General features: G+C 43.3%; 1 protein-coding gene and 1 long non-coding RNA gene across 4 annotated transcripts; one reads left to right on the top strand and one right to left on the bottom strand.

Annotated features, from left to right (window-relative positions):
• Positions 1–6,025: 6,025 nt before the first annotated feature.
• On the top strand, positions 6,026–59,750 carry LOC129714004 (kinesin-like protein KIF18A). Its single transcript, XM_055663469.1, has 17 exons — positions 6,026–6,171; positions 9,018–9,388; positions 13,360–13,517; positions 15,355–15,459; positions 16,796–16,906; positions 18,001–18,198; positions 18,854–19,030; positions 20,067–20,141; positions 24,366–24,472; positions 33,098–33,260; positions 35,571–35,735; positions 36,306–36,427; positions 39,765–40,012; positions 48,535–49,117; positions 50,240–50,377; positions 53,431–53,507; positions 56,220–59,750. Exons 2-17 carry the CDS (start codon positions 9,073–9,075, stop codon positions 56,351–56,353), a joined length of 2,877 nt encoding a protein of 958 aa, XP_055519444.1. The 5' UTR covers positions 6,026–6,171; positions 9,018–9,072; the 3' UTR covers positions 56,354–59,750.
• Positions 11,991–46,396, bottom strand: LOC129714005 (uncharacterized). 3 transcript variants are annotated; one of them, XR_008726304.1, is made up of 4 exons: positions 32,607–33,087; positions 26,075–26,228; positions 13,327–13,453; positions 11,991–12,879 (listed from the first exon to the last, which is right to left on the bottom strand). It is a non-coding gene; the product is annotated as an uncharacterized LOC129714005 (long non-coding RNA). The 3 variants fall into 3 exon arrangements; XR_008726303.1 differs by lacking the exon at positions 11,991–12,879 and adding an exon at positions 42,564–46,396 and having other exon boundaries at positions 13,318–13,453; positions 32,607–32,755; XR_008726302.1 differs by lacking the exon at positions 11,991–12,879 and having other exon boundaries at positions 13,318–13,453.
• Positions 59,751–72,089: the final 12,339 nt, after the last annotated feature.

A 72,089-nucleotide genomic window follows, 5' to 3' on the forward strand; every position in this document is an offset into this window, starting at 1 on the left:
CCAATGGCCAATCTTGCTCCACGTTCTGTGTGACCGTCCACACCTGGTGCTGGAGAAGCTGTTGAGGAACAACTTGATGGAACTTCTTGTGGCCCCAGATCTCGTCCGGATCGTGTTGAGTCAGAGCCAGACGAGTTTGCCAAATTTCTTAAACTCCGTGGATTCTCCCCTGGGAAATGTTGACGATGAAATCCCAAATACAGATGAGAGCGCGGGCAGGGTGGTTAGTGGATCTTAAAATGGCCTTTGTTGGACGGAGTGAGAAATTACGGTGCGGTCCCCAGATGTGGCTTCAAATCCGATGGTTTTACATGAACGGCGCTGGAGTTCCTGATGTTAATTTTTATCTGTTTTAGTTTAGTTTATTTTACTTTACATTAGTTTAATCTGGTTTACTTTAGTTTAGTTTGATTTATATTGTCATGTGTACTGAGGTACAGTGAAAGGCTTTTGTTGTGTGTTATCCAATCCCTCTTGGGGTTGCACGGGAGAATCCACAATGTTTAAGAAATTTGTCAAACTCATCCGGCTCCGACTCATCATCTGCCCCAGTGGCATTTTCCTGCGTCTTTGGAGGGAAAGTTCCTCACAAACAGCTGGCCATTACATCAGTCAGCAGATGTTTCATGTTTTACCCTTCACACCATCTGGAGGAGATCCAGGGTGACAAGTCCCACCAAGTTGTTCCTCAACAGCTTCTCCAGCGCCAGGTGTGGAAGGTCACAGAGAACTTGGAGCAAGATTGGCCTTTGGGATCTTCAACTATGTGTCATTCCATCCATGGTGACCATCAAACTATGGCACCTGCTGTCTCAGAAACTGACCTGTTAAATGGAGACTAGAATGGAGGGTCACGATCCAAAACGGCGTCTGTCTATTCCCTCCACAGATGCTGCCTGACCCGCTGAGTTCCTCCAGCTATTTTTCTTCTTATCGAGGAGATTGAAGCTCACCGATCTCCGACAAGATCTCGGTCTGGAAGCACATCTCGGTCGCGGTCTCCCTCCCACGGCATCGTCTTCAAGGCTTCTCGCAGAGTGGTCCAGGGGCGCTGGATCTACTCGGACCCAACCTGACCTGTAGATGTTTGCGCGGAGCTGGACTTGCGGGGACTTAGCGCCGGTGAGTTTTGTGTAACCGCGAACACCATCAATGGAGCAAAATGACACAAGAAAGAGACTCCCCGCCCTCACCCCCTTCATACTCACCCCTCGCTCCTCTGGACAGGGCGGGTGGGAAGGAAGGAGTGACCCCTGAGGGGATAGTTTTATTAAATTGGGGGAGAGGGGCGAAGTCTTTGGTCTTGACCCTTGGTCGTGTCCGGAACGCAGACCCGGTCCGGCCGGTGAAGCCTCGATGACCAGTGGATGACCAGGGCGATGGATTGTGTCTTAAAGGATCCCTGGCGGGAGCGCGTCGCTGTCCACTCGTCGAGGTTCTTCTCCGGCCATCGCCCACGGACACTGCGGACGTCGCCTGGACAGCGCCGCCTTTTATAGACACCGCCACGTCCCGCCCCCCTCGCTGACCATTGGTCCGCGCTCCAGCCACGGCGTTCGGCCATGGGGTGGACAGACCATCCGATTGGCGGAGACCGCTGTCCGTCAAACCCGACAAATTCAGCGCCAAATTTCAGCGCGTGAAGGACAGCTCGAGCCAAGCGATTGTCCGCTCGCTCCGGCCACGAGCCCCGCGTGACCCCACCCCCCACCCCCACACCCACACACACACACTGGCGCCAAGCCGGACACTGAGGGGAATGAGGGAGATGAGGGACACTTGAGGAATATTTTAATGACCATTGGTCACTGAGGGTCAGTTTGTCACTGAGGGACTTCCACACTGAGGGTCATTGAGGGATCACCGGGCACTGACCGATGTTGAAGGACACTTGAGCGGATGAGGGACATTGAGGGGATGAGGGACATTGAGGGGATGAGGGGACATTGAGTGGATGAGGGACATTGAGGGCATGAGGGACATTGAGGGACATTGAGGGGATGAGGGGACATTGAGGGGATGAGGGACATTGAGGGTATGAAGTACATTGAGGTGAGGAGGGGCATTGAGGGTAGGAGGGACGTTGGGGGGATGAGGGGCAGTGTGGGGGACATTGAGGGGATGAGGGACATTGTGAGTATGAGGGGACATTGAGGGGATGAGGGACGTTGAGGGGATGAGGGACATTGAGGGGATGAGGGACATTGGGGGGATGAGAGGGAGTGAGGGACATTGAGGGAATGAGGGACATTGAGGGGCATGAGGTACATTGAGGGACCATTGAGGGGATGAGGGACATTGAGGGGCATTAGGGGATGAGGGACCATTGAGGAGATGAGGGACATTGAGGGGATGAGGGACATTGAGGGGATGAGGGGACATTGAGGGGACATTGAGGGGATGAGGGACATTGAGGGGATGAGGGGCATTGAGGAGATGAGGGACATTGAGGGGATGAGGGGACATTGAGGGGAGATTGAGGGACATGAGGGACATTGAGGGGATGAGGGACATTGAGGGGATGAGGGGACATTGAGGGGGATGAGGGGCCATTGAGGGGATGAGGGATTGAGGGACATTGAGGGGCATTGAGGGGATGAGGGACCATTGAGGGGATGAGGGACCATTGAGGGGATGAGGGACCATTGAGGGGATGAGGGACCGCTGCTTATTGAGGGTCTGGTGGATGCTGAGGGAATGTGGACACTGAGGGAATGAGGGGCATCGAGGAACTGCGGGACAGATGATGCTGAGGGATTTAGGGACGTTGAGGGGGTGAGGGGCCAACTCCCGAGGGTGACCCCTCGCACAAGGGAAGGTCCACTCTCCCAGGGGGCAACATGAGTTCAGGGGAAAAGGGAGATGTTGGTACTACTGCGTATAACACTAGCAATATTGGTTTGTCCCCAAAGAACCGCAGATGCCAGTTTACAAAACAAGACACAAAGTACTGGAGTAACACAACCGGTCAATCTACAACAAAAGTGCAGAGTGAGAAGGGGTTGTAGCTCCGTCTGATGGTGCAGATTTCTGTACCTTTCGCCTCACAGCAGCAGCAGGGAGAAGAAGGAATGACCAGTCTGTTTGTTAAATTTGGTATGAAGGCCAACATGTCATTCACTTTCTTCACCTACTGTACCTGCATGCTTACTTTCATTGACTGTTGAACAAGGACACCCAGATCTTGTTGTACTTCCCCTTTCCTAACTTGACACCATTCAGATAATAATCTGCCTTCCTGTTCTTGCCACCAAAGTGGATAACCTCACATTTATCCACATTAAACTGCACCTGCCCACTCACCCAACCTGTCCAAGTCACCCTGCATTCTCATTGCATTGAGGATGCAGAGTGACTTGGGCTTTCCAGTAAATACAAGCAAGGAGGGGCGCTGTTCTGGCAGCAGCCATGTCAGCAGTGCGTCAGTTTTTTCAACTTTTTTTAATTTTTTAGTATGTTTTTAAAGTGTGTATTTAATGTTTTTTTGTGTGTCTTGTGTGGGGGGTGGTGTGGGGGGGTGAGGGGGAAACCGCTTCGGTCGCCTCCTACCATGGAGAGTGTGGACTCTCGGCGTGGAGCGGGTGAGCCCTCGCTGGGGCTCGCTGGAGGGGAGCGCTCTGTTTCGCTGGCCTGGGGCAGCCGGCAGCCTGAAGTCGCAGCCTGAAGCCGCGGTCTGCAGAGCTCCAGCTGGTGCGGCGTCTACAGCCCGGGATCCCTCGTGGGGGACCCGGGGGAGGAAGAAGCCATCACTGCCGGCCCGCGGCCAACTTCTACCGCGGGGCCGGCATGGACTTACCATCACCCCTGGACGGGTGCTTCGACCGCTGGCCCTGCAGTCTACGGTGCTTCTGGCTGCGGCGGGGACTTTAAATCTTGACCGCCGGCCTGTGGCCTACAACAATCTAAAGCCGCGGTCTCCGGTGAGGAAGAGCCGATCCTGGACTGACTCTGGACTCTGGTCCTGTCCACGGGGGGGAAATGGAGGAGGACTGGCCAAGTTTTTGTGCCTTCCACCACAGTGATGAATGCTGTGGTGGATGTTTGTGTTACATTTTGTGTGTTCTTTATTATTGTATCGCTGCTGACAACCCAATCTTTGCCGGGTCACTGCTCGTGCGGTCGACCGGTTGGTGCAGAGAGTAGCTTTGAATGTTTGTCTCTTCGTTGATTGTGTCTTTTTTTTTTTAGAAGCTACTGTAATGCGCCCTTTTAAATTGCCTCTCGGGGATGAATAAAGTGCTTGATTGATTGATTGATTGATTGATTGATTGATTGATTGATTGATTGATATGTCAGCCCCGCCATCCCAGTAATTAACCTGTTGAACCTACGCTGCACTCCCTCAATAGCAAGAATGTCCTACCTCAAATTCGGAGACCAAAACTGCGCACAATATCCTTCCTTTCATACAGGTGCTGTATTTATCAACCAAGTTAGCTGTACAGATTACAAATACTAGAGGACATAGCTTTCAGGTGAGAGGGGGCAAAGTTTAAACGAGATGTGCGGGGCAACTTTTTTTACACAGAGAGTGGTGGTGGTGGAGGCAGATACAATAGTGGTGCTTAAGAAGCTTTTAGACGGCCACATGGATATGCAGGGAATTGAGGGATATGGGTTGTGCTCAGGTAGATAAGAATTGGTCTTGGCATTATGTTCGACACATTATGGGTGTTGGCGGTGGGTGTTGGTGGTGGTGTGGGCAGTGGATGTGGGCGTTAGTGATGAGCCAGCCCCATCCCTACTTCACCCATCATGTGCCATCACCACACCCGTCCTTAAAGCAAGAATGTAAGAATGTAAGGGTCTGAAGAAGGGTTTCGGCCCGAAGAGTCGCCTATTTCCTTCGTTCCATAGATGCTGCTGCACCCGCTGAGTTTCTCCAGCATTTTTGTGTACCTTCGATCTTCCAGCATCTGCAGTTCCTTCTTGAACACATGTAAGAAATTGTGTATCTCTTTGGGCCAGGATCAAACTTTTCAGAGAAGTGGAAGTTGCAAGATGGTGCTGGAACCTGGCAGCTCTCTGTGTGCTGCTCCAGAAGAGGATCCATTGTACTCATGTGTGGTATTATTTGAATGGACCAAGAACTTGCCCTCTCATCTCATAGTTGATGCAACATAATCCTCCCACTGTTAAAATAAATCACGTGCAGGTATCCCCCGCACCTGAGAACTGGAGTGTAAGCCAGATCTACTTACAAGTCAATTTTACTTCCTCTTTCTTGGGCTGCCAAAGAAAGGGGAAGTAAAATTAGCAATTGCATTTGGAAATGAGATATAAAACCCAGCCTGGTCAAAAGGGCGACAATGGTGCAGCAGGTAGAGCTGCTGTCTCACAATGCTGGAGATCCAGATTCAATCCTGACCTCAGTCGCTGTCTGTGCGGAGTTTGCACGTCCACCCTGTGACCGTGTGGATGTTCTGGTTTCCTCCCACATCCCAAAGGCACGCGGATCAGTGGATTAATTGGCCACTGTGGGATGGGTGGTCGGCACAGACTTGGGGGGCTGAAGGGCCTGTTGCTGTGCCGAATTACTCTAACTGTGCCTGCATCTCTTGATATCCAACCTGTTCCTCTGCCTGTTTTAATTACCTACACTGTGAATCTCATAAACATCCAAAATGTATTCTATAATTAATAATGGTTATAGAACAATATTATCTGTTCATGCTAATTCTATAAATGAAGTGAGCAACAGAAAGATAAGTAAATGCCCACATTTGTTGAATAATCAATTTCAAAAGAGTCTGTGCATTGATTTCCAGCACACCAGTAATCACCAGTTTATTAAATATTACATTATCTGAGATGCCTCAGTATTAATGAGGGTTAAAATGCAAGCACCATCTGGAACATGTTCATCAGGGTCTGAAACTAAACCAAGCAGTATGTAATTTGTCAAACAGATGAGCAACCTACTGTGCATTGATGTCCTGGTGGGACGTCCTCTTCCCGCCCTTTCCGCCCTCCCTTACACGCACGCGCAGCCCCCCCCGGTGCCGGGTCCGTGACTGGCGCATGCGCCGTTGTTGTGGCTGTCGACCTAAAGCGCATGTGCGGTGCGAGCCCGCGGAAATTTAAACCGATTTCAGAGAGAAAATTGGGAGAAAATAATATAGAAAACTATCCCTGCGGCCGGGCTAGAAACAGTAGTCGGGTCGGCGCTCGGTAGGTACTGAGGGAACGGGAGTCTGCCTGCTGGCGGGGAGGCCACGGGCGGTCGGAGCCTGTGCGTTAGGCCGCAGGACGGTCGGTTGCCTTCCGTGGCCGGAGCCTTCGGCCCCTCTGGCCGGGTCCTGCGGCCCCCTCGGTCCCCACCCCCCCAGGGTCCACCACCCCCACCCCCCCACGCCCCGAGCCCCGAGCCCCCCCCACCCCCCGACCCCCTCCCCCTCCCCACGCCCCGACCCCCCCCCCCCCCCACCCCCCCACCCCCCCCACGCCCCCACACCCCCGACCCCCTCACGCCCCGACCCTCCCCCCCCCACCCCCTCACGCCCCCACGACCCCTCACCCCCTTCACGCCCCGCCCCGACCCCCCACTGCTCAGCCCCGACCCCCCGACCCCCTCCACGCCCCGACCCCCCCACTGCTCCGATTATCCTGAAACACGGACTCTAACGCCGCCATTTGACTGGGAACATTAAACTGGGAAAACTAAATAAATGCGGGTATGAAGGAACTGTAGATGCTGGTTTACACTGAAGATAAACACACAAATGTGTATCTCAGAGGGACAGGGAGCATCTGTGGATAATTCATTCCACCCTAAACCCTGGACGTAGTTACTTTATCACCATTTTGGCAGAACTGGGCATCCGTAAGTTTCTTTCTCCTGGTTAGCCTAAACGTACTGTTTCAGAGGTTTTTTTAAGAATCGTAAAGTGCCCCAAAGCGATTCACCAGAGAGTTGTCAACATAATATATGACACTGAGCCACATTCTGATACGGGCTTTGCATAATTTTAATTTGAGGTTTTTTTTGAAGGTTTTTCTCAAATAGAGAATTTGGATTGCAGCCTGCAGAAAGGCAGCTATTGAAATTAAATTATTCATAATATCCTGAAAAATATCCATGGATCTGACCTCCACAGCCTTCTTTGGCAAAGTATTCCACAGATTCAGTGCCCTCTGACTAAAGACATTCCCCCTCATCTTTTTCCTAAATGAATACCCTTTCATTCTGAGGCTATTAGCCCTAGTCCTAGACTCTCCCACTGGTGGAAAGATCCTCTCCACATCCACTCTATCCAAGCTTTTCACTATTCGGTAAATTGCAATGAGGTGCCCCCCCATCCCCCGCCCTTCTAAACGCCAGCAAGTACATGCCCGGTGCCGTCAAATTGTTAACCCACTCATTCCTGAGATCTTCTGAGATTTCAAAATTTTAAAAATGTGATTAAGAATTAAGCTTAATTTCTAAAAAAAAATTAGGCACATTGTTGATCAACTTGGTTGTGCAATATTGGCAGTAATGTTTATGAACTTTAACCTATCATAAAGAATCTAATTTGTGTTTTCCTAATTTGTGTTTTCCATCGTGAGTACTGAACAATCTGCTCTCTACCAATGTGTTATTTCATAAGATCTATTTTCCACTTCATCCCTCTCTTGTGTGCTGTCTGCAGCTGAACCAGATTGTTTGTAATCTCCTTGAGCTTGGTATTTGATTCTATATCCTACTAATTGCTATAACTTCAATGCGTCCACCTCATCTCCACCTAAGCTTGACGCATCTGTTACTCTCTTCTCGGGCATTCTGACCTCTGAATGACTATTCCAGCGATCTCCTGGGCATCCCACTGGCTCGGTAAACCTTGTGAAACTAGAAAGCATGAGCTCATAAGCACATACTCATAAATGCCATCCAAAATCTCTTATGCTCATTTCCTAAATCATACACCCCCAATTCACTTGTTAATGATTGAACCTAAAATGTTTCCAGTTTAAAATTCTCATCACTCCTTTTAAATTCCTCCATTACCTCATTCCCTCTCTCAGTAATTTCCTTCAGCTTTGCAACCCAATTATCTACTCCAATTTTGGCATTTTGCATATCCCTGATATTTATTACCTCATCATTGTCTCCTTTCCCCAAAGTCTTAGCTTCTGAAATTCCTTCTGAAACCTCGGCAACGCACCTCATTTTAGGACGCTCATCTTGGGTCTAATCAAGCTGCTTGCTTAGAAACATGCATATGTAAGAAGCATGTGGCCTTGTCTTGTAAAAATCCTAGGGATGCTTAACTATGGTATTGCTGTTTTATAAATGCACAATGGACAATAGGTGCAGGAGTAGGCCATTCGGCCCTTCGAGCCAGCACCGCCATTCAATGTGATCATGGCTGATCATCCCCAATCCGTACCTCATTCCTGCCTTCTCCCCATATCCCCTGACTCTGCTATTTTTAAGAGCCCTATCTAGCTCTCTCTTGAAAGCATCTAGAGAACCTGCCTCTACCACCCTCTGAGGCAGAGAATTCCACAGACTCACCACTCTGTGAGAAAAAGTGTTTCCTCGTCTCCGTTCTAAATGGCTTACCCCTTATTCTTAAACTGTGGCCCCTGGTTCTGGACTCCCCCAAATTTTGTATAAGAATTATTTATTCTTTTTGACAAATTGTGCATTCTGCAGACAGAGGTAAAAGAGGTGGATGGGTTGCTTTACAAATCAACGAGACTGTCACGGCGGTACTCAGAGGTCATATCAGAGGGTTTGTCCACCGAGGCAATTTGGGTTGAGCTAAAAAATAATAAAGTTGCCATCGCTGTAATGGGATTATACTATAGACGTGCGAGATCGGGGAACATATATGCTCCCCGATTATGGATAGATGTAAAGGAAGAGAGTTTTAGTGGCTGACTATAACTTCCTCAATATTGACTGGGACTAGCTCAATGCAAAAGGCTTAAATGGGGCAGATGCTGACTGACCCTAAGCAGATCAAATCCAGTCCAGTACATTTATTGTCTAAAATATATTCCAGTTTCTTATTTGATTATATTTGCTTCAGCTGCAGGAACAAGAGGAAACGGGTCCAGAAGAGACATAACCTGTGAATGTGAATCATGCCACAGGAGGAAGAAGGCAATGTGACTGTAGTTGTCCGGATCAGACCTCAGAATCATCGAGAATTGGAAACCGAAAGCCATGCTGTTACACAAATGGTGGATGAAAATGTCCTGGTCTTTGATCCAAAGGAAGAAATTAATGACATGTTTTCAGGAGCTAAGTTCAGAGATAGGGGCATAACATGTCGGAAAAGGAAAGACCTGAAATTCGTGTTTGACAGAGTTTTTAATGAAAACTCTACCCAACAAGAAGTGTTTGAGTTCACAACTAAACAAATTTTGGAAGGAGTTTTGAATGGATACAATTGCTCGGGTAAGTGTTAAAGCTGCAGGTATTGGTTGAAAGCAGTACCCGGACGTGGCGTCGAAGGACGAGAAGTCGAAGCCATATAGCTGAATGGAAACAAAGCCGAAATGCCAAATAACCAAAAGCATATGAAGCCGAAACAGCAACAAACCGAAAGGACAAATCACGGACATGACGTCAGCGGGGGGGGGGCGGGACTTGTCAGCGATTGTTCCAGACCCCCGCGTCCATCACATCACTGGCCAGTGGAGACGGGAGGGTGGGGGTCATTTTCCCACACGAGCCATTATTTGACTTTTCGGCAGAGCTGCATTCGGTTAGCTGGCTTGTAGGCGACGCAGCCTTTCAGTTAGGTGACGTTTTGGCAGAGCGGCCATTCGGTGAGTTTGCTTTTAGCCGACGCAACTTTTCGGCGTCCCGCCATTTCGGTTCGTTGGCGTTTCGACTTTGTTTCCATTTGGCTATTTGACTTCGACTTCTTTGCTTCGGTTTCTCGTCCTTTGACGCCACGTCAGCACACGGTTGAAAGCATTGAACCAATGTAGTTCCAATGTTGCAATAAAGCTGTATTTGTACTGAGTGAAGTTAGCCAGCTGAAGCCAATTTATACAACTACAGATACTTTTTTGATGTGAACAATTTGTGACGGTGTTTCTGCAATGTATATATTTCTTACTGCACTCTAAGCATCTTTATTATTTGACAACATCATGTGTTGTAAGAGAGGCCAAATGTGATCTTTTTTTCATTTCAATTCCAAGGATAATGGTCTCTTCTACACAACTTATATAGTATAATGCTCCATGGTCTAGAATAAGTTAAAGAAGATAGACACAAAAAGCTGGAGTAACTCAACGGGGCAGGCAACATCTCCAGAGATGCTACCTGTCCCACTGAGTTACTCCATCTTTTTGTGTCTATCTTCGGTTTAAACCGGCATCTGCAGTTCCTTCCTACATACCAGAATAAGTTAAATTCTTTGTGGTTATTTACAGAAGTCTTGCAATTGACCTGTTAGTGTGTCTGGGCCATTTCCCTCGGGGTTGGAAAATCTTTGGAAATCAGACTAAAATACTGAGGCACTAAGTGAATACAGCTGAGTAAACCATTGCCATATTGAGTGGTGCTTAGATTGCTTCATGCACTACCTGAATAATAGTATAACCACTGGTACTTTTATTAATGACACTTAAGGAACACCTATTATCGTCTTCACCTGCTGCATTTCACCCTAACTACACAGTGTGTCATCCACCTTACTTATGCCCCTCACAATTATATATATACCACGACAAGGTCCCCCCTCGGCCTCCTGCGTTTCTTGAGAATAAGTATTGATGAGAAATATTCATTTAACATCTCGCCCATCTGCTCTGTCTCCACACATGACGACAATGTCGATCCTATTCTCCTCCCAGTTATCCTTTTGCTCTTAATATACTTGTACAATCTCTTGGGATTCCCCTTTTCCTCTATCATCACCCAGAGATCCTCACCCTGCCAGCCTTGCCCTTCACTTTAACATGTTGTAATTGAATTCTCCCTATTTTACTTTAAATAAAATCCTGCTTGCACGAAGTCCTTTCATCTTCAAACATGTTTTCCCAATCAACCCTTTCCAGCATTGTTTTTGTCCTAGATTCCAGCATCTGTAGTCTCATTTCTCATATGATATGTTTTTGCATTTTGAATGGAGTTTCTGTCTCTTGGATTTTAAATTGGTATCCTCTCTGCCTTCCATCACTTGTCTACCATCCCCCTTCTCAATCTCTCCCTCCATTACCCTTTCCCTCTTGGATCCATTTCATTCTGATGTGGACAAGCTTTTCCCTTTGAGAATAGGGAAGATTCAAACAAGGGGACATGACTTCAGAATGAAGGGACATAAGTTTAGGGGTAACATGAGGGGGAACTTCTTTACTCAGAGAGTGGTAGCGGTGTGGAATGAGCTTCCAGTCGAAGTGGTGGAGGCAGGTTCGTTGGTATCATTTAAAAATAAATTGGATAGGCATATGGATGAGAAGGGAATGGAGGGTTATGGTATGAGTGCAGGCAGGTGGGACTAAGGGAAAATAATTGTTCGGCACGGACTTGTAGGGCCGAGATGGCCTGTTTCCGTGCTGTAATTGTTATATGGTTATTGTGCTTTGCCAGTTTCTCTTGTTTCTGCCCTCTATCTCTATCTCTCTGATTACTCCGAAATTGGCATTTGGAGGTGGATACATTCATTCAGCTGATGCGGGAAATTGTTGTTACTGAACTTGTATCCTATGTGGCTATTTTAATTTTTATCGTCATCTTCTCTAATCTCCTAAACAGCGACTTAAAGCCATGGCCCAACCTCTATTTCCTGTCGTTCCTCAATATGCCATATATCAATGGGAATCAGCATCGTCTTGGCGGGCTTGTTAAACAAAGATTTGTCATTTACTCCTCTCATTTGAGAAACTGCCCTTTTTAAGTCAATTAAATAGTAAAAATGCCTTGTGTTATGTATCAAAAATGTGAGGATAACATGGAGGCCTTATGAAAATGTCAGGTACATTAGTCTTTAAAACTTAAACTCAGTTAGGTTAAAGTTGTTTCAGTTTAGTGATGAATTTTGTAATACAGTCTGTCAATGATCAGCAATATAAATATGTTTGCAATTAATCCTGGAATTTTGGACTGCAATCAAATGTTAACCCTTTCCACAGTCCTGCTTTATATTTACAGGCCTGAGGCAACATTATAATGGGAAAGATTACTGTCTGAAAGTAGTTTAAGCAGATAGCATGTCACTAGTGACATAAGTATTTTTGTGCTCCTGTGTTTTGATAGCTTCAGTCAAAGTAGCACAAAGTTTATTCCTTATTAATTCTAACTTTCCACCAGAGGGATACAATTTTAACCAAATTTTGTAGACCAGCTATCCATTACTCACAATAAGCATAAATGTGGTGAAAGCTCAGAATGAAACAGATTTACAAGCCACAAATATCACTGGTGCAATTCTTCTCCATTGCTTGATGAATACTTCTCCAAAGTAGAATCTATAAGGGCTGTTTCACTTGAGCAGATTGAAATGTGATGGAGTTCATTAATCTAAAGTAACCTGCAAGTTCATTGAGTGCAGCTTCAGGGAAAGCAGGTACAATTTGCACAGTGTATGCTTTTGCTGACCATACAATATTATCTTTGTTGAGTGTGCCTCTTATCATTTTCTATTGTATGACTGTATAGTGTTGCTCATTTGAACAGAGTATCATGTTGGATGAAGCCTTCTTCTGACCTTTAATGAATATTCAACTGAGACAGACAAGAGTAACTTCGAAAGAAACTCAGATTAGGCATGAATTTCTTCAGCTGTGCCTCAGCCAGTAGCTTTCTGGGTCTTCAGAAGATTCAAGCTTCATTCCAGAGCATAATTAAATGTCTACTTCAGTGGTGCACAAATATTTTTGAGAGGGCCAGATTTATGATTCAAACTACATCCAAGAGTCATTCAGGCAGGTTCTCTGAAGAGAATGAAAATTTAATGTCAATAACTTTTTCACAGAGGCATTTTTTAAGCATTTTCCAATTTTATTTCAGACTTTCAAGATTCTGCCTTTGGATTACTAAATTTTTTTCACCATGTTTACAGATACAGATGCTGCAATTCTTGTTGCTGAAATTAGCCTAACTAAAAAATAATTGCTGAAATATCTAGCAGATCTAATCAACATCAGTAGAATAACAAACAAGTTATCTTTTGGGGCCCATGATCTTGCATTAGATTTGGCGACAGAATGTAATTGGGACAACCAAACATGTCAAATTCATTTTGAAATTAATTTTTGATGGTGAAAATATTTCTATTTCCACAAATACATTTGTAAACTAAAGAGGACCGACACTGGCGACAGCATGTTCTGAAAACCTATGCTTGTTTCTATCTACATGCAACGGCCGTAATATCTTACATGAGAGTTTCAAGTATATCTTTCATTTTTCAGTCTTTGCCTATGGTGCAACAGGATCTGGCAAGACCCACACGATGTTGGGCAGCGTGGATCAGCCTGGAGTGATGTACCTCACCATGCAGCAGCTCTACGAGAGAATCGAACAAATGAAAGATGAGAAAATTTGTGAAGTTGCTGTCTCGTATTTGGAGGCAAGTTAGAAACAAAATTTGAACTGTTCGTTTTAAATATAGTAATGTAGTATTTTTCAATCTTTAATATTTTATATTATTTCAATTTTATTATTTAAATTACAAGCACACCAACTAGTTTCTGTTCAGTTGTTAGCAGAACGAAGATACAAATTCAGCGGGGAGATTTTTTGCCTTTGCTGGATACCAGTGTAGCACAAATGCTATGGGATTGGGACTTGGCTGGATTTCTGTATCCAGATTGGAATGCCGAGCCTCTGCCCAGTTCTATGGGTGAAAGCAGGTAGACCTCTGGAGCTCTGCTGTCATTCCAGTAGAAGATTAGATTGTGTCATCGGCCTATCCCTTCTACACCATTATCATCTGAATATGATGAAATGTGATTCCTTCACGCTTAATCCATGGTAACATTCAAACTGAGGCATCAACAATTCCAGCACACTCATTCTTGCTGTTGACTGTGATGCCAACTATTACCAAACATTTAAGCACAATGGAATTAAAAGATCATTTTCATTTGGGATTTTTTTTTTTAAAGGTAATTATCTGGAAATACTGAGCAGCAGTTATTGGATTTCCGAATAAATGACTGCAAATTACTCCAAGTATCCACAAGTATTTACAATCCCGTCTACAAAAGGAGCAAAATACTCTGATAACTGTTTTAGATTAATGTAACCATAGGAAGTTGAGTTGTTGTGAGACCCCTGTGTGAGTGTAATGTGCTGTGATGCCTCCAGCTGCCCAGCACAAAAAGCCAGTGACAGAAATGTTCTTGCAAGAAAACGTGCATCTTGACAAACTTGCAAAGAAAGTGTAAAGCAAAAAAAAAACTATAAATCTGATATAAAACTGAAAATGCTGAAATTACTCTGGTTTGGCAGAGTCTGTGGAAAGTGAAACAGGGTTAATGATTCGAGTCACTGACTTTATATCAGGAAAATAAAGAATTGAAACAAATTTAAGTTGTGGAGAAAAGGGGGGGTTTGGAGAAAAGAAAGGGCATATCTGTATTGGGGTGGACAGAGGTGAATGATACATAGTGATGATATTTGCTGAGGAAAGTTAATGAAACCATGTTAATCACATGAAATGGAAATGGAAGATGAACAGAAATAGAAAGAAGACAGGGATGAGAAAAACCATGTGCTGCTGGAATTGTAAGCAGCACTGCAAGTACTAAAATTCTGGAAAGAAAAAGAGTTAATATTACACGATAATGACCATTCGGATGAGACGGTATTCCAGTGTATGTTGATGTCAGTGTCTAACAGTAGAAAAGCTAGAATGGAAGTGGGACACAGAATTAAAGAGTCAGACAACTGAATAATCTGAATCACTCGCAGTCTGAATTAAGGTGTTCCATCTATTGGCTTTCTACAATCTACCAAATGCAATGCCCGAAGTGGAAACAGTACAAGCAAATAACTGCTTCACCCAATGGATATAAAAATGTTTGTGAATACAAAAATAAACAAAATAACCCTAACCGTTTTGACTTAACACTAGGGAGTATTATTGGGTAAGTATGTGCTAAAAAAAAAAAAATTAATATAACAAATAAGGTTTTATTTTTAAATGTTTATTTTGAATGTTTCCACATAGTGATCACTGCTCCTGTGCATTGCAGTGTATACTTTAGCATCTGCTCAGGGCCTTGGCCAGGCTGTTACCCTTGCCTCCTTAACATGAAATATTATCACAGTAATTTCTGGTTCTTTTTAAGCTATTTTATTTGTTTGAACATTTTGGAGAGCATGAGTTTTATTGCTAGTTTGTACTTTTTTCTTGATTCCTTAATGTTAATTATATATTGTTTCTCTCACTGTGCCGTCAGGTGTATAACGAACAGATCCAAGACCTGCTTGAACCCAAGGGCTCACTGGCTGTGAGAGAGGATCCACAGAAAGGAACAGTTGTTCAGAGGCTGAGCTTCCATCAGGTGGGTCACAGTCACTGTGCCATTCACAACTGCTCTGCTGCTGATTCACCACTGCTGTGCTGTTGGCTGCATTAGTGTAATTATTAACACCCTGCTCGACATCTGTTGATGGTGGATGTGATGACAATGAAATCTATTTATTGATTTTTAAATAATGACATTTTATTGCATCTTAAATCATCTCCAAGGTTATGCAGAACAGGATGAGTTTGAGATTGCGTTGGAATTTTTACAAAGTACTATTTTTACTCACGGTGGTTACCCTTGTGTGGACAGACACCAGAACTGCGACTCCGTTTTATGGAGTTTCTCTGCCTTGTAAACTAATAACAGAGCCTTAGTTGGATCACATCTTAAATAGTTCTCATTTCCACATTATAGAGATATCGGAGGAAGTGCAAAAAGATTTACAGGATAGAGTGGAATTATCTCTATTGAAAACAGATTAAGGCCAAATTCTCAAAACAAAGTTGAAATAAACCCAAATAGAAGTCCTTAAGATTCTGAACATTTAATGGAGTAAGTGTTTCCCTTGCAAGTGATCACAGAACCACTGGCCATAAATATTAACTCTAATCACTAATAAATCCACTCAAGAATTCAGGCAAAACTTTTAAACTTGCAGTTATAGAGTGCAATTGCTGCCATGTGGAGTAGTTGAGGGACATTGGGGTCGCCCACTAATTCTCAATCTGGTATTTGGAGTGAAGCAAAAAAGGAAGTCATTAGAGGATAGACACAAAGCTGGAGTAACTCAGCAGGACAGGCAGCATCTCTGGAGGAAAGTAATGAGTGATGTTTTTGTTCGAGACCCTTCAGACTTGAGGAACTTGGTGGGTGAGGCAACATCTGTGGCGGGAAATAGAACAGTTGATAATTTGGGTCTGGTCCCTATATCAGACCCCATCATGAAACATCATCTATTCAGTCCCACAACAGACGCTGCCAGAGCCACTGAATTCCTCCAACAGTTCTATTTTTCTCCAATTCCAACAGTGCACTCTTCTTTGAGAAGTGAAGGATGTCTGACAATATCTTTCAATGTCTTATTTATATGTGATATATGCTGCAATGTTATATAAACATTTGGGAAGGGAGGTGGCACGGAGATGGATGTATCACAATAGAATATTCCTTAATCAATTTAACGGCCATAAGACAACTTTGTGGCCCTTAAAAAATATCTATGATCAATTCTCATCACCCCACCAAGCAATAGCACTAAAGATCTGCTCTGATTACCGGTAGGTCATGACATAAACGCTTTCTAAAAATGACGGAAGCTTAATTTGCTGAGTCTAAAAGTTGACTTTTTTTTTTTTTCCCTATCCTTCAGCCCAAGACTGCCAAAGAACTGTTGGAGATGTTGGCAAGTGGAAACCAGAACAGGACCCAGCATCCCACTGAAGCCAACGCCACATCCTCGCGATCCCATGCTGTCTTTCAGGTTAAAACCACTGAGACCAAACTCAGGACTAACATAACTTTGTAATTAATATTTGAAAGTTGCATGCCATCCATGGCACCTATTTTGAAGGCGTGTACAATTATCAAGATGTCGCACATAACCGAACAGAATGGCGAAAGCTTGCTGCCCAATGCACTCAACAGTGTGGGAGGAACTAAGTCTAAGTAAAGTACACATGCAACTAAATGGGGAATGTGATCACCTCATGGTTTGCTTCAGCAAATCTCATGAATTCAATTAGCGTTGTCGTGTTGTGCAGCACAGAAACTGGTCTCTCAGCCTAACTCTTTCATGCCAGTCAAGATGCCCCGTCTAAGCTAGTCCCATTTCCCCGTGTTTGGCCTATAAACCTCTAAATCTTTTCCATCCACTTGTCTGTCCAATTGTCTCAAATATTGTTATTGTACTTGCCTCAACTACTTCTTCTGGCAGCGAATTCTGTAACCCTCTGTGTGGAAAAATCTGCCTCCTCAGTTACCTTTCCCCTCTCACCTGAAAACCATGTGCATTAGTTCTTGATTCCCTTCCTCTGGGTAAAGATGTGCTTTCGCCCTATCTATTCCCCTTGTTATTTTATGCACCTCTATAATATCACCACTCAGCCTCCAGCACTCCAGGGAATAGTCCTAGCCTACCCAACCACTTCCTATAGGTGGATTTACTGCATAGCATGCTTGTTCTAATCTTGTACGTTGCCGAAGTCACATGCAGAAACTGTGCTGCCAGGTCCCCTGTCAAGGTAAAGTTAAATGTTTCCTAAATTTTGAAGAAGATAGTAAATTCTACTCTGCCTGATTTTGCATGATCAGCAGTAAACTCGCATGGGAAAACAAAGGGTATGCGAGTAGTGTGAAGTATTGGGAGCCAAGAAAATTACATTATTATTGAATATTGCAGTGACCTAAAAAAGCAAATGCCAAGTGTTAATTTGGAACTGCGTACAGTTTTATTATTGTGGAGAAGCCGGTCTAAGACTGAATTGTATTTATTGCACAGGAAGCAAGAACTGTGACTTTGGCATTTAGTCAAGTTTTGTTATCATATGTAATTGATACATTTTCTTGTTATAAAAGGTCTATGTCAAACAACAAGACCGCATAGCCAGCATCAGCAAGAATCTGCGGGTGGCAAAGATGTGCCTAATTGACTTGGCTGGATCAGAGCGAGTCACTTCTACCAAGGCCCAAGGAGCACGCTTCAGAGAGGGAGCAAACATAAATCGCTCACTGCTTGCATTGGGAAACGTGATTAACGCACTGGCAGATGGCAAGGTGAAACCGTTTAAGCAGGAAAAGCACAGTATTTTATAAATCAAAACTCACTACAAATGAAGTGACATTGAAACACATGTTGCCATCTCTCTGCAACCGTGGTAAAGTGTGGTTGGCCAAATATTATTTTCTTTGAAACTTGTGTTCCTTTAAGAGAGGTGGCCAGAGTTCCGCTGTAAATCAAATTCCTGATCCAAATAAAAATTGGCTCAATAATATGTTACAGTCAGTTGCGTGACTTTCTGCATGTTTAGTGGAGGCTACTCCCACAACATGCCTCGCATGCCACAATGGTACTACAGCAATGTAGTTACCTGGGAGAAAGTCTCCTAGCCACCCTTTTGCTGGAGGAAGCCCAATCAATTAAGAACAAAAACCTGAATGTCGGGGTGAAGAGAATGTCAAATTAATCTGACACAATTTAAGTGTTTCAAGCAATTGGGAGTGTTTGAGCATCTGAATCAATAAAGTGATTAACTTGTTTTATTCTGAGGATAACCCTCGCATCCCATGAGGAAAGATTCAACAACATATATTATTATTCACAAGGGATCCACCGCATTTCATGTGGCTTTCGCAGAATAGTTTGGATTGAAAGTTCTATGGATGTTTCTAATTGTTACTGCTTTCTTTTTTTTTTTTTTGACCTGCACAGGGTAAAAAGTCCCACATCCCTTACCGAGACAGCAAGTTGACACGTCTACTTAAAGACTCGTTGGGGGGAAACTGTCGCACAGTGATGATTGCCACTGTGAGCCCTTCAGCCAGTAGTTACGAAGATACATACAATACCTTAAAGTATGCAAATCGTGCTAAGGATATCAAATCCTCTGTAAGTTATCTCATCATGAAGATAAATGTAAAATTAAGCTCATTTTTTGTTTTTACCTACTTCCATAAGTAATACATTATCAATGAAAACATAAGAACAGCTGTGTTTTAAAATTTGCATCATGGGTGACACAGATGTTGTGGGACAAAGGGCCTGTTCCTGTGTTGTACTGTTCCATGTAATATTCTGCTCCAAAGCACAGATAATGACACAGTGGAGTACTCTTCCCCCTCCAAGAGGATAAGTTGAGCAGCTTCTGGTAGAGCACGGCACCACTCAAATATTTGGCTTAGTGCCAAGGTGCATCCGTGGAAATAAAAGAAAGCAAATAAGAAACAAAAATGAAGCATGAAATTACTTGGGGCATTTCAGTCTTTGAGTTGTGGGAATGGGAAGTATGCTGGTGCAGTTGGGACATGCTCGAATGAAGTTAAGGTTGAACTACACTGTAAAGGTCTATCACCTTAACTGTTCACCTGGGGCGTGCGTGATATGCAGTGCACCTGATGTTCCCTGTCTGCAGAGAAAAGAAGAAATTGCCTTAATCCTCAGCTTTGTTATTCATTAACGTACTGAATGCCAAACAGAATAAGGCGTTCCTTATTTTCAGAGCAGTAATTTGCAGTGAATGAGAAAGTCAATCATACAATCTAGAATTTACACATCATTGTTCTGCACGAAAATTGAAAAACGAACAATCTGACCTCTTTAGCTGTCCTGCTCTTGAAGACACTTCATACATTTTTCACAAATTGAAAGTAAATGCCAGGAAATATTAATTAATCGCTAAGAGAGGAAGATTGGTAAGTCTATTCAGAAAACCTTCCTGGTGTTACTTAATCCATTGTGTATTGGGAGCGCAGTTTACTTTTCTGCTTAAATTAGATTCTTTAATCATGGGCGAGTGGGAGACATAATTATCGGACCTCGCCGTGGATACTTTCCTGTGAAACCTGCATCGTTTCCCATGTCTATTATTAATCATCACTTTTAGGAGGAAGAAGTGATTGTATGTGATCTATTGTTTCTGTTGCAGCTGAAGAGCAATATTGTCAGCTTGGATTGTCATATAAGTAAATATGCAGCCATATGCGAGGAGCTACGGAGAGAGGCAAGTACTTTGCTTTCTTTTAATCATTTTTAAGCTCTAAACTAGACACTTCACTTTGGGCTAAATGGTTCAGAATTTGATTATCAGCAGATTCATATCCAGAGGTGTCATCAGCAAGACAACAGCTGTACACACCACATGCCTGTATCTGTTTGCTAGACTTGGTGGACTGTTGACTTGGATTGAAAAGTTGTTAATATAGTTACAGTTTCATCGAGTGCTAATAAATAGTCTGCTCAGTAATATTGTAGGATACCCCATTTAGAAATAGTATATTTTCAGCAAAATATAAATGTCACCAATTTTATTTTTTGTATCTAAATGAGTGACATAAAAATTCTCCATCTGGACTTTCAGGATATCTTTGATTCTCTATATTTGGCAGTACAAGAAATAGGAGAACAAGACGATATATTGGTGAAAGGTTTTAACTATCTGTAAATGTGAATTGTTTTTTCATGGACAAGGCATGTCTGAGGGATGTGGTGCTACAAATGTGTGACAATGATAGACTGACACAAATAGCTGGAGTAACTCAGCGGGACAGGCGGCATCTCTGGAGAGAAGGAATGGGTGATGTTTCGGGTCGAGACCCGTCTTCAGACTGGTTCTTCAGGCCAATCTGACAAAGGGTCTTGACCCGCAACATCACCCATTCCTTCTCTCCATAGATGCTGACTGTCCTGCTGAATTACTCCAGCTTGTTGTGTGTATCTTCGGTTGATACCAGCGTCTACAATTCCTTCCTACGCATGACTAATAGAGTTTGATTGAGCAAATGTGGAGAAAATGTTTCTTGTTGGGGAAGTCCAAAAGCAGATATCATACATGTAAAGCAATAGATTTAACACAGAAGCAAGAACGATATCTTTACCCAGAGAGTGCTGGTGATGTGGAACCTTTTCTCACATGGAGAGCTTAAGGCAACTGAGATAGAGGACTTTAAGGAAAACTGGATAATTGTACGAAGGAGCGAGTAGACAATAGAGATTATGCTGCTATAATTAAGGAGAGACAGGAGTAGGCTCGTAAAGCATAAACCTGTTGTTCACAATGGCTTGTAATATGCTACAGACTTGTTCCAATTTGAGAGCCAGTTATCAATTTTACCTTTACCAGTCCCACCAAGTTGTGATTAAACTCATGACAATAGTCTACTGTCCCTGAGGAAATAAAGTGAGCTGTCTCAATGCCTGTCACCCAGTGGCTCTAACATGTAAGGAAGTGCTTTAAAAGAATGGTAAGTGCTCACATCCGCACCGTCTTCCCGTCAATTTACACGTCTTGTATTTGGCTTATGGGCATAAATAGACTTACGGAGGACACCTCCTCTCTTACACTAGATTTAACTCTGGATCACCTTGATAATAAGAACACCTACATTAGCATGCTATTCATTGAATACAGTTCAGCCTTCAACAGCGTAATACTAAATAACCTCACCCCTAAACCTGTGGACCTCGCTCTTGAGCCTCCATCTGCGACTGTAGATATATGGCACAAGCTGCCAGCGAAGGTAGTTTTGAGGCAGGGACTATCCCAACATTCAAGAAACAGTTGGACAGGTACATGGATAGGATGTGTTTGGAGGGATATGGGCCAAACGTGGGCGGATGGGACTAGTGTAGCTGTGACATGTTGGCTGGTGTGGGCAAGTTGGGCTGAAGGGCCTGTTTCCCAACTATCACAACTGGCTTCTGGAGTTCATGGCGAGCAGACTGCAGTCAGTAAAATTGGTCATAACATTTCATCCACCCTGCAGTGTATGCCAATATGTTGATATGACTAACTCAAAGACTCATACGGGCACACACTGTACTTCTGCAATTGCATTATGTAATTAAACGTTATCTGCAGCAACCCATTGCCTGGAAGTCCTTGAGCTGAACATGTTATCAGTGGATGTGAGCTTGGTTGGAGGCAGGGTTGCCTGTTATCCCAGAGATCAGTATTAGGATTGTTGCTATTTCAATCATTCAAAAATGAGCTGGACGTTGATGTTGAGTGATGTGCATGTATATGTAGAGGATGCAAGACCCTTGTGAGGATAGGGGATGTTAAACTGGTACCATCAAACCTTTTGTGTATTGGGAGATGGGGCATGACTTAGAGAAGGTGCAGTGTTATGTATTCGGGTTTGCCCAATGTTAAATATACATCCACCTTAAATACAATGAAAGGAAAAGGACCAGCTGTCATCATCTCTATAGATTCTTGATAAATGCTGTGAATCTATAACTGAAACTTAGAAAGGATTTGGTTGTATTCACCTCACAACAAAGCATACCATTAGGCTTGTTACCTTATGTCCATGATCTGAATGATGTAACTGTGCATATTTTCCCTTAAACGCACACTTCACACTTCTTTAGCTTCAAATTTCCTCACACCTCTCTTTTGTTAACCAATTAGCCACACCTCTTCCCCCCACCCACCCACCTGCCAAACCACCTCTACAAGTCCTGTCCTGTCATTAAATAGAACATTTGCATGCTCAATAGTCAAGCCTGGTAAATAGTTATTTGTCAAAATCGGTGTAAAGTACAATTTCCATATCACAGTTGATTGTAGTTTTGAAGGAAAGTTATGTCGGATCTTTACGTGTAGGAAGGAACTGCAGATGCTGGTTTAAACCAAAGAAGGTCACAAAGCTGGAGTAACTCTGGGTCAGACAGCATCTCTGGAGAAAAGGAATAGGTGAAGTTCCAGGTAGAGACCCTTCTTCAGTCTGAAGACCCGTTGAGTTACTCCAGCTTTGTGTGTCTATCTTCATGTCAAACCTTTACCTGTATGTAGAAGATTACGATGCCCTCTGACCATCTGATGAGCATTGGGCGTTCCCTAAAGCAAGGTTAATTCAGATTATTTTTTCTCAGTTCCTCTGTCTGCTGTAAAGTTGTTCCTTCCCGTTGTGTCATTTTTCTCTCTTCATTAGCCATTGGGCACTCTCACTGCAACATCCTGCCAGGAAATTTCTTCATTCACATTTCTGTACTTGTAGATTTTGAAGAGCTGTGTAAAGGGTCTGTCCCACTTTCACGACCTAATTCACGACCTATTTTACTCGTGGACATTTTTCACCATGCTAGAAAAATGCCCCGACCTACTTGATGCCACGAGTACCTACGACTAGCATCACCGCCTGCTACGACCTACCTATGACCTTCTGACGACCATGCTGCAAGTATGAGTCAAGGGCAAACTCGGCAGAGGTCGTGAATTAGGTTGTGAAAGTGGGACAGGCCCTTTAGTTTTTTTTTGTGCGTGTTTATGGTGACCAGGTCTAATGAGTAGTTGCACTCTTCTTGATATCCTTTTGTTCTGGTTGCAATGTTTTTTTGTAGTCTTCCAACTTTTTCAATGCAAGCACTAATTTACAGATGAAGTCTGCAGACTTTATACTGCTATTCCTTAGCTTGCAAAGAGCAGCATGTTGCTTAGACTTATGGACCTTTCTAAATGTCATGATCTGGTTTGAATTTGTTATTTAAAACTGGGTCATATTTAAAGTTTTTTTTTTTAGCTGCTTGTTGCTATCTCCCCATCTGGAAAAGCTATGTAAAACTCTGTTCAATTTAACCTTTGAACAAGATGAATAGGTGGAATTAAGTTTCAGGCTTTAGGCTCTTCTATGGGAGGTGTGTTTCCTCTGTTAAGTTAAAGGTGAAATCATAAATGTTCTGACAAACTAAAGTATTGAAGATTAGAAATGATTACTGTGTAAAGAGATTGTAATAATGAATCTGCACTTAAACAAGGTTTCATTTTGTGAGCAAATTCACTTGAGAGTTAAGGCTGTGGATGTGATCCCTTCATTCCCCAAAACTGCATGTAATGCATCTCAGTTGAACTGCCATTACCAAATGAACAATAATCTCTACTATCAAGAAAATGGTTTCTGTGATTTTTTTTCATAGTATTGTTGGATCAAACAGGTCTTTCCTTCCTTGATAATATCAGCATTAAAATTGAGCTCAAACTAGATGTTCTGCTCCTCTGCACTGCTGTCATTTATTATATCCTTTTTTCAGATGAGAAACCTCAGTTGTTGGGTGTGCCCGAGGGAAGGGGAGAGGGAGCGATTGTGTGGCTGCCCTCTGTGGAATTTTGTTCAGATCATAGCCTGCAGCTCCTGGGCAGTAACAAATTCCTGTGTGATTAGCCACAACCAAACCGAGTTAAATGGACAGTGACTGACTCTTTTGGAATCTTATTTATCCACAGGTCACCCAACTGAAAGACAAGCTGAAAGCTTATGAAGAAGGGAAGTGTGCCATTACCAGGAGTGGGCCAAGTACAGTCCAAACCGTGCTAGCCAGTCAACAGCAGGGGTAGGATACCTGATTTTACTCAAATTTGATCAAGTAAAGACATTGCTTTTAAAGATAGTTTCAGATTGCAAAAGCTGGCTAAGTATTACATAGAAACATAGAAAATAGGTGCAGGAGGAGGCCATTCGGCCCTTCGAGCCAGCACAGCCATTCATTGTGATCATGGCTGATCGTCCCCCATCAATAACCCGTGCCTGCCTTCTCCCCATATCCCTTGATTCCTCTAGCCCCATGAGCTCTATCTAACTCTCTCGTAAATCCATCCAGTGATTTGGCCTCCACTGCCCTCTGTGGCAGGGAATTCCACAAATTCGCAACTCTCTGGGTGAAAACGTTTTTTCTCACCTCGGTCTTAAATGGCCTCCCCTTTATTCTAAGACTGTGGCCCTTGGTTCTGGACTTGTCCAACATTGGGAAAATTTTTCCTGCATCTTAGCTTGTCCAGTCCTTTTATAATGTTATATGTTTCTATAAGATCCCCCTCATCCTTCTAAACTCCAGTGAATACAAGCCTAGTCTTTTCAATCTTTCCTCATATGTCAGTCCCGCCATCCCAGGGATCAATCTCGTGAACCTACGCTGCACTACCTCAATCACAAGGATGTCCTTCCACAAATTAGGAGACCAAAACTGTACACAATACTCCAGATGTGGTCTTACCAGAGCCCTATACAACTGCAGAAGAACCTCTCTACTCCTATACTGAAATCCTCTTGTTATGAAGGCCAACTTTCCATTAGTTTTCTTCACTGCCTGCTGTACCTGCACACCAACTTTCAGTGACCGGTGTACAAGGACACCCAGGTCTCGCTGTGCCTCCCCCTTACCTAACCTAACCCCATTGAGATAATAATCTGCCCCCTTGTTTTTGCCACCAAAGTGGATAACCTCACATTTATCTATATTATACTGCATCTGCCCACTCACTCACAACCTGTCCAGATCACCCTGCAACCTCCTAACATCCTCTTCACTGTTCACACTCACCCAGCTTTGTGTCGCTAACTTGCTAGTGTTGCTCCTAATTCCCTCTTCCAATCATTAATATATAGTAAACAGATGCAGCCCCAACACCGAGCCTTGCGGCACTCCACTCGCCACTGCCTGCCATTCTGAAAAGGACCCATTCACTCCTACTCTTTGCTTCCTGTCTGCCAACCAATTTTCTATCCACGTCAATACCCTACCCCCAATACCATGTGCTCTAATTTTAGTCACTGGGAGAATGTATACAAATAAAAATATATATAAATGAAATTTCCATGACGTAGGGTCCACTGACACCCCCACCAGCAACAAAAGCAAGTTCCCCAAAGTGTCGACGGCCAAATAATATATATATTTTTCAAAGTTGCAGAGGGGGTAAATCTTGAAATAGAATACCTATGATAGGATCTGCTGGGGCAACTTTTGCATTCAACCTGAAGAGGCAGGGCAAATTGTTCTCATCCATAGACAGGACCTCTGATGATATGGCACTCCTTTGATGCTGTACTGGTGTCAACCTGGATTTTGTGTTTAAGGTTCTGGAATGGGCTTGAGCCCTCAAACCTCCCATCTCAGCAGCAACCCCTACCTAGCGGTTAAAAATGCAGAACTCACCATCAGTTCACTGTTAAGTGAAAGGTTGATGTGCAGTAGTTTCCAAAATCCAACACTTGTGCATACAGACATGTATGTGGTCCTCCAGAACATTTGTTGAGTTCAATTCCCATGTGTGCACGTGAAGGAAGGGTGAGGCAAAGTTTCAAACATGCTGACGAAGCAAATACAGAACATTCTTCAGTCAGTTCACTGTCATTAACCAGCTTGCATTCACTGCAGTGTGGTGTGTTGTTAGTAAGTTGGCCATTAGCTGAAATCCATTCATAATTAACAGCAGTGACACTTTTGTGATGGTTCTGCAAATGGGAGAAGTAACGAGAGATTTATGCACAATTAAATTTTTAGTTTGCATATTTCTGCTTCGTAAGAAAATAGTTAATTGTACAAAGGATTGTCTGCAGTGAGGATTTGCCTTTCTGCTGCCTCTGACAAATCTCTGACCTCATGTAGACGGGGAGAAAAAGGATGTTCTCCTGTGGAGAAACCTATTAATCATGAGACAGCAGCCTATAAAAAGCGATTGGGAATTTCAATGAACATTTCAAGTTTCCTTTAAAATGCAGAATGTTTCATTTGTGCTTTGGAACCAAAGAATAAAAGGGTGTATTTGACAAATTTTTGTTTTGTGGGGGGAAAAAAACATGATGAGGTATTTTGTGACAGTACAGAGCACTGATCATAAATACAAATGCATAAAGTAAGAGCAGGCAGAGGCCACTCATCCCTCAAGTCTACACAATTGTTTAATAAGACAATAGATTTAATAAGACAATGGTAACCTCACTCGGCATTTCCATTTGTCCATGGTAACCTATCACCCCTTGTTTATTAACTGTACCTGTTAATCAATCAAGGCAAGTTGAGCTTTCACTGAGAAGTGATTTGAAAGGAGTGTTCAGGACCGGCCAATTAATGGAGGGCTGCTTTAATGTCAGAATGGGGATGAAGTAGAGGTTGCAGATGTGAGAGAAACCAGGGGGATTCGGGGAAAACCCTAATTGCAGAGAGCAGTTCGGAACTGGAATTTGCTCCCCATGAGACCGCTGTAAATAGAATCAATCAGGACTTTCAAAGAAGTTGAGTAGGCATTGGAGAGAGAATTTTCAAAGTGACAGGAAGGAGCTGGAGAATGGGTCTGGAGGGATTGCTCGATCCTAAGCTTTAGCAAAGACTTGAGAGGTCAAAGAGCCTTCTATGCTGTCCCAGTTCAATAATTCAATGCTCTGAACATCTTCTGAACCCAATGCATATATCTATCAATTAGGTAGACACAAAATGCTGGATTAACCCAGCAGGTCATGCAGCATCACACATTCTTATCAATTTCTTATTTCTGAGTGTATATTTTGCCTCGGTGGATTTCTTCTTGCGTGTCAGAAATTTGTATTTTTGAGCAAATAAATTTAAATTGACTCGTATTATTTCTATCCAAGTAAAATAAATTATAGTTTAAGACTTGTGTAAAACTGTTCGGCAAATAAATCCTAACTAAATTTACAAATGACATAAAGGAGTTTGATAATCAATGAGGAGAATAGTAATCTGGTAGTCCATGCATTCATGATGAACATTGATGCAGAGAAGTGGAAAGTGCTTTCTCTGCCAGAAGGTGTGAGGAGAGCTGCATGGACAATTAATGCCATTGATGCTTTGTGAATGAATAAATTCAATTCAAGCTACCATACTTTAGGAAGGATGTGGAAGCCTGAGAGGGGATGCAGCAAAGACCAACTGAAAGGTTCTGAAGATGTTATTCCCCTTTGAGCATAGACGGTGTAGAAATCTGATAGAGGGTTCCAAGATCTCATTGAATCGTAAGGTTTACAACACGGAAACAGGCCCTCCAGCTCTCCATGCGTGCCGAGAATTCAGGGAAGATGATAATTGATGGCCTTTTCTCTATTAGCTGAAGCATAGTCGATAAGAGCAGGAAGGTTACGCTAGAACTGCATAAAGCAGCAGGGAGGCCCCAGCTCGAGGACTGCAGGCAGGTCTGTTCAGGAAGGATGTGGGAGCAGTAGAGGGGATTTGAGGATTTACCAAGAGAATTTCAACCATGAAGGATGATTACCCAAACCGGGTGTTTATTGGATTGAACGAGGGAAATTGAAGAGATATATAACACCACAAGCCCTAAAGTGAAGGGACGAAGGCATTTCCCTTTGAGGCATGTAGATGGATGCATAGATTTAATACAGATGGTAGAAGGTCTAGAGTGTGTAGAGAGGAAGGTGGGGTAGTAAGGGTCTGGAACGCATTGCTGAAGAGGATAATTAAACTTTCATACCATTTTAATGTACTGTATATGGCTTTGCCATAACCTGCAAAGCTGTGGAGGAGGGAGTGGACATTGACATTGGCTAACTCTGCAGCAGGACCAGATCAGATGCTATGTATCAAACCGAGAATAAAGAGTAGTCGTCTGTCCTATCCACGCTCTCCTTCTACACTGCTCCTCTCAACGTAATCTGACTGGGGACATTTCAGGACTCAATATTATGCCCCTCCTATTGCCAGTATAACCAACTCTCATCTCACTGTTTGCTTTGCTGTATTAATCAGGCATGAGATTTCTCCGCGGATTTTGAAATTCGGTTGAAAAAAAAATCTGTCTAAATCTCCGCTTATAAATGACTTTCCGCGACACAGTGAGCCCCTGCGCCAATGGTTGAGTGCGTGGAAATCCGCGGAGTTGATTTTAGCAGAAAGCGTGTACGCGGGTGTGGGCCGACCGTCTTTACATGCAAATCTCTACGGCCAGAGCTCAGCTCCGCACGTGTAGAGTAGCAGTTTTCCTCTGTCCCCCATGCCTACATGGGGTTGGGGCGGGGAGCACAGTGTTACGTACACTTACACAACGCTCACACTGCATTCAAGAATATGGCATAGACACTACAATGTTCTTTCTTACCTGATTCAATGTGTTATTGTAAGGTAAAATGTGTTATTGTGAGGTATAATTAGAAATAATTACAGTATAAATTAAGGGTAAACAAGTAGGGACACTTCAAGGCACTTTAATAACATACCTCAAAATGTTACTACAGTCTGGCACGCTGAATATTTTAAATCATGTATATTGTCTATCTTATTGGTATATTGTCTGTCTGTGTTATAAATATTACTTGCACATTTGGAGTATGGGGAAACGCAATTTCAATCCAATTTATTTGAATTGACAATAAAGTTTACTTTGAACTTTGAAGGTATAATTATCAAATATTCCCTGTGAAAAGGATACTTCTCTCTAAACAAGCAAGGAACAGGTATGTTACGAGTAGGTGTAGGTGTAATATTTTCAATATGACAAGTGTAAAGAAGCAAGGAGTTGGAAGGTAGACAAAATTGCTGGAGAAACTCAGCGGGTGAGGCAGCATCTATGGAGCAAAGGGATAGGTGACCTTTCGGGTCGAGACCCTTCTTCAGAAGCAAAGAGTTAGTGTCATTTTACGGTATGATTATCACATATTTTCTGTGTAAATTAAGAAGTGACAAGCATTTATTGTGTTATTTTAGGTACAATAAAAAAAATTACAGTGTAAATTTAGGGTAAACGGGCAAGAAAACAGTGTCCTTTCAAGGTACAATTATCAAAAATGTTCTCCATGAAGGGGAAATGTTCAGTTTTTTCCTGTCTATGCCTGATTAATGTTCTCATGTAATCCTTCCAAATCCAACCGTCCATTTCATTCTTTCTTTCTCCTTTTACATTGTGACAAAATATTTCCAGTTTGGTTAAAGTTCATTGACCCAGAACATGCATAATATTTTGAGCAATTTGTTCTCTACCACCATGTTCTTCAATATCTACAGAATTTTCCTTCTGCATTATTTGTTGCTTTTCAGTCTGATAGTATGAGCTACATTTGGGTTTCTCTGTTTAATCCTGGCAGTACTTCTGTAAAACCATAGCTGCTTAGCGAAATGCTAGTCTTGCGCAGTCAGTGCCAATCCCAATATAACTTTCCTGGATTCCGTTCAGTGGACGTGGCTGGATGCCAGGCTGCTTCAGTCAGTAGGTCTGCACTGGGATTTCTCTGGAGGTGGCAAGCCAACATCCCACCAGTAGCCAATGTAAAGCCAGCTAGAGACAGGAGATTAATATTGCCAGTCGGAATAGCTCTGCAGAACACGATGTGTTTAACTACTGGACCACAGAGGGAGAGTTATGGGGAAATTACTCCTGTGTTCTGTCTGTGGCAGTCTGCAGCTCCTGGTTGTTTGCCATTTTAATTCCTCTTCCCGTTCCCACACCAACCTTGCCACTTCACACTGACCACTTCCCCTCTACTCCTTCAGTCCATACAAACAAACTTGACCCAAAACGTTGACTGGCCATTTCCATCTGCAGATACTGTTTGACCCACTGAATTTTTCCAGTAGATTGTCTTTTTGCACCAGGTTCCAGCATCTGCATTCTCTTGCACCTCTGTAATTTATGGGTTTTGTATGTTTCTAGCAATGCTTATTGTCCAACCCCAAGAGCCCTAACTTGAAGAGACAGTTAAGAGTTGACCATATTGTTGGGACAGGGTGACGTACAGGTTGGATTTGGGGCGGCCAGCAGAGTTCCTTCCCTGAACGGCATTTGTAGGCCAGATGCGGTTTTACAGCAATCTGGTGGTTTTGTGGTTACTGAGAAGTCTTTACTTTTAAGTTCCAAATTGATTTAATTGCTTGAATTTGTGCCTCAGAATCAATGGTCCATATCTCTGGCTGCAAGTTCAATAACTTAACCACTAGCCTACTGTATTCTTTCTTGCTATTTGAGGCATATAATGGCAGTCATGACAATGGGGAATAATAAATTCTTTCCAAGCTGATGTAAAATGAGATCCCATGAAAGTCTTGAATGCTTTAGTACTTGTGTAGAAATGAGCCTAATGTTTTCGACTAGTCAAACTAAATAGGAGGTTGCACCCTTTCTCTCTGGCTGAATGCAATGGTTTGACTGGAATGTGTGGTTCCATGGAAATGGGCGCATTCGTACTCTTTGAAGACAATGACTAGTTGGATGGCATTTTGAGCCTGGGGAAAAGTTATTAGGCTGAGCTTCTTCTGTTGTGAGTTACATAGAAAGATGCTCCTTCAATGTGATCTGTCATTCAAGCTTGTGAATGCTCGCTTCCTCTGTGTTCTTTGTACTCGGAATTAGAATGTACTTGCTAGTTATGTGTCCAAATAGCTTCAAACATGCTCGTAACATGTAGAGGGTAATGGCTGAAGGCAGGCAAATGTGAACGCAAGTTAAATTTTGCATTCTTATTTGTGCCTGTCAAAAAAGAACTCTCTCTCCTAGTCTTGTTAACAAACATTTAGGTAACTGGAAGGAGCCTGGAATCTGAGATATGTTCCCTCCCACCCCCCCCCCCCCCTTTTTTATAAACTGTGTTTATTTAACAGTGTAAAATGTGGAGGGAAACTATTGAAATTCCAACCAGCTGCTAGGCAGCCCTTGTGGAGACTTGTCACTTTCTTTCTGATACCCAGGGCTGCAATTCAGCGATACAAGGACTGCAGTTTGTGTATTCTGTATTCAGAAGGGCATTTCAGTTCACTTACCTCAGACAGTTAACTCTCCTTGAGTATATCTTTTCATTGCTTAAAAACCCAATAGGGAAAGAGGTATAATCGTGACACGCAATAAGTTAAAGATAGTTTTGGATGAAATAAAAGCTCATAATGCTGCCTAGCAGAGCCACAAGCTCCGGAGCTGGGACGCTTCAGAATTCTGCAAGGAAGGACCAAGGCTTGACTAAGAGAAGGCAAAGAAGGATGCAACTATCAGAAAAGCGGGTCTCCACCCCAAACGTCACCTATCCATGTTCTCCAGGATACTGAGTTGGATGATCAGCCATGATCATATTGAATGGTGGTGCAGGCTCGAAGGGCCGAATGGCCTACTCCTGCACCTATTTTCTATGTTCTCCAGAGATGCTGTCTGACCTGCTGAGTTTCTGAGTCCAGCATTTTGTGTCTACCTTCTACGTAAAAGCCAAACCGCAGGATAGACGCTCCCCAATTTACGATGCTTCGACTTGCGATATTTTGACTTTACGATCAGCAAATGCTCGGCAGCGAGCCGCACGCCACTTCCGGTCTCGTGAGCGCAGTGTATTACATGCTTTTTCGACTTGCGATATTTTCGATTTGCGATGGGTTTATCGGAACGTGACCACATCGTAGGTCGAGGAGCAGCTGTAGCTTGTGCAGACAAGTAAAACGTCAACAAACGTTAATATTAATGTCTAAGAAAGAACTGCAGATGCTGGAAATATCGAAGGTAGACAAAAACTCTGAAGAAACTCAGTGGGTGAGGCAGCATCTATGGAGCGAAGGAATAGATGGAAGATGAATAGAACAAATAGATCCTTCACTCCATAGATGCTGCCTCACCCGCTGAGTTTCTCCAGCGTTTTTGTGTATCTTTTATATTAATGTCGATACCTTGCACACTGTGATCGTGAAACATTATATAGATGAGAAACAAAAGCTCAGATGAATAAAACAAATAATTTATGATCCTTACCTAAAAACAGTTGTTAAATCTTACAGAAAATATTGTAGGTCCAGATAGAATTTGGACCCGAAACGTCGCCTGTTCATCCCCTCCGCAGGTGCTGTCGGATTTGTTGAGTTTGTCCAGCAGTTTGTTTTTTGCTCATGATTCTTGTATCTCTGCGAAAGAAGTCATTAAATTCCAGGATCTGATGACCTCCATCCCAAGGACTTTACAGGATGGGGATAGTGAATGCACCCTGGCATATTTTAAGATGCTAAACATTGATCTCGTCTAACAAATTGATAAATATGTTGCTCTGAGCCTTCTTACCTGGATCAAAGAGTCCATGATAAAGCAATGACACCTTTTTCCAATGTCGTTAAATTTTATATTGGAGACTGCAAGGCCAAAAGTTCATCGACTGCACAACTCATTTCATTAGAAAAATTTAGTTACGACGAAATGTTCATTAATATGAAAAGATTGTTTCAAGCAAATCCTTATTTTTCTACTTTCAGCTTGGAGAAGTCGTTGCAGGGTGCCTTTGTTAGTCGCCAAGAGATTCAAAGGGACTACTTGGAATTAGAAGCTCGTGCTAAAGAAATGGAGCTGAAGGCTTTCTTTCGACTGCGGGACCAAGAACGGATTAAAATACTGTGTACTGAGCAGCAATTGGAACAGGTACGAGCCTTCACTTTAAACTGGCACAGCTGTGTTTGCAGGCAAGGCCTGACCAGTGGGTGGTTTAAGTTAATAGTTTATGAGGATCCATTTTGTGGGGAGATAAACATGAAGCTTCATATTCAAGGGTAATCTGAATGGAAAATATTGAAAATATTTTTCATAGTTTTGTAATGATTAAGAATAGTCAAAACTATATAAACCCACTGCCACTGTGCGATTCCTGCCTACAAACCTCTTCCTTCACATTTTTGTCATGCTTGTCGATGATATTTGATTGTAATTTCCAGGTATTGTATCTCCCTGTAATGCTAACGATCTTGTTTGTCATGCAGCAGTTGGGTGTCCGTGTCCCTCTCAGCTCTTCAAAATGTTGCTGCAGTGAAACCTCTTTTCTTTCTTCTGAACTTCAGTAGATATAGGTCTAACATAGGCCTGACATACCCAATAAACGTGCTAGCCCCTTTGTACCTGGATTTGACTCGTATTTCTCCAAATCCTTCCTATCCATATCTGTCATACATCGTAGCCATAGGCTCTTCACTGACCAACATGCCCCCATCTACACTAGTCTTACCTGCTTGTGTTTGGCCCATATCCCTAAAACCCAACCTATCCATGTAAATGTTTCTTAAACATTGCGATAGTACCTGCCATTTTACTTAAATCATTGGACGAGATTAAATCCTACAGTGGGCTGCTATTGTGCTTTTGGAGAGAGGCACTGAAGGGGAAGCAGAACAGTGTCTCCAGGGGAAGTGGAGACCATGGGATCAACACTGTCCTTCAGGCCAAGCCGGTTTGACAATTTATTTAAGAAAATAAAACAAACAAAATATCAAATTATTTTCTGTGAAGATATCTGTGATAATTGCACTTCAGAGATATAATGTACAGTTAATCCAAAAGAGCTCATGTACTAATAGATAAATTCATCCAAACGTTACAGCTCCAGCTGGTGAACTACTAGGAGCAGCTGCTGGAAATATGTCAGAACTAATAAATAAGAAATAAGTAAAAGGCAGACAAATAGCCATTAAAAAAGTATTTATCTTTTTCAAATTACGCTGTTGCATTATGCTGCCTGAGCCCTGTTCATATCGGGATAAGGAACCTGTGTTTTAGTTGCCTTGTCTGCAGGAACATGACCAAAGGTTGCCAAGAGGGTAAAACAGGCTGCATGCGTCTCATGGGCATGGTAAATGCATAAGTGGGAAGATGCAGGGAAACAAGCAGCAATGACTCTCCCATTAATCATTTAAAAGAACAAGAGTTATCGTCGCCCACTTTTGCACAGTCATAGTAAGAATATGTGTTTCCCTCCAAAAATCCATGGACTTTGATATGTTTCACAGGCCAGATTAGTACTGACTAAATCCTACAGTCAGTGGTGCAACCTTTGAAATGGAGTTGTGATCTGCAGTTCCACTAACTCATGTAGACAAAACAAACTTAGCCACTTTTCTCAAAGAATAAAACCACAATTCCTTAAACTGAGTCGCAGGCAGATGGGGATGAAGAAGGCTTTTGGCACGCTGACCGTCACTAGTCAGGGAATTGAACATAGATGTTTGGACATGAGATTTGAGTTGTACAAGATATTGGTGAGATATTTGGAGTATTATATTCAGTTTTGGTCGAAAGATGCCATGATGTTGGAAAGGGTACAGAAGATTTACAAGGATCTTGCCAGGACGACAGGGCCAGAGCTATAGGATGAGGCTGGACAGGCCTAGGACTTTATTCCTTTGAGCGCAGAAGGCTACAGACAATAGGTGCAGGAGTAGGCCATCTGGCCCTTCAAGCAAACACCTCCATTCAATGTGATCATGGCTGATCATCCCCAATCAGTACCCTGTTCCTGCCTGCCTCCCCCCCCCCCCCCCCCCCCCCCCCCCCCCCCCCCATATCCCCTGACTCCGCTATCTTCAAGAGCTCTATATAGCTCTCTCTTGAAATCGCCATGGGGCAATCTTATTGAGATGTATCAAATCATGAGGGGCATAGATAGGGTGATGCAGGCTTTTTTCCAGGATATGGAAATTAAGAGCTGGAAGTTTATGGACAGAGGTGCAAGATTTTATTGGAATCTGAGGGGCGATTCTTTTACACAGAGAACACCCACTTTCACAGTAGGTGTGTAACGTTTTGGGTCGAGCCTCTTCAGACAATAAAGGGTCTGCTTTCATAGCTCCAGAAAATGCAGTGCCTTTGGTTTGTCTCCATTCTGGTGATGGGATAAAGAATGCAACGTAACCGTGTGATGCATGAATCGATTTACAGTCACTAATTACACTCCTAATCGGGCAGGCTTCCTGTAAGTTTGAACGCAGCCAGGCTTCGTCCAGTCGGCGCCATGACCATCTCCTGGAGAAAATGCGGCAAGATGAAGAGAGACTGAGGGAGAATGGATGTCTCATATCCCAGCTGGGAACTAAAGTTGGTTCTGATGGTAAAACCACAATGTTCCCTCAGGTAAGGGAGGGATGAACTTTCTACAATGTATGTCATCCTTCTGGGCATAATGTCTGAGTGCAACACATTTTAGTGACTCTTTCCTACTCTCATGAAACGGGATCGGTTTGCCTTAAAATAGTTAAAAGTAACATTGGTACCATAGTTACTGGAAAATGTACTTTTTTAAAATTGACCAAACCTTTGCAAGCTGTGGGGTCTAAGTCAGAAGGCCATGTATACAACTCCTGTAGGTGAAGACATTTAGACCTTTCAGCCTTCTGTTGAATGAGTTCAGATTTAATCAGTGCGGCTGAAACAAGACCTCATCAAACACATTGAGGTTCGTAACCTCTGCAGTTTCACCTGCCGGCTAATTACAAACATTAACAGCAGCAGCTTCTGGAGAGGATCTTGATCCAAATTCCAGGCGCTCCTGTGTCCCGGAGGGAATGTAGAGAGCACACGCGGGGATGCAACTGGTGGGAAAACCGCTGGATGCTCACAGTGCTGGGGGTGAAATGTTACCAACGCTATTGTCTCAGTTTGTAAATCCTCTCCTTTTCTCCTAAATTATTTATTGCTGAACAGATCGTGAAACTGAGTATGCAGAAGCTTCTATTAGAGGCTGAAGTGAGCAATTGCAAGCAACACAGCAATTCAATGACTCGCCTGCTGACACTGCAAGACCGAGACGGCCAACAGACAGAAAAGTAAGAAGCCGCCCGATGTCTTCTGTTAACCCAGCTTAAGGTTTTGGTTACTGTGGCTGTATCAGCATTTGTCCATGAAGACTGCAGCGTACAAATGCACTTGGCGTTATCCCAGTCCTGTGCAGAGGCGGTTAGCCTTGAAACAATGGGAAGTTAAGCCAGTGAATCGGTCCTAAGTCAAAACAAGGCGACGGGGAAGGAAAGCAGCCTGTCTCTCTGCTTTAATCTGCTGTTGTATGCTTCTGGTTAGGAGCTGGGAACAAGACAGAGCATGCATGTGGGTGCTTCCAAGTCTGATTAATGTACCAAACTCTCACTAGGCCAATTATTTCAAAGCTATAATTTACGCAGGGAAAGGTGTTGAAGTGATTGGTGTGGAAACTGGAACGAGAACAGTCAAACAAGAACCCAGTGATTGTGAAGGACTCTGTACTGTGCTGGGTATGAACAGGGTCCTTTCACTTCACGCAGGGACCTGCGCGGAGTTTAGTTTACAGATTCAGTGCAGAAACACGCCCTTCGGGTTCCCGAGTTATACATTTATACTAAGCCAATTAACTTACAAACCTGTACATCTTTGAAGTGTGGGAGGAAACCGAAGTTCCCGGAGAAAACTCACATGGGTCACATGGAGAACGTGCAAACTCCGTACAGACAGCACCCGTAGTCAGTTTCTGGGTAGAACCCGGGTCTCTGGGGTCTTAAGGCAGCGACTCTGCCGCTGTGCCACCCAGTTAGTTGCTTCACTGGCCCTACATCCTGCCTTTTGCACCAAGGTGACTCCAAAACCGCAATCATTTGTCAACTTTCACCAAGTTGGCAAACGTCAGAATTGCTGCCTGTTTAGTGGCACATTGACTCATTTTTACGTGGATTATGAGCTGATTGTTTCTTAGATAGGTGAATCTCTTTCTGTCAGTGTTAGATAGAAGAAATATGCGGCCATATACTTGTACCAGAGCATTGCTAATTATGGGATCACCGCTCCGAGGGCTGACAGATGCCTTGCGCCACTTGCACCAACTACTTCCTATACCTCCCCCATGAACAAGACTACACTTTTGATCGCTGTTCTCACCCAGAGAGCATCATTCCCTGCATGAATTTCCAGGATCTTTGACGTTAATGGCAAGCATGCATCTGAAATGTCACAACCTGATTTTTCTCACTCCAGGTATTGGTTACTCTGGTTTTTGTGAACTCAAATAGACTTCAGTTACATAGGAAAACCGCAGATGCAGAACATGCAACAGTGCCGAGCGGGATCAGGCCCTGCGGCCCATAATGACTGTGCCAAGATAAACTAATCTCATCTGCCAAATCTGTATTCAATGTTGACAATACTGCAAGCGATCAGCAGCTTGTGTGGACAGAGCAGACACGATATTTTCAGGGGTGGCCAAAACATAGATGTTGCTGATAAAAGAGTATTTTAAAAAAATAACCGAGAAAAGAAAATCAAAATAATTTCCCGTAAGGAGCTTAAACGCAAAGCCCCATATTCTACAATTCTTTTTTTACCAGGTTCAACTCTGCAATTTAGACTCGACGGTGAGTTTAAATCCCTGATATGTTTCCTTTCTACTAATCGGCAAAGCTTAGACTGACCTTAGACGTGAGTCTAACTTGCCGCAAAATTTACTCAGCAGGGGCCAGGTTTAAGCTCGCTACGGAGAGAAAAAATGACCGTTCATGTTGAATTCTATAGTGTGTGTCTTTTTTATTTTTTTATTTTATAGTGATATATGGTAATAAACATTTTCTCAGAAAAAATTACTTTTAATGTCAGTTAAACAGAAGAAGGGATAGGAAATTTTTAGAAGAGAAATTCTTTCATTGTCTCTGTCAATGGTTGGTGGGGGCACTGCGAGCCGGCAGCCCTGCCAGCAGCATGTTAGTGTTTTCTACTTTATTTGTTTTTTTTAGTGTGTCTTAATGTGTGTTTTTAATGTCTCTCTGTGTGTCTTGTGTGTGGGGGAAACCATTTTGGTCGCCTCCTCCACGGAGAGGTGACTTTTTCCATGTCGCCTCCCCCGTGGCCTAACATCGAGGATCGGTGCGGCCTTTCCCGGAGACCTGCCTGGGGCTTCAGCAGCGGGCGCAGCGAGGACGCTTTTGTTGCGGAGAGGGCGACCCCTCGCCGGAGGGGAGCGCTCCGTTCGCTGGCCGCAGTCTGCAGAGTTCCAGCTGCCGCTGCATCCAGAGCCTGGGGTCCCTCGTTGGGGACCTGGGAGAAGAGCTCCGACCGCCGGCCCGCGGCTAACTTCTGCTGCGGGCACGGCGGGGAATTACCAGGGATCCCTGGAGAGGAGCTCCGGCCACCGGCCGTGTGGCCTGCGGTGCTTCTGGCTGCGGCGCGGCGGGGACTTAAGATCTTCGATCGCCGGCCTGTGGCCTACACCAACTTGAAGCCGCGGTATCTGATGGGGAGGCACCGATTCAGGAGTTACCTGGACTTGCCTTGTCTGAACATCTGGACGCCCGCAGTGGCGACAGCGGAGGGTTGCGGTCCTGACCACTGGGAAAAATGGAGGAGGACTGGCCAATTTTTGTGCCTTCCACCACAGTGATGAGAAAATGTTGCTGTCCAAAACAAAATAAATGTGTCATAGCACCTTATTTTTTTTCTCGATAATTGTAATTTTATCGGCTAGTAACATCAGGTGAAATTCCTTCTCGCTGGTGTCCCAGTTTCCTTTCTGCTGTTTCTTTTTGTCAGCCATGGTGAAGTTGTTGTCTGCTCGTGCTTCTGCTATTGCATTGCACATGTGCAGTACAAACAGACATCGTCACCATGGCAACTAAAACGCGGTCTAACTTTAGACTCGGCTAAAACCAAAGTCTAAAGTTAAATTGCCTTAGACTTTAGTCTAACTAAACCTCGCTACCAGAATGCCAAATTTTTCCTAAACCAAGCGTCGGGTTTAGTGAGACCGAGCGGCAGGTTTAAGGTGAGTTTAAGAAAAGTCTATCGTTGCAATTAGTAAAATATGTGCCAAAGAGTTTAATAGAAGATCAGTTTGTGCAAAAGACCAAAGGGAGGATAATAAGAAATGTAACTACTAATGTCATCAACACTTCAGTCAAGAAAGAGTGTTAACTGGTGAAAGCTAATTAAAAGAGAAGAAAGAGGCGTTTCATTTTTACTCAAAACCAAAATACTGTATGCCAAAATATTGACAACAGTTGAGTGATTACTAGCAAAAACATTCATCTGTGTTAAACAGTTCCCAGGAAATAGTCCTCTGGCCTTGAGACTGACTTGTTGAGACGGACTTAAATGTTGAGACAAACTTGTTACAGTGCTGAAGAACTTTGCTTTGTTTTTCATTTCCAGAATAGTGACAAGCCTGCTTCAGATTGCACAGAAGCAGTTTAACACCCTGAAAGAAGCAAACCTTGCAACTGCAGACATGGCATCGCAGTTCAATGATTTGGAGCGTCTTGTGCGAGGAGAGAAAGTGGTTCTGTGGGCAGATCAAATAAATGCAGAAGAATCTAAAGAGAATCAGCATTCAGAAGTGAAGGCTCTTGCTACACTCTCTAAGCTACACCAGCTACCTGAGAACCTATTTGAAGTTATTGGTAAGCCTGTTTCCTCCTTGCTTTGTGTCCTGTAGCATATAAGTTTATACTCTGAGGCAATCACTTGTTTATATGGGTGCAGAATCTCTTTCCTCAAAACCTACCAACATGGTTAAAATTTTTGCTCAATTGTGGTTTTTGTCACCATTTGACATGAACTTGTAATTCAATTCCTATAAATTTGTTCAACTCATTTAAATGAGCATTTACTTCTGTGTTTATCAATTTTATCTCCAACAGTCAGCTCAAATGTCAGAGCTACTGCTTCTTGTGTTTTTTAAGCGGGTACATCACCCTTCAGGCCATGCCTTCACTCGTGTCCCCCTCAACCCCACTAATCATGAATTCACAAGACTTGCCAGGGGAATTATACACTTCTCACACTGAACTGGACAGATTATGCTTCAATTCATGGTCTGTATTAATTCTTAGCGTTTGGATAGGGCAAGAAACCAAAGTTCATACTTCTAATTTAAAGTTTATTTATTGGATTTGAGAGTAGGGTGTCACGGTGACGCAGCGGTAGAGCTGCTGCTTTACAGAGCCACCGTGCTGCCCTATTCTCAGGGTTTAACCCTGACTACAGGTGCTGTCTGCACAGAATTTGTACCTTCTCCCCATGACCTACGTGGGTTTCCTCCGAGATCTTCGGTTTCCTCCCACACTCCAAAGACGTACAGGTTTGTAGGTTAATTGGCTTGGTATAAATGTAAATTGTCCCAAGTGTGTGTAGGGTAGTGTTAATGTGCGAGGATCGCTGGTCGGTGTGGGCTGGGTGGGCTGAAGGGCCTATTTCTGCACTGTATCTCTAAACTAACCCAAACTAAAACTCAATAACTGTGTATTTTGATAAATACATACCTGCCCTATTAATCATAGTGAGCTTGGAGGTGTGTGCATCAGTGCACGGCAGGTCTCGTGCTGTGACAGCTTTACTGTAATCACGGGCGAGGCTTGCTTTTCAACTTGTTCATTTTTGTGGGTTCTATGTTTGCATAACAAATCTGTGAGGGCCAACATTACTCTGAAAAGCAAATTGGATCTCATTTAGAATTGGGAAATCTGTTTTCTGTTAAACAGGGATACCTTGTCCAGAGTAGGCTCACAATATTTTAAAGGATTAACAGCAGGATCCATCAAATCTATAACCTGACAGCAGGAGAGTTTATAACTGCAATAATTTAAGCTGGTTCTATGCCTGGGCATGCAATACAATAACACATAATTGCATGATTTTTATAACACATTTTTAATTTTTAATCGCTGCTCTGTACAAATTGTACTAGCAATGTCAAGAAAACTGCCTGATTTATTTAACTATTTATTGCAACCTGTAACAATATTGACATTAAGTTTATTAATACTGAAAGGAGGTTTTTTAGATAATTATTTAATACTGGAAGGAGACGGGTGAGTACATCGCTCCAATCTCCAAGTTTTACCTACTCCAATTTGGAGAATGGTGCCATTTAATGTTTAAAAAAAAATGGAACACATTCATATTGTTGGTTTCATCCCCCATGGCATGTTACAGCTGGGATGGGAAACCAATGATATGTTGATCTTCGAGGAGGACGTTGCTTGTGTGTCTCTATTGTACATTGGCTAGAGGCAGAAACATTTCAGGCCAATATACATTTGACAATTAAGCTTTCATCTTATTTATCTAATATTTCTGTAAATGAACATGTATGTTGAATAGTCCCGAGAATGACACTTTATAATTAGAGAGAGAGAGTCACACAGCGTGGAAACTGTCATTTGGCCCAACTCATCCAAATTGCCCCATCTAAGATAGTTTTGTTGACTGCATTCGTCCCATATCTCCCTAAACCTTTCCTGTCCAAATATATTTTAAATATTGTTATTGTACTTTTATCAACTATTTATTTTGACACCTTCCTTTCCTATCAGATTGAATAATCTTAACTCTCAGTTGCTCCACCCACCCCTCCCAGCCTCTGTTGCTATCTCCACCCTTTCCTCCCATTCCTGACTCCATCTGCTAATCACCTGCTCCTCACCTGGATGCAGCTATTACCAAAGATCCTATAGCAGAGCTCTGTTATAGGATCTTTGGCTATTACTTGCCAGCCTTCACATTTTATACTGGCTCTCTCCCACTATTCTTTAAGTCCAGAGAGAGGGGCACGACCCAAAACCCTGACAGTCTATTTCCCTCCACAGATGCTGCCTCTACTGATGAGTTCTTCCAGCAATGTTTTTTTTGTAGATTGGTCATCTTTGCACATCATTGAAAGATTTTGAACAAACTTCCTGGGGAATTGAACACTGAAATAATAAAATTGTTTACAACCAGCAATTACAGAAGATACTAAAAAGCATGAAATTAACTGAGCACTGCAAATGATGTTCTACTCCTCAGTATGTTGGGGGTCGGAGGCAGCAGTGCAGGAGCCCATGGATGTTCCTGGAATCTAATTGCAACAATATGCTATGTGTACAGTTTTGATTAGATCTTATGAACATACCATAACCTTCAACCAATAATCAATGCAAACGCTTTCCTAGTTCATTATGAAACACTTACCAAAACTATACATCACGATCAGTTATCATTGTTGCTATAATTTTCTGAAGATTTGGGAGATCTTCAACACACAAGAATAGGTTTGTAGATGATCTTTCATCTCATGTAGATAGAAAAGCGGATCTACTACCGATCCAATATTGTTGTACGATCTGAGACTAGGCTGTCTTTTATAAACCATGTCTGGGGATAACTGCTTTCCACTACTCCCACTGCTCCTGCTAGTGGGAGAGCCTCGGATCAGAGGACGTAGCCTCAAAATAAAAGGACGTACTTTTAGAAAGGAGATAAGAAGGAATTCCATGAATCTATGGAATTCATTGCCACAGGTGGCTGTGGAGGCCATGTGAGTGGATATTTTTAAGGTAGAGATTAGCAGATTCTTGATTACTAAGGGTGTCGGAGGTTATGGGGGGAAGGCAAGAGAATGGGGTTGAGAGGGAAAGATAGCTCAGGCATGATTGAATGGCGGAGTTGACTTGATGGGCTGAATGACCTAATTCTGCTCCAAGAACTTATGAACTTGCAGATGCTGTCTGATCTGTTTGGTATGTCCCATATTTATTCTGCTAACTTCAGTCTCTGTTGCAAATGAAGGTGGGTACCCCTGCATAATACTGCCTAAACCCGAGCATCTATTAAATAGTTGGTGCTCAGCACAGTAACCACACCAGCATTACAATCTGGCACTTTGGAGAGATGGCATGATATCAGAATAAATTGATTTAAGAGAGATTATATTTACAGCTCCATATATTTATACAGCATTGTATTAACAAAGGTGATGAGTATCATTGGTTATGTTTTAAAGCAAACAATCAGAAGGGCATTACCTGAGTGTATCTTCTGGCTATTTTACAGTCAAAAGATTCTTACCCCTTCCAGCATAGTCCTCTTTTTGTTCATAAATTTGTCATGAATGGGCTGTACCCAGCGGTTAGAGTTGATAATGACACAAACATTTTTGCCTCTGGCACCCAAACAAGATTAAGTTATAATCTTTGTACTAAATGTACATAGTATATTTTTTAAAGACTCTTGTGCTAACTGATCTATTTGTTTGTAATTTTAAATACTAATTCCAGGTGGTGATGGAAATATTTTTCAAATATAAAATATAGTTGTTGTCAGTATGTTATAATAGTTTAGTTCAATGAGTCCTCAGTGCTGGTATGTGTACTTGGATCCAACAGAGACATTTTTAAGCACATTCCTGCCTCCTTGCTGTAAATGTAAACCACCTGGGGCATTATTAGCCCAGTTCCAAATATGTGCAGATTCAGATTAGAGACTGCAACTAATCAGGGGATTAGGCAATGGGAAATGTTCCTTTTCAATACACTTTGAGTCTTAAGAGTAGTTAGCATTGTTTCAGGTCAGGTATGACATTATCAGTGTAAAGAGTCAAATTCCTCATTCACTCTTCACCCGTTCCTTCACCCACTGCCTTAGACTCCAGCTTGAAGCACTGCGGTGGGACTGACCAACCTGAGTAAATGGTATCTTCAGGAGATGTTTAGTGCTGTTGGGGATCTTTTGCTTCTGACTTCTCGAGTGGAAGTAAAAGGTCCCACAACACTAAGGGCGGATGGTGGTGCAGTGGTGGAACTACAAATTGTCCCTAATGTGTGGGGATCGCTGGTCGGCGTGGATTTGGTGGGCCGAAGGGCCTGTTTCCATGCTGTATCTCTAAATCTAAAACAATCTGGAAAAATTGCTGGGGGAGTTCTTGATGTCCTGAAGAAAACATATTCTGCCTTCAGGATCAACAAGTCTGATCATCAGGACACTATCTCATTGGCTTTGTATAAATCAGGCACTGTTTCCTGCATTAATCAATCCACAGAACTTCTAAAATTACTTACTGGGGGCAAAATGTTCTGTGATGTTTACCTTGTTATGCATGGTGCTATGTAAATGCAAGTTTTCTTTCTCCTTTTTGGGTCCGAGTTTGAACTTTTCCAAATTCTGTTTATTTTTGCTGAATTTGTTTGAAGAGTAAAAGTCCTCGATCCAAAGCTCTGCATCATTGATCGGAGGAAACGCTGTGTGGGTAAACGTTTAGTAAAGTAAAATAAGGAAATTGCAGTTCAATTTCAAGGAAACAAAGATCTAGCTTCATATTTCACCAAATCCCATTGATTTTAAATATGGAATGATCTATATGATTTCTGTGATGGTTAATTACAAAGAAAACTATAATTTACTATATAAGCATGTCATTAAATAATGCATTCACAAGATCTTGTGCATGGGCGTAATTGCCAATTTAAGCTGCTCTCATGAATCAATGAAATGTAATATAAAAGCATGTTTTCGGTGGGGGTCATGACCAAAGAAGTGGTAAAATGGTTCTGTGTTCTGATCTGGTGAAGCCCTCCTCTATGAAACGTGTTGATGCGTGTAATCATGAATGGCTTTTTTGGTTAGGTAGTCATTGTGGAGGATAGGTAAAATGTTTGTTTATAAAGTAGCTGTGTTGACCCATCATGAGTTGTATAGTACATCATTATTGGAGTACAGCAAATGTGGCAACCCATTGAAGCACAGCAAGCTCCCATAGATGCCAAGATAATAAAGGCCCTGTCATCTGTTGAGGTGACATTGATTGAGAAATTGGCATTATCCAGACCCTGGCCTCCCAAACACTGTCCATATATTTTACATCATCATGGGCTGATTCTCTTTGACATCAAGACCAACGAACAGTGGATTTCTCCTTCACTAGTAGAGGCTGATCTACCTCGGGTCTCATTGTCTCTCCTGTACCAGTTCTCCATAATCTCAAAAATCCATCCACTTTCTCTTTAAATATTTCCAATGATCTTGCCTCCACAACCTTCTGAGTTGAGAATCGCTGCTCTCTATGTATCTCAGAGATAAAAGATTGGACCATGTCTGAAATTTGTGGAAACTTCTCCCCTATTGTGCTCACTCAGGAGCTGATATGTTTCAATGAGAAATGACAGTACAGTGGTGCAGCGGGTAGAGCTGCTGCCTTACAGCACCAGAGACCCGGGTTCAATCCTGACTATGGGTGCTGTCTGTATGGAGTTTACACATTCTCCCTGTGACCATGTGGGGTTTCTCCGGGCCCTCCAGTTCCCTCCCACACTCCAAAACACATACAGGTTTATGGGTTAATTGGCTTTGTTAAAATTGTAATTTGTCCCTAGTGTGTAGGATAGTGTTAGCATACTGCTCGGCATGGACTTAGTGGGCCGAAGGGCCTGTTTCTGCGCTGTATCTCTAAAGTCTCAATAATATATCCTTCCAAAGTCCAGAGAATACAGATCTCTTTAGCTGTTCATGACAGGACAGTCCACGTAACCCAGGGATGAGTCTGGCGTATACCATTGGGACCGTGACAAGTGCCACTATGACCTTTCTTTATTAAGACCGAACTTCTGCACAATACTCACCAATACCTTGCACCATTGTAACTGCACTTCCCTATTTCTCAACTCCAATACTATTGCAATAAAGACCAACGTATCATTTGCCTTTCTACCTACTAGCTACATCTGCCTGTTAGCTTTTTGTGATTTCTGTACAAAAACATCCAAATCTCTCTACATTCTGCCCATCTGCAATCTTTCTCCATTTAGACAATAGTCTGCTTCAGTTTTCCTTTCTTAACATGCATAACTTCACACATTCCCACGTTGAGCTCCATGAGCCAAGCTTTCACCCACTCACTCAACCTATATGTAGCCTGTAGCAGAGTCCAAATATCCTCACCACAACATGCTGTCCAACCTGTTTCCGTCAGACTCTGCCTCCTCCTTCACATTGTGAACAAGTGAGAGCCAAGAGCTGATCCTAAGGATGTTACACAAATTGCACCCTCCCTGCCTGGAAAAGGGCCATGGAATTTGGCTCTGTCTTCTGCATGATAACAAATCTTTATTCCATGCACCTCACCAATGCCAGAAGCTTTTACCTACTGCACCAGCCTCTTTTGTGGCACCTCATCGAAAGCTTCTGGATTTGTGACATGTCCTCATGGTTTTATACCTGTTTAAATTGTAAAGATTATGCTGCCCTAACAGTTAAGCAAAGGGGTGAAAGTTTGCACGGTACGTTCAATATGCTTGGACAACCGAGAAATGCTTTGAAGTGTTTCATTTCATTCATTTGCAATAAATTAAATATTATAAATGAAATAGTTCTCAAAACATTTCTCTACAGTCCAAGCTTGTTGAACGTACAGTGCAAACTTTCAACCCTTTGCTTTCAACCCTTTGCAATATCTTTGCTAAGACCTATCGCTTCCTGCCCCTTAAGAAGTTTATCTTGTTAGCTATGACACATTTAGCAACACTAATGTGTTTAGTAATCATGATTGAAGGTCTCAAAGTAGCAGGCAAGTCCCACGTAATTCAGCAGATCAGAGTAGGAGGATTGGAATGAACTGGTTGTACGACATTTGCAGACTTGCAAAGTTAAAACCCCAACAGCCTTTATTTTTACTGTGGTGCATGGGGATGGAGGGAGAGGTGTGTGTGGGGGAGAGGTGTGTGTGGGGGGGATGAGTGTGTGTGTGGGGGGGATTGTGGGGGTTTGGGGGGGGGGGGGAGGTTTGGGTGGGCGATGTGTGTGTGTAGGGGGGGTGTGGGCACGTGCATGAGTTTCTGACCTGGCATACGTTAAAAAATGTGTCCCTTGCATTGAAGGAACACTCTCACCAAAGTTCACAGCCATGGCTTGCAGCACACTCTGAATAATCTGCCCTCTTACTTTCCTATTTCCTTTTCTCATTACTTGTTCCCTTTTCTCTTCTCTACCTTCAGGGAGGAGATACAGGAGCTAGAAAGCTTGAATGTCCACACTTAAGATCAGCATCTTCCCCACTGCCATCCGATTCCTGCACCAATTTAAGTCAATCAGGCTTAATCCCAGACTTCACAGTTTCCAGTGTCCTTATAAAGTTAGTGCAATTAGATGTGACTCAAATGGCAAAAAAAATTATCAGCACTTCATGAAGACCACAGACACATTTTTACTATGAGTCTTTGTGGTTGTATCAGGGAATGTTATGCAGAAGTAATTCATCCCACTAAAGAACAATCTGAAATATTGTTTAGTGTTTTCTAGGTTTAGTATTGGCAGCAAACAGCTGTCTGCAACCGCAAGTATCCCCCGACATGAATTATGCTATGATCTCATGTGGACTGTTGCAAACATTTCCAATGTCAAGTAAAACCACAATATCAGCCACAGATTCATGAAACAAACATCATCTAAATATAAAATTAACTTTTTAAACCGGTTACCCTTCTCTAAAACGAGCCAAGTCCTTTAACATTGCAGTTCCGTGGGTTCTGGCAACTATGCTCTTCATGTACAGCCCCTGATATGGGAGCAGGAGCGGTCTATAAACCCCGGCTCCTGAATGTGCACAGCATCAACTTTATGCCCAGGCATAGGATATATTTGTTAATTGTCTTCTTTCTTGCCAGTGATTGAAGGAAATGACCTACCTCATCTTTCAATACACCCAATCATTGAATCACCCAGAACAGACAACTCCAAAGATTGCCGCATCTGTACCCAGGATGAGGTGTTCCACACCAGGGCATCGGAGATGTCCTCATTCTTCAGGGAACGGGGGTTCCCTTCCCCTACCATAGATGAGGCTCTCACCAGGGACTCTTCTATACCCCATGACTCTACTCTCACTCCCCATCCCCCCCCCCCCCCCCCTCGTAACAAGGGCAGAGTCCCCCTTGTCCTCACCTTCCACCCCACCAGCCGTCACATACAACAAATAATCCTCCGTCATTTTCGCCGCCTCCAACGTGACCCCACCACTCGCCACATCTTCCCATCTCCCCCTCATCTGCTTTCCGCAGAGACCGCTACCTCCGTAACTCCCTGGTCAATTCGTCCCTTCTCAACCGAACCACCCGCTCTCCGGGCACTTTCTTTTGCAACTGCGGTGTCTTACTTTTATCCTTCTCTCTCCTAGTGCCATCCACAAAGAAAGCTGCAGCTGCAGAACCAACTGAACCAGCTCTGTCGGAGGTTAGCGCAAAAAAACGACTCCCCACCAAGCGGTGCCTGGCTGAGCTCAGACCGTCATCGAGCCTTCAGCAGAAGGAGCAGCTGATGCCACTAAAGAGAAGGCGTACAGAAATCGAGGTCTCTGCAGATAATCATACAGTAACTGATTTGCGAAGGAAACGCAGCTCCTCCCGAATTGACCACGTCAACTTTGTGGCAAAGACTTACAGAAAGGACAGCCAGCCGTTCTCAAATCGGAGCAACACTCTCGCCAATGAAGGATCTAAATTTGTGAACATGCCTCCACATATCAAAAGAATCTGCACACCAGCAGTGTCCAAGAAGAGGAAAGCTCCATCCAGCACCATTCCCAACAGCAATATCCTCCCCTCGATGTCAAGTAATTGCATTTTGAATGAAACCTTTGAAACTGCAGAAGGGTGTGATCAGGATGCCACCATAATTCTTGGCCCATCAGCTGATCAAAGACTTGCAGATACCCTGGACCACAGCACAATGCCGCAGACCAACAACTCGTTTCTACAGAGGTTTGACTCTTTTTATTCATATTTTCCTCGTACCAATATCCCAATAGAATTTATTTTGGACATCATTGAGATGGAGAGGATTGCACCACAGTCACCTGCCAACAATGTTTTACTTGTCGCTGCTTCAGATCCCTAGTTAAGCCAGTTTGCAGGATCGCCCTCCATTATTCCAACCACATTTAGTGTAGAGATACAACATGGGCAAAGGCCCTTTGGCCCATCAAGACCACATAGACCAACGATCACCCATTCACACTATTTCTATGCTATCCTACTTTCTCATCCACCCTGTACACACAAGGGACAATTTACAGAGGCCAATTACCCTGCAAACTTGCACGTCTTTGGAATGGGAGGAAACCGGGGCACCAGGAGCAAACCCACATGGTCACACAGAGAATAATTTGGGCACAGGCTTGGTGAGCCGATCAATCTCAGTGGGGTTTGTACCATTTGAGGGAGGGAAGGGGAGGATAAAATTGATCTAATTTTATTTCATTATTTTTATTTTCAGCTAATTTTAATTCAAAAAGAAACTATTAAACATTCCTGATAATCAGAAATTGTTTGAAAACCGTGAAGCAAAGTATGTTCTAGATCTAATCAGTGTTGATGTGATTAGGTGCTGTCAGGCATTGAAAATCAATAAATCTGCAGATGCTGGATGTCTGAAATAAAAGATGTGTAATGCTCAGTAGGTCGGGCAGCATGTGTGGAAAAAGAGCCAGAGATAATGATTCAGTTTAAAGCTAATGTGTTTTCTCCCCAACCCATTCTGGCAAGCTTCCACCTGAAATATTAGGTGGGCAAAAATGCTGGAGAAACTCAGAGGGTGAGGAAGGAATTTCCTTCGCTCCATAGATGCTGCCGCACCCGCTGAGTTTCTCCAGCATTCTTGTCTACCTTCGATTTTCCAGCATCTGCAGTTCCTTCTTCAACCTGAAATATTAGCTCTGTTTCACTTTACACAGATGCTGTCTGACTTGCTGAATGTTTCCCACTGTTCTGTTATGACATATTTAAATAACTTTGAGAAAGAGAAAAACTAATAGACCCGTTAATGTGGCTTATTTTCTTTGCTTAAATCTTTGTTCAGCGATGTCCTTTATTTTATACTTGCAGATTGGACCTGCCGAGATTTGCAGTTAAAAACCAGCCTAGCGTCCTGTACACGGCTAAAAACCCATACGCGACTGTCAGCAGATCCGTCACGAGAACAAACACCAGAGTAACAGGACAGCGGAAAAAACGATATTCAAGGTCAGTCGGTACAGGTGGAATGCATAATAGGAAGGGGCAGGAGAGTTACATGAGGAATCCTCTCCCCCCCCCCCTCACCCTCCCCCCCCCCCCCCCCCTCCCCCTTCCCCTCCCCTTCCCTCTCTCTCTTGTCTTTCCTTCTGCAGCTTTCACTCCTTCCTTCCATCTGTCCCTTGCCCCCCCCCCCCCCCCCCCCCCCCCCCCGTGTGTGTGTGCCTCTCTCTCTCTCTCCCTCCTTCCGTCCCCCTCACCCGTTGCCAGTGGTGAGTGAGGTTTGATGGCTCCCAGACGTCAGCTGTTGCCATTGTGTGAATGTGAATGTAAATGCTGGAGAGTGTTCCCAAGCTCTTTAATAACCAGCCAGATGGTCTTCACTAATGGGGGGGGAAAGAAGTTGGTGGTGCATGAGAAGCTGGAATTGCAAGAATGTGAACATCAGAGTGTTGGATCGGGGAATGTTCAAAGGTTGGGAAACCCACCGAGGTGTTTAATTACAAGGGGAATTTAAAATTATATCATTAATGGTTATCAGGGCAAAGAATTTTCCACTTAACCATTCACATGTAATATAAAAAAACTGCCATTCTTTTATAGTTTAATGGCGTGGTTAATAATGGTTATCTAAATATTTAACGATCTTAACGTTTAATATTTAAAATATGTTGCAGCAAAGCATTAACAATTTTAGGTTTTAAAACCAAAATAAACATAGAAAATAGGTGCAGGAGAAGGCCATTCGGCCCTTCGAGCCTTCACCGCCATTCAATACGATCATGGCTGATCATCCAACTCGGTATCCCATCCCTGCCTTCTCTCCATACCCCCTGATCCCTTTAGCCACAAGGGCCACATCTAACTCCCTCTTAAATATAGCCAATGAACTGGCCTCAACTACCTTCTGTGGCAGAGAATTCCACAGATTCACCACTCTCTGTAAAAAATGATTTTCTCATCTCGGTCCTAAAAGACTTCCCTCTTATCCTTAAACTGTGACCCCTAGTTCTGTACTTCCCCAACATCGGGAATAATCTTCCGGCGTCCAGCCCCTTAAGAATTCTGTAAGTTTCTATAAGATCTCCCCTCAGTCTTCTAAATCTTCTAAAGGACTGTGGACGGTAAGAGCTTGTTGTAAGTTCCCTCTATAAACCCCCTGAATTGTGATGTTCATGGTCATGCAACATGGAAACGGGCTTCTTCACCCAATATATCCATGTCAACATGTGCCTTCATACACACCAGTTTGGCCCATATCCCTTGATTTGTTCTACCCGGTCCAAATGTCTTAAATATTGTAATTGTACCTGCCTCTACCACTGCCTCATTCCACATGATGTAGAGAAGGTTGGACCTCATCTTATAATTCACAATATCGGGCACCTCACCACTACATATCTTCAGTTTTAAACTCCCCCACCGTAGGAAAAGACTGCGACGATCCTCTTTGACTCTATCAACCTCTAAGGTCAGTCACCTCAGCCTCCTAAGCTCCAGGGAAAAAAGCCCTAACCTATCCATTTTGCTCAATCTTTGCTTATCTGACAACCTTTTATCTCCAATTTACCTCCAGGCTTAGTCATTATTTTGACTTGTCTGTCAATAATCCCTGTCCCCACCCCTCACCTGCATCCACCTATCCCATAAAAACAATGAACTGCTGATCCTAGTTTGCATCTCATCGCCACATTCCATGGTTCCATCCCACCCCCACCCTCCCCTTCCAGCAGCATCCACCTATCATTTGCCAGGCTCCCCCCCCCCAATATCTCATCCAGCTGTTTTCCCTACCCCAAAAACGGGGGGGTGGGGAGAGATCACGACCCAAAACATCAGATACCCATTCCCTCCACAGATCCTACCTAACCCACTGAGTTCCTCCAGCACTTTGTGAATTACTCAAGTATCCAGTATCTGCAGTTTCTTGAGTCTTCACCATGGTACATGTTCATTTTTTTTTTTGCAAACTGCTTTCACTGGGAACAAAAACGAATGAATATTTGGGTCCTTCCTTGATTCAATATTCAAATTCCTTAAAAACAATTTTATTAAATCAGAAGCTACACATATGCCAATGTTGTGTGTCATGCAGCTGACAGTATTTCCTGTGTTCGTGCCGCGCATCAGTTTTAATCTGCAGGCAGACCAGACTGGTTATGACGTGATTCTGTGCCAGAGTAACTTCCACACCAAGTTTCACACTGGCAATGATGTCAAACATTAACTCCCTCAACACTTTGGGAACTGCTGCCAATTCAACAGTAATGTTTCCACAGAAGTAAACAGCCCATGGGGGTAGAACTAATAATGCTGGGAACACTGAGCAGGCCGGGCACAAAGATAACATTACCAACTTCCCATTAGAAAGGTGGAACATCACACAGATGCAAGTTTTAGGGTACAGAGGTGGTGGGGTGGGGATGGTGGTGGTGGTGGTGGATGAATAGATAGGTTGGAAGACCAGGTAAAACAACAGAATAATTAAACAGGGTGGTTAAGAATGTTTAATTGTCATTTGTACCAGCAATGGAACAATAAAATTCTTGCTTGCTGTGGTCAGACACTGGAGGGCACAGCTGTGAGAAGGCACCTGGATTAGAGGGTGGTAACTACAAGGTTGGAACTATTTGGATTGCTTTCTCGTGCGTGTGTGTGCGTGCATGTGCGTGTGTGTGTAACGTTATGACGGGCACAGACAGGGTAGATGGTCAGAACCTTTTTTCTAGAATGAAAATATCAAAGACTAGAGGTCATAGCTTTAAAGTGAGAGGGACAAAGTTTAAAGGAGATGTGCAGGGCAATTTTTTGTTACAGAGGGTGGTCAGTGGCTAGGACATGTTACCACGGGTGGTGGTGGAGGCAGATATGATAGTGGCATTTAACAACCTCTTAGACAGGCACGTGGAGATGTAGGAAATAGTGGGAAATGGAGCATCTGCAGGCAGAGATTAGTTTAATTTGGCTTCATGTCGCGTGTAGACATTGTGGGCCTAAGAGCCTGTTCTCATGCTGTACTGTTCTATGTTTATTATAACTGTTGTGTGATCCTTTGCTCGTAGTGGCTTCTCAACCAGTGGCCGGCAATACCAGGGTAAATCCAGGAGGTCTCCCGCCTGCAAGACTCGGCTTACTTCAGGTATTTGTGTCTGACATAAAGCCTTGTACTGGTATCATTGGCCTGCATTTGGTCCATATCCCTCTAAACGTGTAGCTGTTAGTTTAGGGTCAAGATGATGATTTTCTGACTTCTCACAGTGACTTCCAGCAGACCTCCATGAAGTCACTCATCTGAAAATCGATGAAGTGAAATGTCCTTTTGGCTTAGTTCGATTTCCAATATTTACTCGTTGTGTTAGGAAACACAAAGCCACTGCCTGCAAGATAGGAACTCTTGTCAACGGACTCTGACATATGAGCTATAAATAGTTTTTATATACAGATGCAAACATTTATTCCTTCCTAGTATAAAGCTGAGATCGCCAAGAAAGAAAAAAATGTTAACATCTGTGTTTACTGTTGTAAGGTTGAAAATTGATTGCTGTATTAATTTCAACCAGTATAATGAGGAGTTGAGAACTTGTCTAATCCTAGACGTAGTGAACCTTGGTCATAACCCTGGGTCATAAAATAAAAGTTTCTGTCTAAGTTTCTATCATAACACAAGCAGTGATTCAGTCTGTAGGAAAGAGCTGCAGAAGCTGCGTTAAATCGATGGTAGACACAAAATGCTGGAGTCAGTGGGACAGGCTGCATCTCTGGAGAAAAGGTGGGTCGAGGCCCTTCTTCAGATCACTGTGGGGGGGACAGAGATAGAATGTAATCGGAGACAGTAAGACTGGTGGGAGAACTGGGGAGGGGGAGGGGATGGAGAGAGAGAGGGGAAAAATGGCTATTTGAAGTTTGACCAGTCTGAAGAAGTGTCTCGGCATGAAACGCCATCCATTCCTTCTCTCCAGAGATGCTGCCTGTCCCGCTGAGTATCTTCGGTTTAAACCAGCATATGCAGTTCCTTCCTACACACGTGAAGTGTTAAAGATGGTTTTTGATCTGTGCACAATTCACAGTAATAATCACAGCACAGAAACAGGACCTTCAGCCCACCAAGTCTATGCCAGCCAACAACCACCCCTTTACATTAATCCTATTTTTTAAATCTCTCTCCCCCTCATACTCATTAACTGTCCCCTGATTCTACTCATCAACGAGGGGAAATTTGTAACAGCCAATTAAACAACAAACATGTGTGTTTGGGATGTGTGATTCCGCATGTGAGCACAGCACATGCAAACTCCACACAGATAGTATAGAGGTCAAGATTGAACAAGTGTTTGGCACTGTGACGGCGGCTCTACCAGCTGTGTCACTGGCTGGCAGGTCAGACTGACATGACACTAGATCCTGGTGTTTTGTTCGAGTGTGGTCACAAAGCTGCCAACACAATTCATGCTCACGAGTCGATGTTTATCTGATCTTCAGCCAGTTAATAAGGTTGAGTTTCCAAATCTGAAATCCTTTTAACAATCAGTTAAAGTGACAGGAATGCAAAAAATTACCTTGTAGATCACAAGGAACGAGTTTACAGAGACAAACTTATAAAATCTGGAATTCTGACATGCTCAAAGTTCATAAGAGAAACCCATGAAAAGGTCACAACTTTCCGTGATAACGAGCGAGCATCCCTTTAGTTGTTATTTTATAGCTACTTCCTGACTGCGATTCCAAAGGTGAGGTTCAGTCAAGGAAAGGATGGAATATGTGGTCGTAACTTCCTCACTACCACCTCCGTCTTCATCTGTCCCCGGTTACTTTCTGATAGGGCCACAGTTTAGTGGGTGGGGGCCTTGCGTGAGTCTGCACAGACACAGGAATGCTGGAGGGGCTCAGCCAGGCAGGCAGCAACTCTATAAAGACAAACCACATTTCAGGTCAACAACCTTTCCTCGGAGCTCGGCAAGACTGGAGCATTTACACTCTTCAAATTCAGCATCTGCAATTTAATTTGTTTTCATTACTGTTGAAATCCCAGCCAGCCCTCACCTCACCACCTCATCAGCTGCAGTAATATTTTAAAGTACGAATGTAGTCACCTAAACTCTTTCTCTCCTCCCTGACATTTGTTGGGCTCCTGGTAGTCCCTTGGGAAAAGTCTAACCGGTTAGTGAATTACAGGGTTATCCAGCCTTGTCAGTCAGTGGCCAGAGAATGCATCACCCTTCTGTCTGTTTGCCACTGCAAACATTGGTTCAACTGCTGTGCCAGAGTGATGTACTGGGCTGCCACTGCCAGTGTTGCTGCTGTAAACATTGGTTAGACTGCTCTTACAACATTGTGTCCAGTTGTGGCCAACACATTACAGAAAGATCCATGGGGATATTGCTGGGAATACAGGGTGGTAGCAGTGAGCGTTACACTTAGAGGGCTACAAAATAAAGAGGAGCGCAGATCGGGTAGATGGTCTGCCTCTTTTTTCCAAGGGCACAGGACATGAGATTCAGACTCGCGTACAGAGACAACGAAAATTCGCGTTTAAGGTGAGGGGAGAAATCTCAGGGATATGCGAGGGGTAAGCTTTCCACGCAGGGGTGGTGAATGTCTAATGAGCTAGTGGAGGCAGATACAACTACAATGTGTTAAAGGTACCTGGAGAGAAGATATGGAGGCATACGAGCCCTAATGCAAGTTACTGAAATGAGTTAGATTGTTACATTCAGCATGAACGTGGGCAGAAAGGCTGGCTACTATGCTGTATGTATCTGTGCTATCAGTTCTTAACTCTTGTACACATAGAAATGGTACAAGGTTTAGTTACACTTTGTGAAATGATAATGCCTGACCTTTCTTTACACAGCACAGTACTCCAGCCCAATGTTACATTCACTGGACAAGAAAAACGGAATTGGTGGCAGTCTGCCAGGCAGCCAGAGTTTTCAATTCCTGTCGCAAACCAGTTTGAAGAATTCAAGTAAAATGCTTTCTTTCTGACCAGAGAATGATTGAGAACACGAGACAGTAATTGCATTTGTTTGCTCCCACTTGCCTTGTCTGCATTTGAAATTTGAACTGCGTTGATAATATTGATTATTGAGCAGCCTGATGCCGTTTCCAATCCTGAGGCTGACCTTGCAGTATTTTCAATACTGTTAACCTTTTAACTATTTTGCATTCATTGTTTTCATTCCATCGTCATTTGCCCGACTCCCTGACAGGGCAACCGTGCTCTGGTTCCTGGATAGTCCTCGGAATGTTTTTCATCTCACTCCATGGCTGGTCGACTGGAAACGGGATTTTTTCATTCTGTCTAACGGGATTGAGTTCTGCACTCCCATCCTGTGGCTGTGCTGAGTTCTGTGAAATCTTCCCAATTGGCACAGTCAAACAACATGCATGCATCTTTTGAAAGCCATGCAAGTTGAACCATTACTTTCATTTTCTATGTCTTGTTATTGTTTTCTACCATGCTGTAAATCTGTGTTTTTTGTTCATTTAAATAAAATAAGATTTTTAAATTGATGGGCTCTGCTCCTGACACCAGCTTGATGTTGGCTCCTGTAAAGCCATAATCCTCAGGCACTGGAAAGCACGAGGGCAAAATGGGTGCAAAGTAAAGCCCATTAAACATGATACAGGTGTCATTTTAATTCTTGATTCTTCACTGTTAAGAGACAGCAGGTATCTTACGGCATCTATCCAGATGAAGGAGGTTGCAGTCCATAGTTCTGCCAACCAAATGAGCATTGAAGTCTGAGTCCCTGCATGTAGGTTGTGCAGCTCTGTTGCTCCCATGTGCACACTGTCAGAACTGCTCTGGTAAGCTAGCTTGCATTTTAATGGAAGTACAAGAGACTGCAGGTGCTGGATTCTTGAGCAAAAAAACAAAGTGCTGGAGGAACTCAGTGAGTCGGGCAGCATATGTGCAGGGAATGGACAGGCAGTGTTTGGGGTTGGGACCCTTCTTCAGATGATGGTTATGGCAAGTTTGCTTCTTAACTTTGCAATAACTAACTAATATTTTCTTATCAAATATGCTTCTTCCCCATTTCATTCCATTGGCGGGTGCAACTTCAGCAGAGCTGAAGCTAGGTCTCCAATATCCTGAGTTCATATGTTTGGTCAAGTTTGATTTGACAGTTTTTATCACGATGCCTAGATCTTGTCCTGTGTAGGTCTCCTCCTCTATGGCACTGCTGAATGTAGCAATATATCGCGTGAGGAAGAACAACATTCCTTTTATGTGAATGTGCCACACCTTTGTTTCATGCATGGTAGAAATGGAAGTAGTCCTCTCACCTTTTAAGAATGTTCTGCTGAAATTGATTGCACAAGTCATGACGTCTTTGCTTTCACAAATTAATATTGTTAGAAATTGGTTGTACTGACAATGGACGGTTTCTTCAGGCTCTTAAATGTGAATTGTTCCATCCAATAAAAGGGCAAAGTTGCCCCATTACACGGGGAGAGAGTACAGTTAATGTTTGGCCTTAGCACCCATGCACGGCCTGCCATTCTGTCAGCCAAGGGTCTTAACCCGAAACGTCACCCATTCCTTCTCTCCAGAGATGCTGCCTGTCCCGCAGAGTTGTTCCAGCACTTTGTGTCTACCTTCCATCTCTTCTGGCATATTGCAGACATCTGATGGAGCAAGTAGTGCAAAGGAAAGAGATTTATTTCTGGGGCAATCTGTCGGTGACAGGACGACTCAGCGTGATAACAGAAGGAGTTTTTTGAGGGTAGAGACGGGCAAAACTCTTTGTTATCGGCTTCAAGCCAATTCATCCATCTCCCGATTGCAATAATACCACCAGAGTCAGCAGATTGTTGCTCCAGTTTCCAGCCTCTTGTGTCTCGACAATTTGCAAGTGACCACGATGTAAAGAATTGTTACATATTGTATGCTAAATTAAACCCAATACACGTTGAAGCACCGTGCCTATATTGAAGAAGATTTTACTTTGAACTTGTAGATTACCAAGTATTAATCTCATAAACTGACATACGTAGCCTTCCAATAGTATTATCATGGTGGCTTTTCCGTTCATCCAGCCACATTGCCACCGCTAACTTGTTTTGCCGCCTACGTTCCACATTTCTTTCAGCTCCTGCTGTTGGGTGGTCAAGCAAGGGCTACAGAATGACAAGCACACTCCAGAGAATTAGCCCTGACCAAAACGAATGGAGTGTATTGGAAATAGGCTGAAGTGCAAAGGGGGTAACACAGGCGTAAATGCTTCGGCTTGGTTGCCGAGTGGAATTGTAGATCAGTAGTACTCCTTTGATCACAGGGCAAGCAGGTAATTCATAAAGTTTGATATATGTATATAGCTTAAAGAACATGATACTTTATTGATGTCAGCATTGTATATTACTTTATTTTTTAACTGGTCTCTTTGTGTTGGGGGGGCAATCTTTTGTCCCTTTCTATGTTTGAAATGTAAAAGTAGTGATTGTATTAGTGTTTGGAGAGCACCCATGAAATGCAAACCTAAAGCTTGCCTAATGCAGTCATCCAATACAGAATCTCTTGTGATTAATCATTCAGATTAAGGACAAAACTATCAATATCATGCTGTTTGTACAAATCGAACACAAAGACTTAATCCTTGTGCTTCACCCTTTTGCTGTATGGTATCCCAAACCATGACACAAATACACTGGAATTTATCATTTAAATCTGTTGGAATGGCACTCTCTTAACTTGAAGCTACCTGCGGTTATGCAGAATGCCACCTAGAGCGGATGCAGTGACCCAGAACACATGGTGTCGGCATAGTGCTGGCCAGACCAACATGATTGCTCAGCAGGTGATATTCGTGGAGACTTGGTTGAGCTGTCTGCCCGCCAGGCATGCAGCAACACCCATGTATGTTTGATGCAATAGGCACTGTGATTGACAGGAGCACAGTAAGCTTCCAATATCAGAGAAACCAGAAGGTTGGTAACTTGTTCTGAGTTAGCTAGCACCCGAGAGCCTGTTGCTTAAGAGTGTTCTGTGCACCAGGCAAATTGTAGCACTTGTCAATCGGCCATCCAACGTGACAGTAATCACTATCAACAAGTCTAATGTAGTCTACAGAATCTGCATTGTCAATGGGTTATGACTTTATCAAGTATTCTGTGAGTGTGACGTCCTTAGGCAGCATAAAGTTGGATTTGGTGGCTGCTCCTCTTTCTTATCCTGTCAAATATTGTGCTTAATTTTCATTAAATTGTTTAGTAATAACTAGTGGGTATGTGATTTATTTGTTATGTAAACGGTGACGTCTTTTTTAAACCCCGTCTTACTATATTCACTGGTTCTTCCTCTAACCGAGAGAACGGGTCGTGTTTCCACCAGACCCCAGTACTTGCATGGTCAGGATTCCTGCTGGTTCTGCATCTTCCTCCCTTGTGCCTCTGGGGTAAGAGCCAGTGCTCCAGAATGTAGGTGGGACGTGCGGCCAGAACTAGGGTCCGGAGTGTAGGTGGGACATGGGGCCAGATCTAAGGTCTAGAGTGTAGGTGGGCTGTGGGGCAGGATCTAGGGTGTAGGTGTGTTGGACGATGGGTTAGGAGCCATGGGTCAGTCTGTGACTGCAGTGGGGAGCTGTAGACCTTGTGATGCCCAAATCCTCTGGCTTTGTTTTCCTGCTTCCTTTCAGCTGCTGGGCTCGATGAAAGGTTATTAACATGAAAATAAGCGCAACAAATATGTGCTTGGGTATGAATAAGAGAAACGTCTAATAGTCCAGAAAATCAGATCGACTGGCACCAGCAAAGTCCCCAGAGTGCCGGGCCATCGGAGTGTTCATGTGGTTGGATTTCTCCATCATTTACATATAAAATGAAACACATCCTAATCCATGACATTTTGCCCCGAACTAAGATTTATAAATAACAAACCTTATGTTGATGTGTTAGCCCTGTTGCTCCATCTCTTCATTGCCTTTTGCTTAAAGCTTTGGGTTTCAAAATTCCCTTCCTTGTTTCCAAATCCCCCCCCCCCCCCTGAGAGGTGAGAGGTCATAGTTCACCTTGAGAAGTCGCCATTCAGCTCTTGAGGTCAATGCAGAATTTAAAGGCCTCTCTAACGTAGGCTGTGCCTAAATTGGCCAACACCTTCATTCTGGAGTGCCCTCATGTTCCAGCTTAAATATTGACCAAGATTTTGTTTCCAATCCTAATACCCCGGGGCTCACTGTTGAAATTAATTTACCACCTTGTGAAACAGTGTGGGACATTTTGGCTTTGTTAACGGTGCTGTATTAATACAAGTTGTTGATGGATTTGAGCAGCTTTATTACCCGTGTAAGGTTGGAACCAGCAGTTGGTCTCCAGCTGGCATTTGAATTGCAAAATCTGTGAAATGGACTGTTGGCTTTTAACGCCGAGAGCCTGATGATGTTACGTATCTCCAGTGTTCGCGAGGGAGTATGAGCCGTTCTTGGCTGAGGACGAGACACTGGGTAACTTTACAGAAACGGCTTGCTCCATCTGATTCCCTGGACTGGTTCTGATCACTTCCGGCAGTAGGATTCTGCTGACCTTAAGATCAGTCTGAAGAAGGGTCTTGACCCGAAATATCACCCATTCCTTCTCTTCAGCGATGCTGCCTGTCCTGCTGAGTTACTCCAGCATTTTGTTCTATCTTAAGCTGACCACATGACTATGGGGAAGTGTCTTTTATGCTCTGGGCAGTGCAGAATGATTCTATGTAAAAGCTGCTCTTTTCTAATCCATTGTTCTTTTTATTGAAGGCTGATTAACTGCTGATATTTCAGGCACAGATTTCCGTTGAGTATCTTGTGCGGTTTTACCCGTTGCAAGTTTATTTCAATCCAGTTCACACTGTTTCTTTGAAAGACACAAAGTGTTGGAGTAATTCTCTGGGTCAGGCAACATCCGTGGAGAACACGGGTAAGTGACATTTCGGTTTGGAACCCTTCTTCAGACGCTGTCTTCTTTACACTCTGGAGTCTGAAAAAGGGTCTCGACCAGAAACGTCACCTATCCATATTCTCCCGCGACCCACTGTGTTATTCCAGCACTTTGTGCCTTTCCTTGGTAAACCAGCATCTACATTTCCTTGTTTCCACACTGCCCATGTTCCTCCCACGTAAAACAGACACTTGGAGATATTTGACCAAGGATGGATGGTGCTCATGAAGGACAAACCAACGTTCTCTGTCAAAATGTGTTCTTTGTACAATGGATCACAACCCCTCAGCCAAAAGTGCCTGTGGATGGTAAATGTGGAGAACACTGAGGGAAGCAATATAATCCATTGATGTGTTTGTCTTGATTGCAGTATAATACACAATTTAAACATCTCTGATGTAAAATTGTTTATTGTTAACTGCATGATTAATATTTTATCTGGGACTTTATTCCGAGCGCAAGGTTCATCTTTGTTTATGGTGTTTCTTGAAACATATTTTATGCAGAAAATCATAAAATGAGTCGGTTCCCCTCTGCCACCAATGGGCACGAGGTCTGGAGAATGTTGCTTTGTTCACAAACATCTGGCTCTAATGTTACATTAACCAGACTTAAAAGCCATTAAACCTGAAACTTGGTACGGTTTCAGACCTGATTCGATACTTTTGTCGTGCTGATTATGTTTTTAGGGTGGGTTGTTGCTGTAACAGTATTTGAGGCAGGCTATCAGACCTTGGAGATCCTTCAAGCAGAGCCTTGATTCCACAAACTGGGCAAGGATGAGTACTCATCTGCCCAGGGAAGCCATCGTTTCCTTTCATGTAGTTAATAATGGGGTTTTTTAATCCTCCCTGTTGGATCTCTACAGCAGTTCAATGCCTTAGACACCAACTATTTTTGATTGTGGTTTGCTTTTGATGAGCACGTTTCAGAATACCATGTCTTGGCAGAGCCGAGTTCTGGAGTTTGGACGAATTACTTCCTCAGAGTTCTGCTGTTCAATAGGGGCCAGAATGGAAACTTTTTTTCTTTGGCATTTGTTTGGATATCTAATCATCTTTAACATGAACACATCTCTTATTCCAAGTTTTTTGTTCAACTCTCAGTCAGATTGTTTAAGTATAGGACCATATAGGTTACAGCAACTTGGTAAAAACGAGGAATTGCAGATGCTGGTTTAAGGCACAAAGTGCTGTAGTAACTCAGCAGAGCGGGCAGCATCCCTGGAGAACATGGGTAGGTGATGATTCATGTTGGGACCTTTCTAACGTGACCTGAAGCATCTCCTATCCATGGTAGTTACATTACTGGACTGCTAATCAAGAGGTCCAAATTAATCTGGAGCTATGAGTTCAAGTCCTGCCGTGGAGCTGGGGTTTGGAATTTAGCAATTAGTTACATTTGGAATTAAAAAGAAATCGGTATTAAGAATGTTAGCCATGATTCATGTGGAATTTTAATAAATGTAACCTATCTGGTTGAACCACTGGCTTGCTGCCAACATGGTCTGCCAAGACACTTGGTCCATTTAGGGATTGGCTGTATGTTCTGGTCTTGCCCGTAACACTGAGGAATGTAAAGTGAGAGTTGATGCCTCCTGTCGTGTTCTGGCAGACTGCACGGTTACTTGGCAGAGCCCTGGAAAATACTACCCAGACGGGCGGGTAAAGCAATGCAGGGGGTGGCATGGCTGGGTGTCCTGGCAAGAGGCAGAGTAAAATATAGCCTGTTTGCTGGCTTTGTGTACGAGCTTCCTCTGGCAAGAAAGTGAAGTGATGTCTGGAGTTGTTTAATTTACAGATGCATTGTGGAAACGGGCACTTCAGCTCACTGGGGCCTATGCCAACCAGCGATCACCCTGTACACTAACACTATCCTACACACTGGGGACAATTTTACAATTTTTACCAAGCCAATTAACCTACAAACCTGTACGTCTTTGGAATGTGGGAGGAAACCCGAGTTCCCGGAGAAAACACACGCAGTCACAGGGAGAATGTATAAACTCCATACAGATAGCGCACATAGTCAGAATTGAATCTGGGTCTCTGGCGCTGTAAGGCAGCAGCTCTACCCGCTGCGCCACCGTACCGCCCATGTACTCAGTTGACAGCGAACTCCTGAGTTGGTTTAAGGACTCGCTATTGGCCTGAGACATAGGTGTCAGTCTGCAGATAAGCTGGATTCATCTGTGTATTCTGCACTAGTGCCATAACTCTCATCTCTCCATCTGTGACATCATTGGGGTCCTGTCCTGAAACATCGTCTGTCCATTCCCTCCACAGATGCTGTCTGATGTGCTAAGTTCTCCAGCATTTTGGGTTTTTTTTACTGACCAGCATCTTTACACCTTTGCAAAACTCAAAATTGCTGTCATAACCTCGAGTGGCATTTGCTGTGCTTGTAAAACCAATTTGCGTGAAGTCCTCAGTCAGTTTTTGGGTGCAGAGTTGTTCACAATGAAGCAACAAGCTAGGTTATCACTCGTTTTTACTGCAGTGTCGTGAAGTGGTCGAGGGTTGCCAGTGGAGCTCCTAAAGTCTCAACACTTGCAAGTCTAAAATTTGAAGATGGGCACAATACTGGAGCAACTTAGCGAGCGCCAGGCAGCATATCTGGAGAAAAAGGATCGGTGACGTTTTGGGTCATAACCAATTCTTCAGTCTTAAAATCTGTAGTTTGTGCCACAGTGCAGCCAGCTACCTAGTGTGCTGGACAGAACTGCAGATTCTGGTTTAAATTGAAGGTAGACACAAAATGCTGGAGTAACTCAGCGGGACAGGCAGCATCTGGAGATGTACTGTAGTACAGAAGGAATCTGCCATCTGCCTTTGAAACCACTGCAAATAGTCCCACTCCCCTGCTCCATCCCCTGAGCCCTGCCAATTATTATTTTTTTCAGTATATAATTTCCTTTTGAGAGTTACTCATCAAATTGCTTCCACTACTTTTCTGTGCTGTATTCCAGGTCATAGCAAATTACTACATTAAAAAATAATTCGCATCTGCCCTCTTTTTTTCCCAGTACCAGTGCCCTCTGGTTAATGACCCTGTATCCAGTGGGAACAGTTTCTCTCTTGTCTCCAGCCAAACCCTTAATTATTTTGAATGCTTCTACGAAGTAATGTTTAGGGGTTTATTTAAAGTGAAGGAACATGCCAGCTCCGTTTAGCTGTGTAAACATGCCCAGGAATTTCTATAAAGGTTTGATGTTATCTTGCATAGACAGGTGTGGTTTAATATACATCCTCGGGGTTAAACACCTCTGACAAATAAAACCTGTGTGAAAATACTTAAAAGTAAGTTCAGCAGCGAGTTGGTTTGGGCAATTTCATTATCAAGCCTTATTTTTCTTTCAAAGGTTTAATATTTTGTTTTATTTGTATTTGTGTTTAGCTATAGCAGGGGCATGGGTTTATAGTACAACACGCAGGCCATTCACCACAGCTGTCTGAGGCCCCCTCACCCAACTTTACTTAAAGTTATTACTGTAAGTTTCCGCAAGCATCCTATTAACATAATCTGATCCTTTCTCCCTCGTGCCTCAACTATTCCATCTGGTAGCTGCAGTAGTTCCACATTCTAACCACCCTCCAGCCCACAGATTTATTCCTGAATTTCTCATTGCGTTTACTCCACAAGCAGCCTCTACCGAGCAGCTTTGTCATTTTAGAGACTTATTATTGGTCAGGTCTATAAAGGGCAAACCTGTTTGAGGCATCAGGCATGACGCTTTCTTTCTGCTGGTGACTTTATAATAATGCCTCAAGCTTATCTATTTAATCTACTGGAAAAGTGAAGTAAAAGCTGCTTTTATGTTCATACCAGATGGTTGCAGCTTGATTATCAGTGGACAGTGTTGCTGCAAGGCCTATGTGAGGTTTCCTTAGCTCAGGGCCTGTCACAGAGAGGAGGTGTGTACAGCCACGTACAGCATGAGGGGCTGGTACTGTGCATCAGTGCCCCCGTTACATGAAAGCAGTGTGTTGACTAACAAAAGTATCCCTGACCTGTGGGTCATCTGAAAGTCGTGTGAGTCGGGTATCACATTGGAGTTATAGTTACAGGTGCAGACCCTTCAACCCACCTTCTTCAGGGTGATTGTGAAGCCTATTCTGCACTAGTCCCCTTTGTATAAATGAGGCCCACATCTCCCGCCACATTTCCTATCCAATTCCAATTGTACCCATCTCTCCCACTTTCCTAGATAACGATGTGGAAAATCTTGCTCCTAAAATCACCTTTAAATTTCTCCCCTCTCACCTTGAACCTAATACCCTCTAGACTCTTGTAACCTGGGAAATGTCTCTCATTGTTTTATAAACCTCCTCAGCCTCCTACATTCCATTGAGAATGGACCAGCCTATCCCATCCCTCTTTATAACCACAGTTGGTGGGGAAGTCAGTACCAACGATGGCCATCTAAGGCAGTGTTCCAGCTATAATATGTTAACGAGCAATGTCCCTTTGCCCAAAGACCGTAAATTAATATCAGAGCAGCAGTTCAACTCAAGAACTTTCTTTCAATTGAGGCTCGTCATCGTCTCCGCCAATGAAGTATTTGAAGCCTGCTGATAGTGACAATGTGATATACAATTGGCTTATGGCAAGCTCCCACAACAGCAATGTGTTAATAATCTGATCTCTTTCTCTAGTGGTCAGTTTGAAGAACTCTGCTCTCCACCACCTCTCTCTGCATTCCATGGCCAAACCAGTTTTGAATCCAATCTACCAAGTCTTTGTGGATCCCACGTGGCTTAATCTTCTGCATCAGCTTACCATGAGGGACTTTGTGAAAAGCTTTGCTAAAATCCATGGAAACATCCACTGCCCTGCCCTCATCAATAAAGAATTGTGAGTGTTTCGTTGTTATATGTCCCTAAGCGGACCAATGAAATTCTTATAGAAGCACAACAGATCTGCAACTCTGTAAACAGCATAGTAACAAATAAAGGTTCTGTATATAACAAAATAAAAATAGTGCACAGACAAAAGCAATGCTCCCAAGTCTAGTCGGGAGTTTATATGGAGATTGTAGCGTTAAATAGCCTGATGGTTGTAGGAAAGAAGCTGCTCCTGAACTTGGACGTTACAGTTTCCAGGCTCCTGCAGCTTCTTCCATACAGCGGGTGAAATGAGATTGTGGCCAGGTGGGCGTTGGTCTCTGATGATGCTGGCTGCAATTCCTATAGACCACTTTGTTGGTGGGGAAGTCAGTACCCATGATGGCCATCTAAGGCAGTGTTCACCACATTTTGCCATCTTCATCTTCCCTGGATGTTTGAGTTGCTGAACCAGGCCGTGATACAACCAGTCAATGTGCTCTCTACTGTTTAAGAGATTATTCATTGGTATTTGGACTTGGGGAATTAAAGGTGGAGTTATCTACAGGTAGCAATGGTTGAGCAGGAGAGACGTGTAGCATGAGGGATGGGGTGATGGTTTAGTTTAGTTGATCGCGTGTACTGAGGTACGAGGGAAATGCTTTGTTGTTGCGTTCTGCCCAGTTGGTGGAAAGACTATACATGATTACAGTCGAGCCATCCACAGTGTACAGATACAGGGTAAAAGGAATAATGTTTAGTGCAAGATAAAGTTCAGTATGTCCAAGGGTCTCCAATGAAGTCAATGGTAGGTCAGGACCGCTCTCTAATTAGTGATAGGACGGTTCAGTTGCCTGATAACAGTTGGGAAGAAACTGTCCCTGAATCTGGAGGTATTTGTTTTCACGTTCGTTTGTCGAGAAGGAAGAGGCCATCAGCACAATATTGAATACTTTTGTAACCTAATCGGGTGCTGTACGTGTCAATTCTTTGCATACTTGTGTACTGTAAGTCACTTCAAGTCAAGTCGCTTTTATTTATATAGCACATTTTAAAAACAAATCTCGTTGGCCAAAGTGCTTTCCATTGGTGGAGGTACTAGCGTTATACAACAGCAAAACAGAATTTCACTCCACCAAGTACATGTGACAATAAAGAATCAATCAATGTGTCTGATTGAATCTGTGCGTGCAAGATTTGTCCATTTGCACCTCGGTGCGTTTTGTTTGCATACGTTTCATGGTCACATGCTGCATCGATAACTATCTTGCCGGTCTGCTTTGTCAGCATTCACACTTTAGACGGTGAATACTTTGTTGCAGGGGATTGTCCCAACCACCCAAAGTGCATCTCGAATCTCGATGTGCTTCTTGGACCATCTCTGCTAGTTCCTGATCACCCGTTGGCTGCGTTCCCGCGTTGTCACGCACTCTGCATGGGTGGAGGCTCCAGATGATAAACAGAACATCTTGTCGTCATTTGGAAAATGTAGCAGGTGAACTGCGAAAGAAAGAGTTGAGATGTAACAAACTAATTGTAGCATCATGTTGACCGCGATATTGTTTCGCAATGGTAGAGTTTGCCTTGAAGCAGTGTCTGTTGTAATGACTTCGTGGAACGAGTGAAAGGCTACAGGTCCTGTCATGCAAGTTAAATCATTTATTAACCAGAACACATTTAAAGGTGTAGATATTTCCTGAACCTCCAGGCAGAGCTGTTGGGGGAACTCTTAATTGTAATTGGCACCAGAGGTTGGAGCCATGTTGAACTTTCAAAGTCGGAAAAAGTCACCTTCTCCGGAAGCATCTCTGGAGAGAAGGAATGGGTGACGTTTCGGATCGAGACCTTTCTTCAGACTCTCAACCCGAAACGCCCCTCGTTCTTTCTTTCCAGAGATGCCGCCCATCCTGTTGAGTAACTTCTCATTGTTGGCCCTGGTCTGAACAAACAATTGTCAACTTGTCTGACATAAGGAGGAAAACCTGCATGCTAATTTTCGCTCTTATCAACCCAACTTTCCACATCAGCGCTAATGCTCCACACATCCACTCTACTGTACATCACTGTGTCCCCATCTATCAATCTCACACTAGTCAATGGAGCAACCACAAACCTTCCCTCTGCCTCTGAATAAACTTTCTCTTATCTCGGTTTAAAATAGATGTCCACTTCTCCCTAGATTATGGCTCTAGTTCCAGACTCGGCAGACTCCCAAATTTACCTGCTTATTCTCTGTCAATCTCTTCCTATTCCGTGTTAACATGCAGCATCTCACGAACAAGCACATCAACATTGGTGCAGAGTGATGAGTGTACATTAGTCATTGAGCATGTGGTAGCAAACAAGACTTCTTCCCGCCCAAGTGAATAACCTCACATCATCTGCTCCCTGATTGCTCACATGCTCCACCTACATTCCTCCGCTTCCCAGCTCTTGTCAGCCTTGCTGTTCCACTTTGTACTCTCAGCCAACTTGTCCAGAGTTCTCCCTGACTCCCCACCAGGAGTAGATTGGGGATATTTGCTCCTCCAGCTGATGTCACAAGATACCATTTTCCCCTTCAGTTGATATAATCAATGATGATGGCAAATCGGTGATCAATAATTATTTCTATGGATTGGCACCAGATCGAACCATTCCTCCACAGAACATAAAATGCATTTATTCTCTGGTCTCTGCCGCATTAGTAGAGTTAATATGACCTTTGCTAACTGTTCCCATTGAAAGCAATTCCTTGCTGGTGAAACTCTTTCTTCAGGTTTGTTAATTCTGTACTTCCATCCAATTTTCAGTTTAGATGAACGACTTGCTTGTATCCACACTGTGTGCACTTGTCCGTCTCAAAATTTGGACTACATCTCGTCAATCTTTTCTGCAGTTTAAAAAATTCACTCAACAATGGAAATTATAACTTGGTTGTAAATTGCACGATCACCCATTTACTGCTCTTTGCTGGGATCCTTTCAACCTGTTAATGGGCCCTGTTAAGTAGATTGCCTGAAGCAAAGTAAACATTTTATAAAATTATGTAAAGTGCTGAAATAATTTATCTTATCTTAGAACAGAATGTCTTGTCTGTGATTAGCCTTGTTGATAGCTTTATGTGGATTGCTCACTTTGGGTGTACAAAAGTACAGATTGTTTATGAATTGAGCATGTAGTGTGGTGTCAGGGCTGCCAAAGTGTTTCCGAGCAAATTTGCTGTGATGTGTGAAGTAATGCATTGGGAAGGCAAGGAAAGGGAGTTCATGATCGATTCATTTCACTGACCCCTGGCAATCTGTGGCCAGCAGGAGAATGAGCATGTGGAGTTGCATTGCATTAAACCCATTCACTGGGACTGTCAGAGATTGGTAGATATGGGACTCTCCTTTGGGAGTTATTGGGTACCAGCCTATTGATACAAAATGAATATAATAATAAGGAACTTGGCAAGTTGGGCCGAAGGGCCAGTTTGCACGCTGTATGACTTTGTCAGGGGAAAGAATGAACAGATGACGTTTCTGGTCAGGACCCTTCAGACTGAGGAACCGATGCTAGACAATGACAGCGTTGAATCTTGAACAGAGGGGCTTAGTTTTAACGGGGTGGCAGGGGCATCGAGACGAAGCTGGAATCATTGTGGACCAAGAGCTGTAAATGGGATTAATGTGAACAGGTGAATGATAGCAACATGAATGCGATGGGGCCAAGGAGTTCTACGCCACATGATTCATTGATTCCCTTTGAACTTCAGAACAAGGGGTCATCCATTTAAAATGGAATTAAGAATCAATGTAATCTCTCAGTAAGTCTTGGATGTTTAAAGTTCTCCACTCCAGGGAGTGTGCAGGCGGGTTTGATGAATGTATTGATGGTGGAGATAGTGGGGAGTTTGGATCGGAAGTGAAGCGGACACCATGATCTGATGGGCTCTGATTTAACAAAGTTGGAGCGGCCTCAAGGCAGCTGCTTCTGCAGCGATGAGCAGAGGTGATGGAAAACATGAAATGTACAAGACGTTCTTTGTCAATGATGGCGTCATCAGTTACAATGGGCCATGTATTTGTCGGCAATGAGCATGAGTAGACTGGTAAAGGAAGTATTTGTATGTTAAACATTATATATCATCTACCTGTCTAAACATCGTCACATAACTTTGTACTAAATGAATGGACCAATTTTGTCATTTGGAATTTGAAACAAAGTGTGTGATGTACTAAGTAGTTGAAGCTACTATATTAATGTTAAAGAAGCAATTAATCAAGGACAACTCGTACCCTGACCATTCCCTCTTCAATCAGGCAGAAGATATGAAAGTTTGAAACATACCACCAGATTCAAGTGCAGCTTCACCCCCATAGTTATCAAACTCTAGAACAAACCTCTCCTTTGCTAACGATGTTTGCTAACTCTTGGTTCTTGGTCCTCCGAAATATTCCAAATGGAATTTAAACTGGAGATGGCAGAGGGTGGACTTAAACAAAAAAGGATTCTAGAAGAAGAGCTACCTTACATTTAGTTGCGTCTGGTTGGATAACTATAGTAGGGTGAAGACTATCCCATGCTTTAATTGTGCGGGGTAGAATGCATTGCTGTACACATCTGTCGTGGTAGCTGGGATCACAAATTGGATCGAATGCCCTCGCCTGCTCCTAATTGGTTTGTGTTTGGTGTAGGCTTGGTCATCTATGTTGAGCTGACCATGTAACATTTTGTAAAAACAGGTGAAACGGTGATCTTTACGTCTGTCTTCGACCACCATCTGCCAATCTACCACCTACAGCCTCAGCACTTTTTTCTTTTATCCACAATTCTCTGCAGTTGTATTACTGTATTCTGCCCTCTGGTTATTTTCCCTTTCACACTGCCTGATGTCGTCACTAATGGTAGAATTTGACGCAACAAGAAACGTTGACATTGTGTCTGGTTACAGGTGACAATTATAAGGCAATAGTTTGGAAGAAAAGGGAATAATATGGCAGACTGTTTGGTTTCCAATCGGATACTTTAAAAGCAATGAAATAATTTTAGGTTTAAATAGTGCTTTAAAATCATCATCTGCGCCATCTGGTAATGCTAAAACATTGACGCCATCTGATAAATCATTGTTTTATTAAAGTAGGATCCAAGTTGATAGGTTACAAGTGGTGCTGGGTTTCACCCTGTGCTGCTTTCTGCATTGATAATAATTCTCATCTGCTGCACGATACTCTACATCCATCTCCCGTAGATGTGAGGAAAGTACTTTTTGTGCAACTATTAAAAACCGGCTCAAGTTACAATGACCCGGATAAAACCTGGACCCTCCTTGGATAAAACATGACGGAATTATCTGTGGCCACGTTAATATCAAATGCAACTCCAACTGAAGGCACGTCTGAAAGGGCTGACAGATTCACTCATCCAGAGGAAGGATGCTATCTAATAATGGTACGAAGGAAACCATTCAGCCCATCAATCCATGCTAGCCCCAGGCAAACATCACAGTCATCGACTTCCACTCTCCCCATATCCCTAAAGTTGTTCTTTCTCACCAACTCTCTGGTTATCTTTGCTGATAACCTCTACCACAGGATAACTAACTTACAGTAACTTCTTTAGGATGTGGGAGGATGTCCGAGGACTAGGATGAAACCCAACAGGTGACCGGGAGAATTGCAAACTCCAGACAGAAAACACACACGCTGAGGATTGAACCCCTGTCCTTGTGACACTAACCGCTGCACAGCCACACCGCCCAACTCCAGAAATAGTTTGCAGCGAGTACAACTGGTTCTGCCCTCTGGAGCGATTGGCCACTTGGCATTGTGTAGAATGGTGAGTATGTTTGAAGGGTCCCGACCTGAAACGTCACCGACCCACTTTCCCCACAGATGCTGCCTGACCCGCTGAGTTACTCCAGCACTCTGTAAAACGTCACCTATCCATGTTCTCCACAGATGCTGTCTGACCCGCTGAGTTACTCCAGCACTTTGTATATTAATCAGCATCTGCAGTTCCTT

The sequence above is a fragment of the Leucoraja erinacea genome, chromosome 37 (assembly GCF_028641065.1).
Source record: "Leucoraja erinacea ecotype New England chromosome 37, Leri_hhj_1, whole genome shotgun sequence".
Taxonomy (NCBI): Eukaryota; Metazoa; Chordata; class Chondrichthyes; order Rajiformes; family Rajidae; genus Leucoraja; species Leucoraja erinaceus.

Bases quoted from the DNA above. Each gene is read 5' to 3' on its own strand.
- LOC129714004 (XM_055663469.1), top strand. From the start codon at position 9,073: ATGCCACAGGAGGAAGAAGGCAATGTGACTGTAGTTGTCCGGATCAGA. The intron at 15,460-16,795 runs GTGGGTCACAGT...CCTATCCTTCAG, and splicing joins AGAGGCTGAGCTTCCATCAG to CCCAAGACTGCCAAAGAACT. The intron at 20,142-24,365 runs GCAAGTACTTTG...ATTTATCCACAG, and splicing joins GCGAGGAGCTACGGAGAGAG to GTCACCCAACTGAAAGACAA.